This window comes from Amblyraja radiata, chromosome 10, assembly GCF_010909765.2.
Source record: "Amblyraja radiata isolate CabotCenter1 chromosome 10, sAmbRad1.1.pri, whole genome shotgun sequence".
Lineage (NCBI taxonomy): Eukaryota > Metazoa > Chordata > Chondrichthyes > Rajiformes > Rajidae > Amblyraja > Amblyraja radiata.
The window spans coordinates 57,782,392-57,843,869 of NC_045965.1; the positions used below are offsets into that span (position 1 = coordinate 57,782,392).

At 42.6% G+C, this 61,478-nt stretch overlaps 2 protein-coding genes across 4 annotated transcripts in view; both read right to left on the reverse strand.

Annotated features, from left to right (window-relative positions):
- btbd8 (BTB domain containing 8) overlaps positions 1-8,858 on the reverse strand; it is an 89,338-nt gene extending 80,480 nt beyond the window's left edge. For 2 of the 3 annotated variants that reach the window (XM_033028961.1, XM_033028958.1), the window contains exon 1: positions 8,445-8,806. The gene's annotated coding sequence lies outside the window, so the exon portion shown is untranslated. Of the gene's footprint in view, positions 1-8,444 lie in introns of all 3 variants that reach the window. The other variant, XM_033028959.1, reaches the window with a different exon arrangement.
- Positions 8,859-29,720: 20,862 nt separating this feature from the next.
- ephx4 (epoxide hydrolase 4) lies at positions 29,721-58,080 on the reverse strand. Its single transcript, XM_033028962.1, has 7 exons — positions 57,647-58,080; positions 52,272-52,357; positions 48,915-49,072; positions 45,478-45,606; positions 36,054-36,157; positions 33,896-34,044; positions 29,721-31,567 (listed from the first exon to the last, which is right to left on the reverse strand). Exons 1-7 carry the CDS (start codon positions 57,887-57,889, stop codon positions 31,345-31,347), a joined length of 1,092 nt encoding a protein of 363 aa, XP_032884853.1. The 5' UTR covers positions 57,890-58,080; the 3' UTR covers positions 29,721-31,344.
- Positions 58,081-61,478: the final 3,398 nt, after the last annotated feature.

A 61,478-nucleotide genomic window follows, 5' to 3' on the forward strand; every position in this document is an offset into this window, starting at 1 on the left:
GAGAGAGCGGAGAAAGAGAGGTGGAGAGAGAGGGGAAAGAGGGAGGAGAGGGGGAGAGAGAGATGGGGGAGAGGGAGAGGGGGATAGAGAGGCAGGGCTGCCAACTCATGCATTGGGCGTGAGAATCACGCATTTCACCAAATTCCCACGCTGATCACAAGTTTCTCTCGCTCTGTTGTGAGATATTCTGTGATCAACAAAAATTTCGAAACTCATATCAACTGCATGGGCCACAGGTGTTGAAAGCAGAAGCAGCGGCGGGGACAGATGCGGACAGGGAGTGGGGCTGGCGAGTGTTTGCCGGGCTGGCGAGTCGCACGCTGCAGCTCCGGCCATGGAGCAGTCTCAGTGCAAGAGTCCCGGGCCGTCGGAGGCATCTAAGTGTTGCTCCGCTGCCATGAGAGTCTCTGTGCTGAATTCGCCCAGGTGACCGGCATGGATCAGGCTGCGGCTCGGTGCATAGAAACATAGAAATTAGGTGCAGGAGTAGGCCATTCGGCCCTTCGAGCCTGCACCGCCATTCAATATGATCATGGCTGATCATCCAACTCAGTATCCCGTACCTGCCTTCTCTCCATACCCTCTGATCCCCTTAGCCACAAGGGCCACATCTAACTCCCTCTTAAATATAGCCAATGAACTGGCCTCGACTACCCTCTGTGGCAGAGAGTTCCAGAGATTCACCACTCTCTGTGTGAAAAAAGTTCTTCTCATCTCAGTTTTAAAGGATTTCCCCCTTATCCTTAAGCTGTGACCCCTTGTCCTGGACTTCCCCAACATCGGGAGCAACCTTCCTGCATCTAGCCTGTCCAACCCCTTAAGAATTTTATAAGTTTCTATAAGATCCCCTCTCAATCTCCTAAATTCTAGAGAGTATAAACCGTCTATCCAATCTTTCTTCATAAGACAGTCCTGACATCCCAGGAATCAGTCTGGTGAACCTTCTCTGCACTCCCTCTAGGGCAATAATGTCCTTCCTCAGATTTGGAGACCAAAACTGTACGCAATACTCCAGGTGTGGTCTCACCAAGACCCTGTACAACTGCAGTAGAACCTCCCTGCTCCTATACTCAAATCCTTTTGCTATGAAAGCTAACATACCATTCGCTTTCTTCACTGCCTGCTGCACCTGCATGCCTACTTTCAATGACTGGTGTACCATGACACCCAGGTCTCGCTGCATCTCCCCTTTTCCTAGTCGGCCACCATTTAGATAATAGTCTGCTTTCCTGTTTTTGCCACCAAAATGGATAACCTCACATTTATCCACATTATACTGCATCTGCCAAACATTTGCCCACTCACCCAGCCTATCCAAGTCACCTTGCAGTCTCCTAGCATCCTCCTCACAGCTAACACTGCCCCCCAGCTTAGTGTCATCCGCAAACTTGGAGATATTGCCTTCAATTCCCTCATCCAGATCATTAATATATATTGTAAATAGCTGGGGTCCCAGCACTGAGCCTTGCGGTACCCCACTAGTCACTGCCCGCCATTGTGAAAAGGACCCGTTTACTCCTACTCTTTGCTTCCTGTTTGCCAGCCAGTTCTATATCCACATCTATACTGAACCCCCAATGCCGTGTGCTTTAAGTTTGTATACTAATCTCTTATCTGGAGGACAACCAGCGGCTGCTGGAAGTAAGTACCAAGCACTGGGTAGATACGGTGGAAGATAGTGGACTTCAAATGGGGGTGATTGATGAAAGCATCCTGCTTGCCTGCTAGATTTTCACTTACTGTAACTGCAGGAAAAATGTTCCCGATGTTGGGGGCGTTCAGAACCATGGGTCACAGTTTAAGAATAAAGGGGGGGCCAGTTAGGACTGAGATGAGAACAAACTTTCTTCACGCAGAGAGTTGTGAATCTGTGGAATTCTCTGCCACAGAAGGCAGTGCAGGCCAATTAACACGTGTGGACCCTTTGTGTGGATAAAGTTACCCCGTAAAATGTTACCTCTTAAAAATACTTCATACACAAAACATTGCAATCATACTTCTACAGTGCACTAAAACATGATTTTAATACATAAAATTTCAAAAAGTTCCTACCCTGGGAGGGGGGACAACCTTCTTCCATACCCTCTCCCCACTCGGTTGCTCCACTCCCTCACCGGGTACCCCCAAGGCCAGTGATCAGTGATTGCACAGCCTCCCCCCTTTCAAAAACGCTCCAATCCAATTTAAAGCATATATATTGCATTCAAGTGTAAGTTAAAAGACTCGCTACAGTATGCACCATATTGCACAATTTCAAGCTGAAAAATGCAAATGTTCCATACCAATGGGAGGGGGAACACCCTCCTCTCTCCCCCCCCTCCGGTCGCTATGCTCCCTCGGGCTTGGTCTCTCGCAATTTCTCACTCCCAACTCTCACCCAATGTTGGCAGCCCTGAAGTACAGCCTTCCTTCAGTATTAAAGTGAGAGCTCTGCAGCCGAGCCACAACTGATATATTTCCAGTGCAACACAGCCTTACATGTTTATTTGGTTTTTACATTACGGAAGAAAGATGTTTGCAGCAATTTTAAACTATGTCAGGGTTATGAACAGCACAATTACAACAAGACTGTGCAATAATAGACATTCAAAGAAGCAAGTAATGGAAAATTCAATTTTATATGAAGTGCATTAAGAACGGTTGATGTAAAGTGAAATTAAATTATGGGGCTTTAATGAAGCAATTAACCTGAAGAATGAAACTCAATTAACTTATCATCCACAGCCTGCGTCGAATGATTAGTTTTAATCTACACAAACTGTTCCCATTTATTATGTGTCAGCTGCAACTTTGTTGGTAGGATTCTCATACAAGTTCGAAGGTAGTGAATCTAGCTCTCAATCCAGAATACCAAAAGCTGGCTGAGCATTCCAGCACAGAACAGAAGACGCATGAGACAATTATAAGTGCCACCTTTAAACAAAATATTAAATCAAGGCCTTAAATGATGGATAAGATCCCATGACAAAATACAGGGAATTTCAAAGGAGTTCTCATCAATCAACATTAGAAAGTCATAGTGATACAGTGTGGATACAGGCCCGTCGTCCCAACTTCCCACATCGGCCAACAATGCCCCAGCTACATTAGTCCCACTTGCCTGCGCTTGGTCCATATCCCTCCAAACCTGTCCTGTCCATGTACCTGTCTAACAGTCTCTTAAACAATGGGATAGTCCAAGCCTCAACTACCTCCTCTGGCAGCTTATTCCATACACCCAACAGCCTTTGTGTGAACGTTACCCCTTGGATTCCTATTAAATCTTTTCCCCTTCACCGTTACCCTATGTCCTCCATTCCCCTACTCAGGGCAAGAGACTCTGTACATCTGTACACCTGGAAGGCGGCGCCATCTTGGGGCACGGCTGCTAGCTAGCAGCTGTCCGTCTTTTTCACTCTTTTCTTTAATTTTTAGTGAGTTTCAGTGTTTGTTTTTAGGAGGTCTAGACTTTTTTATGTGGGGGGAGGGGGGGGGGGAGGAAGGGGGAAACTACTTTCTAGGTCCCTACCTGGTCGGAGAGGCAGCTTTTCTCCGGGCTGCACCGTCGACCCGTCCTCGCGGCCTACCAGCGGGCCTGGAGCGGCGTTTTCCCGAGGGGACCGCCCAGCACCTCGGCTTCGGCGGCAGCACAGCGCTGGAGCGCTATCGCGGAGCGGGCGATGCCTTGCCTGGGTCGCCGCGCTGGAGCTCCGGTGAGCTGAAGACTGCCGATAAAAACATCGCGGAGCTGCGGGTCTGCGGAGCGGGCAGCTGCGGCGTTGACTACAACATCTGGAGCCTGGGATCTCTCGATGAGATCGCCAGTGGTTGAGCTCCAACCATCGCGGCCTTGTCGGCTTCGGAAGCCGCAGTCTCCGGTAAGGAAGCGGCCGTTCCAGGTGTCCCTAGCCGCTGAGAGAACTCTCCCGACGCCGGAGCACCATATCCCAGCGAGAACGGCCTGGAACATCGGGCCTCCGTAGAGGCAACTGTGGAGGCCTCAATTGGCCCGACTATGGGTGAACTGGGGATGGGGACTGGACATTGTGCCTTCCCCCATAATGGTAACCATTGTGGGGGGATGTTTCTATGTTAAAGATCCTTATTGTTACGTTTCCAAGATGGCTGCCGGAAGGGAGAGTGAACGCTGGCGCGATTAGCTGCCGCTGCTCTCTCTTTGAATTGTGTCTTTGAATTGTGTCTTTGAATTGTGTCTTGTTGATGTCTTTACTATTTATTTTTTATTTTTTTGTCGTTATTTTTTGTTTTGTTTCATTCCGCTTACATGTTTTGTATTCTGTTTACTAAATTTTGTAAGGTGTCCTTGAGAGTCTTGAAAGGCACCCATAAATAAAATGTATTATTATTATTACTACATCTACCTGGTTTATTCCTCTCATGATTTTGTACACCTCTATAAGATCCCCCCTCATCTGCGCTCCATGGAATAGAGACCCAGCCTACTCAACCTCTACCTATAGCTCACATCCTCTAAAAACATAGAAACATAGAAAATAGGTGCAGGAGAGGAGGCCATTCGACCCTTCGAGCCAGCACCGCCATTCATTGTGATCATGGCTGATCGTCCCCAATCAATAACCCGTCGCCCTGCCGCGACCGCTGAAAACCAACGCAGAATCACTCCCTGGAGTAACTCTTGCTTCTTGATTTCCTGGTCCTCCAAATATATTCCAAATTGAATTTAAACAGGAGTGGACCCACCACCACCAAACTCCAAACTCTGAAAAATAACAGCCTATTGCATTTTATCTGTTTATTTATTGTGTATATTTATGGTCTATGGTATATAAACACACTGAACCTTTATCTCCTGTTCTGTATAATGTTTACATATTCTGTTGTGCTGCAGCAAGCAAGAATTTCATTGTCCTATCTGGGACACATGACAATAAAACTCTCTTGACTCTTGCCTTGGACTTAAGCAAAAAAGGGTTATTGGGGAAAAAAGAGGTACCTTAAATTTAGTTGCATATGGTTGGGTAACTATGGTAGGGTGACTATTCCATGTTTTAATTGTGCAGGGGATCTCCATGGAGCAGCCAGCAACTCTGGATAGAAGAAATTGGGTGGCATTTCGGGTAGAGACCCTTCTTTTGATTTCCTCTGGCTTTAGTGTTTTTAGTTTCAATTAAAGATACAGCGCTGAAACAGGCCGTTTGGCCCACTGAGTCCACGCCGACCACCGATCACCCGTACACTAGTTCTATCCCACACATTAGCAACGTAAGTCAAGAGTCAAGAGCGTTTTATTCTCTCACGTCCCAGTTAGAACAATGAAATCCTTACTTGCAGCAGCACAACAGAATATGTAAACATTGTACTCTGTAAACAATGTTATAAACGAGATAACAAAACAGTATATATTTATAACACCTTTGGAATGTGGAAGGAAACAAGAGCACCCAGAGAAAACCTATGCTATCAAAGGGAAAAGGAGCAATCTCCATACAGACAGCACCCATATTCAGGATAAATTCCTGGTCTCAGAGTTGAAGTGCTTAGCCACCGGGAGATCAGGTTAGTTATTGCGAACTGAGTGGTGGGGTGTTGAGCGAAGCGATCGCCAAGCCTGCACTTGGACGCACCGAGATTGATCATATGCTGAATAATCCAACCAGATTTATGTTTGGAAGTGGAAAGAAATAATAGAAATTGCATTCATTGCAACGTGTAAAAAGAGATGAGATACTGTATTATAATTTTGCTGCATGTCATTGTGGTATATATCATGTCTTGATTGGTGAATATGTCTAGTTTGTGACTTTATTTGATGCAGAAATAATATGTGAATGCTTCATTGACCATAATTCCGACTTCGACTTCGTCCGAGCACATTATCGCACGTGTCATGCCATCTTAAATTACCACCTAAACTGTCATTTGGCAACCTAAAAAGCTGCCTAGGTTGCCCGGTTTCTCCAACAGAGAAAAAAGTTAAGTGAGAGCCCTGCACACCATCCTGGCCACACACTCATCTCTCCGCTGCCATCAGGTAGAAGGTACAGGAGCCTGAAATCTGCAACATCCAGCAAGCAGGAATTTCATTGTCCCTGGGACACATGACAATAAACTATCTTGACTTGTCTTGACTCTTGACTTGGCTTGTTTACCATAGCACAACTGCGTGAAGTGGCTGTTAAAGTTGCTTTATAAATGCAAGACATGGAATTTTCTTTGTATATGCTTTCATTTTTTATGATTTTCTTTAATTTCCCTGTCTAACCTAACAAATGACATTAGTAGCACACATATGAAGTGTACTTGTGTATATAATATTTGCTCAGGACCGACATAACATCTTTAAAGGTTCACAAAAGTGCTGGAGAAACTCAGCGGGTGCGGCAGCATCTATGGAGCGAAGGAAATAGGCAACGTTTCGGGCCGAAACCCTTCTTCAGACTGATGCAGGGTGGGGTGGGGTGGGGCGGGAAGTAGAAAGGAAGAGGAGGAGCCAGAGGGCTAAGGGAGAGCTGAGAAGGGGAGGAGACATCAAGGGCTACCGGAAATTGGAGAAGTCAATGTTCAAGCCGCTGGGATGCAGACTGCCCAAGCGGAATATGAGGTGCTGCTCCTCCAATTTCCGGTGGTGCTCACTCTGGCCATGGAGGAGGCCCAGGACAGAAAGGTTGGATTTGGAATGGGAGGTGGAGTTGAAGTGCTGAGCCACAGGGAGATCAGGTTGGTTAATGCGGTCCGAGCGGAGGAGTTCAGCGAAACAATCGCCAAGCCTACGCTTGGTCTCACCGATGTAGATCAGCTGACATCTAGAGCAGCGGATGCAAGAGGTGAGGTTGGAGGAGGTGCAGGTGAACCTCTGTTGCACCTGGAACGACTGCTTGGGTCCTTGAATGGAGTCGAAGGAGAGGTAAAGTGACAAGTGTAGCATCTCCTGCGGTTGCAAGGGAAAGTGCCTGGGGAGGGGGTGGGAAGGGTGGGAAGGGAAGAATTGACAAGGGAGTTACGGAGGGAGCGGTCTTTGCAAGGTTCAGGTCACTTGCAAATTTGTTTTAGGAGTTAGTGCAATTTCCAGCATAAATGAAATTCATATTAAATCAGGGAAAAACATTGTTATACAAAATAATGCCCGTTAACTGTCAAAATTAACTGTTAAAAAATATCATCTATAAAATTCATTTTGAAACCTGACAGCATCAAGAACATCCAAGAGTGAATCATGACAATATCTGAATGCACGCACAAAACTCAAAGTACTGGAGGAACTCAGCAGGCCAAGCAGCATCTTTGGAGGGAATGGACAGATAAAGTTGAGTCAGGACCCTTCTTCAGACCTCAGGTCACTGGGTTCCTCCAGCACTGTTTTGCTCAAGAGTACAGCATCTGCAGCATCCTGTGTCTCCATATCTTTGTTCACAATGCCTGCCCTATTCTTACACATTGCATTGGAGAAAGATTGTCATGCAAAGCATGGATAGAACAGGTGACGAATCATACAGTTTAGGGCAGGATTATTTGACCTAGCATGTCTGCACCTTTTGGTCTCCAGCATGATCTCATCAAGCGTTTGACCTGTGTTTACAAAATGTTTAATGGTCAGCTCGACATAGATTACAAGACCTACACCAAACCCAAACCAATTAGGAGCAGACGAGGGCATTCGATCCAATTTGTGATCCCAGCTACAAAGACAGATGTATACAGCAATTTGTTCTTCCCCCGCACAATTAAAGCATGGAATAATCTCCACCCAACTATAGTTACCCAACCAGATGCAACTAAATTTAAAGTAGCTCTTTCTTCCCAATAACCCTTTCTGGCTTAAGTCCTCCCTCCACCACCTCCAGTTTAAATTCCATTTGGAATATTTTGGAGGACCAAGAAACCAAGAACAAGAACCAAGCAGCACCAGGTGCATAACCCTACAGGCCAAGTGAACACCAAGTACTTTATAAACATGTGGGTTCCAAATCTACACACCCTGTTGATGGGGGGGAAAAAACCTCATCCTGCCCCCTAGTTTTGATCTCTCCACTGGGTGATACAGGTCTATTCTATTTACACTACATCAGCCCTCGTAACATTACACATCTCAATAAGTGTCCCAATAGCTTCCTCGGTTTCAAAGAAAATAACTCAAACATTTTATGGTCTCCATAAAAATTCATAATTTCCTGTGACCTGTGCACAATATGCAAACTGTAACTTAACTAGGGTCCAGTCCAGTGCAATTTGTGCATAACTTTCCTGCTCTTGAATGTCTCAAGAAATGACAGAAAACACCATTTAACCACCTTATTGCTCTGACCCATGTTTCAACACGACTCTCTCTTGAATCTCGTGGGTTTATACTTTTTTTCCACCAAACTATGAAATGCCCAGTCTTGCTAAAATCCACGTATCAAGCCTCAGTGTTACCTTCTCAAGAGAAATATTTCAATTGAGAAGTAGTGAATGGGGAGGGAAGAGCAGGTGCTGATTAACATTACCTCAGGTCTCAGCAAAGTGCACAATCGTTTCACTCCGGCGCCGCCTGTTCACTTGCACTCACACCTGGGTCTGTGTGCCCGGGGAGACGATCGGCTGGATCAGCTCCCGAGCGGCGCGCACCTCCACTTCAGCAGCGGTGGATGTCCATATCCAGCACTACTGCAGCTGACCGTGGACAGAATGTGTGTCTCCCCGCCCGCTGCTGCTGCTGTTGCACCGGGTGAGCGAGACAACGTTATCACCCCGCGCGTTGCTGCTGCTGCTGCTGCACCGGGCGAGCGGGCCAACGTTAACGCTGCTGCACCGGGTGGGAGAGCGCTGTCTCCCCGCGCGCTCGCGCCTCTGTTCTGTTTACAACCGCCACCCTCGAAGCTCCACTCCCAGCTCGCGGGCGGGTAGACACGTGATTCCCCACGCCCCGTCTGCGTCACCGCACGGAACCTCCCTCACCCGACGCTATGATGTCACAATCCGTGTTCTAAACGGACGGCGTGACGTCACAATCCGCGCTCCAACGCCCGGTGGCGTGACGTCACAATAGGCACCGTCGCGACGTCACAATAGGCACCGTCGCGACGTCACAATAGGCACCGTCGCGACGTCAGGGCCGAATGGCCTACTCCTGAGGGCCGAATGGCCTACTCCTGCACCTAATTTCTATGTTTCTACTAGATGGCGCAGCTGGTGGAGCGGCCAGGGACGCGGGTTCGATCCTGATCTCAGGTACTGTCTTTGTGGCGTTTGCATGATCTCCCTATCACCGCGCGGGTTTCCTCCAGGTGCTCTGGTTTCCTCCCGATGCTCCGGTATCCTCCCACATCCCAAAGACGAGCAGGTGTGTAGGTTAATTGGCCACTGTAAATTACCTGTGTAGGAAGTGGTTGAGAAAAGTGGGTTCTAACACTGAATGAGTATGAGATAGACACAAAATGCTGGAGTATCTCAGCAAGTCATTTATGTTTTTATGTAGTTTTTGTTATTTTTGTTGGGGTATGTGTGTGGGGGGGGTGGGGGTGGGGTGGGGGGGGGTTGGGGGTAACTTTTAAATCTCTCCCTGCACGGGAGACCCGACCTTTTCTTTGTCGGGTCTCCGTTGTCGTCGTTGGGGCTGCAACGAGGAGCGGCCTCCAACAGGAAGACCGGGGGCTGTGGTGCCGACTACTCACCTCACCGTCGCGGAGCTGGCCGAGTCCAGAGCGGGTGGAGCTGTGGTGGACGCTGCTGCGACCCGACCCCCGGAGATTCGGTGGCTGCAACTGCGGGTTTGGCGGACGGTAACACCGGGAGCCCGCGGGTCCCTGGAGGGAGACGGCTTTTCGGGGCTTCCGCAGCGGCGACTTCTCCCGCCCGAGTTGCGGGGTTGAAGAACACCTGGAGCGGGGCCTTACAGCACCGCCCCGCGCGGCTTGGAATGGCTGCGGGATTGCGAGCGCACGCCGGGGGCTCTAACACCAAGACCCGGTGTGCGACCTTGCATCACCCGGCGTGGCTTTAATGGCCACGGGACAATCGCCATCGCCCGCCGGGGGCTTTGACTTTGACTTTGACTCTGACATCGGGGGGGAGAGTGCAGTGGAGAGAGAAGTTTTTTTGGCCTTCCATCACAGCAATGTGATGGATGTTTATGTAAATTATGTTGTGTCTTGGGTCTATTTGTTTGTAATGTATGGCTGCAGAAACGGCATTTCGTTTGGACCTCAAGGGGTCCAAATGACAATAAATTGAATTGTATTGTAATTGTATAAGTCAGGCACCATCTCTGGAGAAGAAGGATGAGTGAGGTTTTGGGTCGGGAACCTTCTTCAGACTGAAAGGAGAGGGGAAGAGGTGAAAAGCTGGAAGTGAGAAAAGACCAGGATCAATCAGGGTCAGCCACAAATAGGGTTACCAACTGTCCCATATTAGCTGGGACATCCCGTATATAGGGGGGTTGCACGTAAGGTCACTGGGTCATAGGGCTTGACGCACGGAGCCGCTCAATCCATCTGGAGGACATCCGTAACTTCCGGTATATGTTATTAATGCAAGAAATGCGTACTTTCCTACCTGTTAAAAATGTCGAGTTTTTGCGCTGAAAAAAATTGTGGAAGTCGGGGTAAGTGTGAGAGACAACTTTAGAATTCCAAACGTGAAGCGAAATGAAGGTAAAGAGAAGCGAGAGCTGAAGGGACTACAACAGCTAAAGTGCTTGGTAAACATTGGCCGTGCAGATATCTGAATTGAAAATATTGGGAATTATCGCGTTTGCTCACTGCATTTCATCAACAGTAAGGCATTATTTGTGTTTTTTCTTGATTCCTTTGGTATCTTAAAAAGTCTCAGAAGTGATAAATCTGGCTGTAAATTTTTCTTCAGATGCGTTTTCATTTTGTATGTATAAACCCACTTGAGAACCATGGGCGATTTAAAAAATTTATAACCAGATTTATCACTTCTGAAACTTTTTAGATGTCAAAGGAATCAAGAAAAAACACAAATAATGCCTTAGTTGATGAAATGCAGTGAGTAAACGGCCAATGTTCGCTAAGCACTCTGTCTGTTGTTGTCCCTTCAGCTCTCACTTCTATCTACCGTAATTTCTCCTTACTTTTGGAATTCTGAAGTAGGCTAAATGTCTCACACGCTTATCCCGATTTCCATAATTATTTACAGCGCAAAAATTGACAATTTCAGCGGGTTTTAAAGGGCCCGCTACGCTGGAAACAATGGTAAGTGCGTACCTTCAGCTCATCGCGTGTACTCCATTTGGAGTAGTGTAGCAACAGTACGGGTCATGGGTCGTGACCTGACTGCCGTGAAACCTCCCTATTGGCTCGAGGGTAATGGCGCTCCCGTGAGGGCGGCCTGGCACGGGGCTGAGACGCTCACGTGAGGGCGACCCGGCTCGGGGCTGGAACGGTGCTCTGGTGGCTGAGACGGCGTTCTGGCGGCGGCGGCCTGAGTCCGGGGTTCGGCCACGGGCCAGTGGACGACGTCATCAACAGCTGCGTCCGCTGGACTGGAGGGCGGCAGCTTCGACCACCCCGGGCCGCGGTGTTTGAACCGGCCCGTTCGCAGAGCTCGGTGAGCCGCGGGACTGATTTACCATCGCCCGGTGGGGTATCGCTTCAGCGCAGAGGGAGAAGAAGAGGGAAGAGACTGCAGCCCTAAGATTTTTGCCTCCATCACAGTGAGGAGGTGCTTGGTGGACTCACTGTGGTGGATGTGAATTTGTGTTTACTGTCTGTTCTGTTGTCTATTATTGTATTATTGTATGTATGACTGCAGGCACGAAATTTCGTTCAGACTGAAAGGTCTGAATGACAATAAAGGAAATTCAATTCAATTCAATTCAATTCAATTCAAAAAATTGGTTTGTCCAATATGGGACTGCCCTTGTCCCATATTTGACTGCTACTACTCGGGTCGAGGGGACTGTCGGGTCGGAGCACCGCGTCCGGCCCTGCCTCACCCGTCCCAACATAGTGCAGCCCATGGAGTGCAGCAACAGCACCTTGCCCGTGACAGCTGTCCGACCTTCGGACCTTCGCTTACCACCGACACCACCACCCCTCCTTCTCATGGCCGATAATCAGATCATGAGTTGGATGGGATGCTGGACTTTGCATGCAGCAGAACACAAAGCCCTGCCGGCGGGCCAGCTGAGGAGTTTTGGCCCGGGCGTCGGACTTTGCGTGCAGGCGGGCCAACCCATCATTCACCCAACCACGGCCGGGTCGGTCAATGAATTGCCCTGGACTTGGTGACTTGGTTGACATCATGTCACTTTCCGTGCATCAGTTGCACGCCTGGTTCGTCGCAAAGATCAAAATTCAAAATTCGAAGTACGGTTTCTACTGAATGTGTATCGTTTTTGCACCATCGTAAAGTCGAATTATCACAAGTCGAGGAGCATGTGTACTCTGTAATCACCAGAGGGCACGCTTACAGACAGATCCTAGATCTGATACAACACAACAAAGTGTGTACCTGTCGCATGCGCTGTTGACGCCACGCACAAGTGATTCACCTGTCATCCAATCACAGGCCCCCTTATGCGCATCAGTTGTACGCTATACTTTGCCAATTCCTGCCAAAACAATGCCGTCGGGAATTTGTCCCTTATTTTGACCTTTTGTCTGTTATTTGGGAGTGGGAAAGTTGGCAACCGTAGCCACAAATAACCTCAGCCAGGGCTGTGTAGAAAGGAATCTCAGTCAGGGCTATGTAGTGAATTTTTAAAAAAAACACACAGAACGCCCGTAGGAACGATTCTTCTGCAAAATCTTGCACTCCAACAAAATATAATACAGGACAAGGTAGGAAAAAAAACGCGTTTTAACCCCGCCCCCCCCACCTCAAACGCGCCAAAAGCGCGCACACGGCCAGTGGCAGAATTGCAGCGCCGCTGAAGGTAAGTATTGTAACATACCTACACTGTCATATTTTAATAAAGGCCATTTTTATACATTTTGGTTTTACCATGTAGAAATTACAGCAGTGTTTATACGTAGTCCCCCCCATTTCAGGGCACCATAATGTTTGGGACACAGCAATGTCATGTAGGTGAAAGTAGTCATATTTAGTATTTTGTTGCATATCCTTTGCATGCAATGACTGCTTGAAGACTGTGATTCATTGACATCACCATTTGCTGGGTGTCTTCTCTGGTGATGCTCTGCCAGGCCTGTATTACAGCCATCTTTAGCTTATGCTTGTTTTGGGGGCTAGTCCACATCAGTTTTCTTTTCAGCATATAAAAGGCATGCTCATTGTGTTCAGTTTGGGTGATTGATTTGGCCACTCAAGAATTGTCCATTTTTTAGCTTTGAAAAACTCCTTTGTTGCTTTAGCAGTATGTTTGGATTCATTGTTTCGACATTTTTTTGTTTTTTTTAAATATGTCCAAAAGTATGTTTTAGTGTTTCATTGTATGTCCTGTGTGCGGGGTGATGAGGGGGTATAGGGGGAAACCGTTTTCAGGCACCTACCTCGATGGAGATGCGACTTTCTTCCTTGTCGCTTCTTCGTCCCCCTCCTCGCGGCCCTACAGCTGGTTTGGTGCGGCCTTTCCCGGAGTCTGGCCCAAAGCTTCAGCGGAGGCGCAGCGGGGACTTTAACATCACGGAGTGGAGCGTCCCCTTGCCATGGGTCACCGGAGAAGCGCTCCGACCGCTGGCCGCGGGCCTACAACATCTTGGAGCCTCGGTCTGTGGAGTTCCTGACGGCAAGCGTGGAACGGACCTTCCATCGTGGAACGGGCGATCTCTCGCCGGGGGTCGCCGGGGAAGTGCTCCGACCGCCGGCCTGTGAACTACAACATCTGGAAACCGCGATCTCCGGTAAGGAGGTGGCTGACTACTGGGAGCTCCGGGCCGCGGGGTGTGCTCGACCTGTACCAACTTCGGCGTTTCGACCATCCCATCCAGAGGGCTTGAACATCGGGCCATCCGTAGCGGCGACTACGGAGGGTCAGGGCCCCGACCACAGGTGAACGAGGAGGACTGTCTGAACTGTATTGCCTTCCACCACAGTGAAGAATGCTGTGGTGGATGTCTGTGTTGAATTATGTTGTTTATTGTGTCCTTTTTTAATTGTATCGCTGCATAGTAAATTATATTTCACTGCACCTTATGGTGCATGACAAATAAATTTGAACTTGAATTGTCTTGCTGTAGAATGAACCGCCGGCCAATGATTGTTGAGGCATTTGTTTAAACTTGAGCAGATAGGATGTGTCTATACACTTCAGAATTAATTATGCTACTACCATCAGCAGTTGTATCATCAATGAAGATAAATGAGCAAGTACCTTCAGCAGCCATACATGCCCAGGCCATAACACCCCCACCACCGTGTTTCACAGATGAGGTGGTATGCTTTGGATCTTGGGCAGTTCTTCTCTCCTCCATACTTTGCTCTTGCCATCACCCTGATATAAGTTAATCTTCGTCTCATTTGTCCACAAGACTTTTTTCAGAACTGTGGTTGCTCTTTTAAGTACTTCTTGGCAAACTGTAACCTGGCCATCCTACTTTTGCAGCTAACCAGTGGTTTGCATCTTGCAGTGTAGCCTCTGTATTTTTGTTCATGAAGTCTTCTGAGGACAGTGGTCATTGACAAATCTATTGTCCGTGATAGAAGGGAGATTCAGCCTCATGTTCAAGAGTAAAGGGTGGAACAGGCACATGCACCAGGCACAATTGAAATCTTACTTGCTGCTGCTTTACGGGCACATTAACACCACAAATAAATTCTCAGTAAACAGGACCACAATAACGCTAGCCAAAATACCTAGAGTAACCAATACAAAGTTCAAAGTACAGCAAGTCCCCGTTTTTTTGCAGACATCTCTATAACGGACTATAACAGATGTTTATAATGGACGGACCTACCGATCTTCATCACCATACCGGGCTGCCGTTGCTACCCCTGGCCCACACCACCGTCCCGGCCACTTCCATGCCGGACCTACTGCCATCACCCCCGGCCCACACTGCTTTCTCGGTTGGCACTTTTCTGTATTCCAGCCACCCGCAGACTGCGACCAATTATTCCACCAATCCTCGCCTCAACTCAACCAAATTCCAGGCCCAGTTCTAGACTGAGTCTGAAGAAGGGTCCTGATCGGAAACATCACCTATCCATGTTCTCCAGGGATGCCGCCTGACCTGCTGAGTTACTCCAGCACTTTCATACATTATCCAGCATCTGCAGTTCTTTGTTTCTACTGTTTATAATCCTTTAGGTAGACACAAAATGCTGGAGTAACTCAGCGGGTCAGGCAGCATCTCTAGAGAGAAGGAATGGGTGATGTTTCAGTTCGATACCCTACTTCAGACTGATGTGGACAGTCGGCAATATCAGACACCATTGACCCCTTCCCCCCCCCCCCCCCTCCCCCGTGATGCTGTAGTTTGGTGCTGAGATAGGGTTATGCAGGGAGGTTCAAGAGCCTGATTCAGCCTCATTTTCTATTACCGATAAATCTCCCCTCTGATTCTCGTCAGTGCTTTGATTTGATGATGCAAATTTAGGTTATGATGGTTTAAGTGAAACTGGTTATCAAAAATTACGTCAGGCTGTTGATCAGCTGGGCAAGTGGGCTGAGAAATAGCTAATGGAGTTTAATGCAGATAGTTTGAGGTATTGCATTTTACATAGAAAATAGGTGCAGGAGGAGGCCATTTGGCACTTTGAACCTGATGAATTTAAAAGTTAGAGCTCTAAGGGCTAGCGGAATCAAGGGATATGGGGAGAAGGCAGGCATGGGTTACTAATTGTGGATGATCAGCCATGAACGCCATTCATTGCGTTCATGGCTGATCATCCACAATCAGTAACCCGTGCCTGCCTTCTCCCCATATCCCTTGATTCCGCTAGCCCTTAGAGCTCTATCTAACTTTTAAATTCATCCAGTGAATTGGCCTCTACTGCCTTCTGTGGCAGAGAAATTCCACAAATTCACAACTCTCTGGTGTCACATCCTGGCCTCAGATGTGGGATAATAATGATACTGACACATTATTTAGAGGTTACATTCCTTGGCCTCCGAGTTTATTATCTCACTCAGCCATGGCCTCCCGCCTAGGCTCACACAGTGCACATGCGATCTGACCTCCAGGTCAGCTGATACAAAGGTCATGATATTTGCATATCATCATCATGACTCATCGTCATTGACATCCCTCCTTTACCAGAATTAAACTTTACATTAATATGTGATCTTTCTAATATACTTTCCAATTAAATTCTTACAAAATATATTTGTGTTTTCATTTGTGTTCCAATAACTCATGAAACAGATGCATTACAAGGCAGGCTAGGACTTTATTCCTTGGAGCAGAGGAGGGTAATTTGATAAAGGTATATAAAAATAATGATGGGAATAGATATTTTGAATGCTCAGCATCTTTTACCCAGCGTAGAGAGAATAAAAAACCAGAGGACATATGTATAAGGTGAGAGGGGCAAGATTTAGTAGGAACCTGAGAGGCAACTTGTTTCACAAAGAGGGTGGTAGGTATATGGAACGAGCTGCCTGAGGAGATAGTTGAGGCAGATACTATAACAGCATTTAAAAGACACTTGGACAGGCACATGGATAGGAAAGTATTAGAGGAATATGGTGAAATACAGGCCAATGAGACTAGCTTAGATGAGGCATCTTACTCGGCATGGACGAGTTGGGCCAAATGGCCTGTTTCTGTTTCTGCATGACGCTATGACAATGATGTTTTTTAGTATTGTATCATTTGCACCATTTAAACCCAGCGTTGTACTGGTTCCTGCAAATATCTGGAGTAAATCCCATTCTCTTGTTTATTTGTTCTCCTTCTTTCCCTGACTACATGGTTTATATTATTGTAGCTGGGACCTGCTGCTGCTCTCCTTTGCTGGTCACTGAACTGAGTTTTCTTTAGAGATCCTCGAGATTTGCAGTTCCGAGAGTTGTTTGAATTGGCCAATATTTGTGGCATATTGTTAATGCCAGTTGAAAGAAATACAAGAACAATAGAAACCTAAACATTTATTGCTCAGTTCACATTTCAAAGTATTTGTAAAAAATATCATGTGCATTGTGTCATGTGGGGTTCAGTAAAGTACTGTAGTTACTTCAAAGTAGACTTCAAATGTCTGTATCGGACCTAAAACACATTACTTCAAATGTGAAGAAGGGTTTCGACCCGAAACGTTGCCTCTTTCCTTTGCTCCATAGATGCTGCCTCACCCGCTGAGTTTCTCCAGCATTTTTATCTTACTTCAAATGTCTGTATCGGACCTAAAACATATTTCCACATCCAATGCACATTTGTAATGAGATTAAATATTATTTAAACAAAACAAAAATCAAGAACTTATAAAAATTGACACAATGTAGTGATTTCCACCATTATTCATAAATCACCAATCATGTAAAAACTAGCCACACCACAGAGCAATAATGTGCTGGTTCAGTGTGCAATGTCCTTCATAGTTCTCCGTTTTCCCGCTCCATCTGACGAGGTTTCCCAATGCTAACCTCTGTGGAGAGGGAGGGAAATCAGGTGGCATCTTCCCTTGTGTAATACTTAGCAGCTGGTTTTATAAAGCCTTTGGCAGAACGGTAGAAATATCCAATTCCCAACTCCCCCACCTTTGGCTGGGGTTGTTTGGAGGCACAAGGTATCTGGAGGAAATCAAGGAAACAAAATTGTTATAAATATAAAACAGGATATATAAAACCTGCTTCCAACTAACATTGTCAACATTCTGAAAATACTGTTTATCAGTAAAAAAGGCTGGCCAGACAGCTGTAAACTTGATTTGCAACACCCAATGTGAATTCCCTGAAGGGAATATAACCATTCACAGATACACGGATTTGTAAATCTAAAGTCCTGATCAGCCATATGGAACTGATTAATTTCACTTTTTGTGAGCTGCAGGGTTTCATTCTCATGCAAGAACATTTCAGGATTAAAACACGAATATATAACAATGCTGCTTTTGTTCTGCTTGCTTAAAAAAAAACCCCCTGGGTTAGATGAAAGTGTTATTGTTGAGGACGGTTACTAACATCCTCTTGATACCCCGCACAGATTCTGTTTGCATAAATTTCTGCATGCAAATAATGACCTATTATAATTGGTTGCTGTCGAGTCACTGGCAGGCTGACACTTTAGGAGAACAGATGTGTGGAGCTAATTCAGCACTAGCCCAGTCCCATTAGTTTCTGGAGAAGAATAGAAATTGTTATGCTCCTCATTTGGTCGCGCCAATTGGGAGCCACAGTTCATTCTGCAAGCTGATACGGACTGAATGTTTTCTATGAACAGGACTATTTATATTCAGGCTGAATATGAATATTTTCAGTATGAAAAAAAAAGATGCTGACTCCATCATTTCCAGTGATTATGTTTTCGATATTTAAACGTACTGCAAAGTGATCATGATCTCTCGCAGAATTTCCCATTTTTATAAAGTTTATTTGAAAGGGTGGGTGGGGTGGGGTGGATAGAGGAAGGGGGTGGGGTGGGTGGTGGAGGAGGAGGGGGGGGGGGGGGGGGGGGGGGGGTTGGGGGGGGTTTGGGGTGGAAGTGGTGGAGGAAGGGAGGTGTCAGAAACCTCCTCTCCCCAAATTAGGAAATACTCTGCCTTCAGAAGTTTGGATTTTCTTCATTGTATTAATGCCCATAGAAATTTGTCGCACAAACAATAAAGTAATTTTAAACAAAAATGTTATCATGAACAATTTGGCCTCAAATAACAGAATAAAGAAACTATTTCCTCTTTAGGTTTACAGCCAGATGTGGAAATAAACACAGTAATAGTCCTGAGTATTACATTTGAACCATCAGGTTACAGTACATATGCAAGCTGTCTTGGGGAACAGTGTGTCTTTTGTTCATTTCTTGCAGGCAAAATACATTTGTTTGAAATACATTTATGAAAATAACCAATCATCGTCACCCTGTGCCATCACCCTACAATCTAACTCCGGATCAACATATTAAATAAAAGTGCTTTCATTAATCACCCATTAACAAATAACCAGGATAGAAGTAGCTTCATTTATCAGAAATTGTTTAATACTAATATGTCCTACTTTGTTACAAGTGTTAATATTAACCAGAGAAGCTTTTCAAGTGCGACAACCGCATGTATTCCTGCAGAGCTTCTCACTTATCCTACATTAGTCTGCTCAAAATAGACAAAGTTGGGGCCTCAAGGTACTGTGGAGTCTCGAATGCACCAGGCCAAGGGCACCCTGTAAAATCTCTTCCTGGCGAGAGCCTACTAATGTACAAGGCTTTCCAAAATTCCCATTTTAATTTAAGCCCTGAAGCCAAACGTCTTCTATAATATATGCAATATTTATGAAATCAGGAAGAAAAGGATAAACTATTCCTGGAACCATAGCATTGAGTGGCCAGGATTTTCTTCTGTGAAAATCATTGGTTTATCCTGTTCCCAGCTTTACTATCTAAGTTGGTCAGTAAAGATACACAGGAAGAGAGAAAGCTACAAAGGGGGAGCTAATTACTTTAAATTGGAGACTTCAGTGTTCATGCCATTGGTTGTAGACTATACAGGTGGGATATAAGCTGCTGTGCCTCTGGTTTGCATCAGTGGAGGGGGCTGAAGGGAGACCTGTTGGTGTGGGAATGGGAAACGGATCCTCTCACACACACCCTTCTTCTCAACAAATCCCCATCACCCAGTTTCCACCCTGTTGGCTCACATCATCTATCCATGACCATACAGTCCTCTCATTGGGATACCTCCCCCCACCCCCCACCTGCCCAACACACACACACACATTGTTCCAATCTGCCGCCTTATTTCCCTTATTTGGTTCCATTCTTCACCTCTCTATCAGATTCCATTAACTGCAGCCCTTTGGTGCCTCCAGCTATCACCTTGCTATTTGCACCTCTTCCCCGTCATTTTCTTTTACTAATTACCCTTGACTTACATTCCAGATGAAGGGTCTCAAAACGAAACATCGACTGTCCATTTCCTTCCACGGATGCGGCCTGACCCACTGAGTTCCTCCAGCAGATTAATTGTTGCTCCGAAAATGTGCAGGTTCGTAGGTCAAGTGGCCTAATGTGACCTATAAATTAAAATACCCCTAGTGTCGGTGGGGTGTAGAATCTGGGGGGAGTTCATGGGAAAACATGGAAATAGATTACAGGAAAATCACTGGGGGACAGGGTCTGCTCCGAGTAGCAGCATCGACAGCTTGGGCCAAATGTCCTTCTAAGATAAGAAATTTATTCGTACAGTGAGAGGTGGACCTTTGGAATTCTTCATCCCAAAGGAATGCAGAGGCTCGCTCATCAAATTCATTCAGAACAGTAGTGGATAATTTCTGGATGTGAAAAGAATCTTGGATATGAAATAGTACAAGAAGATGGAGGTTAATGTACAAGATCAGCCAGGAGCCAACTGAATGATGGAGAACGTTTGTGGAGCTGGATAGCCTGCTGTTTCTGATGTTAGGTTCATATGAAGAGAGTTTTACTACATTGTAAAAGTCATGTTTTGGAACGCACTGCGTGAAAGTGTGAGTGAAGAAGAAGAGAAACTAAAAACTGAAACATTCTAAAGGAGAAGAGTCTTGGAGCTGTTCATCAAGTTCTTGTCCATGCTGACCTAGCTGCCATGTTGGGCAAATCCCAAATCCTAGGCCTCTAAATGCTTCTTATCCATGTACCCTGTCAGATATAAATCTTATGTGCTTTGGGCATTTCGAAGAAAGAGGTGAAGATTGCAAAGTGTCAGCATAGGCCTCCTTTATTGGGCTACTGATATACAAGAGTCTATCGTTAAAAGAAAATTTCAAACGGCAACCTATGTCTATTAACCTGCAGGTCTCTTCTTGCATATGGAGTGCACAGCCTAAAGAGGTAGGACAACTTGTTCTATTTGATTGTGCGCACCAGGTTGATTGCATTCTTACAATCTCTCACCCCAACCTGCAGGTGCAGTGGCGGGGTAGATAGAGTGAAATATCCCCAGCAACTATTTCAAACGAGGCATCATGTGCTTACTGAAGCACATTTCCAAACTTGTAATTCATTACATACCAGCAATGAAATATTTTCTGAAAAAGATCATCTTTAAATTCCTTTGAAGAGTCATTGACCAGAAACATTAACTTTTTTTTTCTATGCCCACAGAAACTGCCTGACCTGTCGAGTGTCTCCATCATTTCCTTGGAGTGAAGAGAAGATGAGGATTATAAAATGATTCTTTGTAAGTGAAATAGTTGTTCAATTTGTTGCTGTGTGTCGGATATTGCCTGTGTTGTTACATTTTGGAATTTTCCACTCAGACACTTTTTGTCTTTTTTCTCTCTATTTTATAATATTGACATTAACACATCTCCTTAAATCAAGTGAAACTATTAGCTCATTTACAAACGGGAAATCAAATTTGTTTGGGTTTTCAGAACGTTTTAATTGACGTACTACATGGCCACAGGTGTGAACGCTAATGACAAAGCACATGCATGCACCAGAATGCTCCAATGACTCTGAGTTCACTAAAATGGAGAAAGCACAAGGGAATAATGATGCACAATGGACCAGAGGCAGAGGAGGAGAGAATTGATAAGAAGGCAAGGGAGAGATTCCAGAGGCAGGAAGGGGAGAAGCCACAAAGGGTGTTAACCCAAAAGAAGCAACTTGGCTTTGGCTGGAAATTCTTAATATTTCTTTTAAAGGTGTGGAATTGAACTGTATTGAATGGAATACTATATTGTCACATGTGACAAGTCACAGTGAAATTCTTTGCTTGCAATACCCAAGGTATGCAAATAGTCGCCCATAAAGGGCGCTTACAAAGTTACAACCACCCCCCGCGCCAGGTCCCCCTTTCTTCTTCCCCCCCTCCCCCTTCCCTCACGATTACAGCTCTACATTACTACATGAAATAATCATTGAACTTCCATAAACTTATGATATAAAAATATTGAGGGTGGATGTTAACATGAGAGAAAACTCTTAATTGAAAGCATTGAAGGTAAGATATGATGTAGAACTACATAGAAACATAGAAAATAGGTGCAGGAGTAGGCAATTTGGTCCTTCGTGTCAGCACCGCCATTCAATATGATCATGGTTGATCATCCAAAATCAGTACCCGGTTCTGGCTTTTTGCTCATATCCCTTGATTCCCTTAGTCCCAAGAGCTAAATCAAACTATCTCTTGAAAACATCCAGTGAATTGGCCTCCACTGCGTTCTGTGGCAGAGAATTCCACAGACTCACAATTCTGGGTGAAAAAGTTTTTCCACATCTCAGTCCTAAATGGCCTACCCCTTATTCTGGGGTCAAGGAAAGAGCGTTCACGTCGCGGCCCTGTTTCCACCAATCTTTCCACCACCAAGTACAAGAAGCACATAGTGTTGGGGGTTCAGTATTGATGTGGATAGAGAACTGGCTGGCAGACAGGAAGCAAAGAGTAGGAGTAAACGGGTCCTTTTCACAATGGCAGGCAGTGACTAGTGGGGTACCGCAAGGCTCAGTGCTGGGACCCCAGCTATTTACAATATATATTAATGATCTGGATGAGGGAATTGAATGCAACATCTCCAAGTTTGCGGATGACACGAAGCTGGGGGGCAGTGTTAGCTGTGAGGAGGATGCGAGGAGGCTGCAAGGTGACTTGGATAGGTTGGGTGAGTGGGCAAATGCATGGCAGATGCAGTATAATGTGGATAAATGTGAGGTTATCCACATTGGTGGCAAAAACAGGAAAGTAGACTATTATCTGAATGGTGGCCGATTAGGAAAAGGGGAGATGCAACGAGACCTGGGTGTCATGGTACACCAGTCATTGAAAGTAGGAATGCAGGTGCAGCAGGCAGTGAAGAAAGCAAATGGTATGTTAGCATTCATAGCAAAAGGATTTGAGTATAAGAGCAGGGAGGTTCTACTGCAGTTGTACAGGGTCTTGGTGAGACCACACCTGGAGTATTGCGTACAGTTTTGGTCTCCTAATCTGAGGAAAGACATTCTTGCCATAGAGGGAGTACAGAGAAGGTTCACCAGACTGATTCCTGGGATGGCAGGACTTTCATATAACCATATAACAATTACAGCACGGAAACAGGCCATCTCGACCCTTCTAGTCCGTGCCGAACACGTATTCTCCCCTAGTCCCATATACCTGCGCTCAGACCATAACCCTCCATTCCTTTCCCGTCCATATAACTATCCAATTTATTTTTAAATGATAAAAACGAACCTGCCTCCACCACCTTCACTGGAAGCTCATTCCACACAGCCACCACTCTCTGAGTAAAGAAGTTCCCCCTCATGTTACCCCTAAACTTCTGTCCCTTAATTCTCAAGTCATGTCCCCTTGTTTGAATCTTCCCTACTCTCAGTGGGAAAAGCTTGAAGAAAGACTGGATAGACTCGGCTTGTACACGCTGGAATTCAGAAGATTGAGGGGGGATCTTATAGAAACCCAAAATTCTTAAGGGGTTGGACAGGCTAGATGCAGGAAGATTATTCCCGATGTTGGGGAAGTCCAGAACAAGGGGTCACAGTTTAAGGATAAGAGGGAAGTCTTTTAGGACCGAGATGAGAAAATCATTTTTTACACAGAGTGGTGAATCTGTGGAATTCTCTGCCACAGAAGGTAGTTGAGGCCAGTTCATTGGCTATATTTAAGAGGGAGTTAGATGTGGCCCTTGTGGCTAAAGGGATCAGGGGGTATGGAGAGAAGGCAGGGATGGGATACTGAGTTGGATGATCAGCCATGATCATATCGAATGGCGGTGCAGGCTCGAAGGGCCGAATGGCCTACTCCTGCACCTGTTTTCTATGTTTCTAAGCACATGAAGCGCAAGACAGACACCATGGTGCAGATGCCGAGAAGTGTGTTCAGCTCTGGCTGAACAACTTCTAATCTTGTGTGTGGACTCGATAAGAAGAAGACCCCTTATTCTTAAAACTGTGACCCCTGTTTCTGGACTCCCCCAACATTGGGAACATTTTTCCTGCATCCACCCTGTCCAATCCTCTAAGAATTCTTCATGTTTCTATAAGATCCTCTCTCATCCTTCTAAATTCCAGCAAATACATGCCCAGTCAATCCATTCTTTCATCATATGTCAGTCCCACCATCCCGGGTATTAACCTGGTGAACCTATGCTGCACTTCCTCAATAGCAATAATGTCCTTCCTCAAATTAGGGGACCAAAATTGCACACAATACTCCAGGTGCTGTCTCACCAGGACCCTGTACAGCTGCAGTAGGATCTCTTTGCTCCTAAACTCAAATCCTCTCGCAATGAAGGCCAACATGCCATTGGCTTTCTTCACTGCCTGCAGTACCTGCATGCTTACTTTCAGTGACTGATGTACAAACACACCCAGGTCTTGTTGAACCTCCCCTTCACCTAATCTGACACCATCCAGATAATAATCTGCCTTCCTGTTCTTGCCGCCAAAGTGGAAAACCTCACATTTATCCACATTATACTGCATCTGCCATGCTTTTTCCCACTCGCCCAACCTATCCAAGTCACCCTGCAGCCTCATAGCAACCTCCTCGCAGCTCACATCGCTTTGTGTCATCAGCAAACTTACAGATGTTACATTTAATTCCCTCGTCTAAATCATTAATATATAATGTAAACAACTGGGGTCCCAGCACCAAGCCTTGCGGCACCCCACTAGTCACTGCCTGCCATTCTGAAAATGACATGTTAATTCCTACTCTTTGCTTCCTGTCTGCCAACCAGTTCGATATCCATGTCAATGCCATACCCCTAATACCATGTGCTCTAACTTTGCACACTAATCTCTTGTGTGGGACCTTGTCAAAGGCTTTTTGAAAGTCCAGATACACCACATCCACTGGCTCTCCCTTATCCATTCTACTCATTACATCCTTGAAAAATTCCAAAAGATTACTCAAGCATGATTTCCCCTTCATAAATCCATGCTGACTTTGACCTATCCCGTCACTGCTTTCCAAATAGGCTGCTATAACATCTTTAATAATCGACTCCAGCATCTTCCCCACTTCCAATGTAAGGCTAACTGGTCTATAATTCACCGCTTTCTCTCACCCTCCTTTCTTAATATACTGTTGTATCCATATAGAACATGTGTCACAGAAAACAAGCATTCAGTCCAACTGGTTTCATGTTAGTGTGAAAGATCCACGTCAGTCTCCTCAACCCATTTTTGCCAAACCTTTCTAAGGTTACATTTTACTCCAATCTCCCTTGTGTGTTAAACTTACCCTGAAATGCATCCATTATATTTTCCTCATTTACTATTTCTGAAATTTAGTTTCACATTCTCTTTAGTCAAATATGTATCGAAATGGTATCACTCTTCCTCGCCTCTGTAATGTCCTATACATAAAAAATCATTATAAATGCTCTTTTTAAGTGGGTTATAATGATATAAAATCATTGAAAATGTATGGTATTGTTAGTTACTAATGTCGGCCCGAAACGTTGCCCATTTCCTTCGCTCCATAGATGCTGCTGCACACGCTGAGTTTCTCCAGCTTTTTTGTGTACCTTTTATATTTTATATAACTGGTAGATCACACTGGGAAGTAACTATAGCAGTTATTGGCAACAATGAGGTGAAATTGTAATGTGCTATGCCAGCGGATGACACATTGATGCAGCTTGTTCATACGTTATAGGAGCAGAATTAGGACATTGAGCCCATCAAGTCTACTACGCCATTCAACATGGCTGAGCCATCTCTCCCTCTCAGCCCCATTCTCCTGCCTTCTCCCCATAACCCCGATACCCGTACTAGTCAAGAATCTATCAACCTTAAAAATTCCCATTGACTTGGCCTCCACAGCTGTCTGTGGCACAATTCCACAGATTCACCATCCTTTGACTAAATAAATCTCTCCTCAAATCCTTTCTGAAGGTAAATTATTTTATTCTAAGGTTATGACCTCTGGTCGTAGACTCTCCCACTGGTGGAAACACAACCATATAACAATTACAGCATGGAAACAGGCCATCTCGGCCCTTCTAGTCCGTGCCGAACACTTACTCTCACCTAGTTCCATCTATCTGCACTCAGACCATAACCCTCCATTCCTTTCCCATCCATATACCTATCCAATTTATTTTTAAATGATAAAATCGAACCTGCCTCCACCACTTCCACTGGAAGCTCATTCCACACAGCTACCACTCTCTGAGTAAAGAAGTTCCCCCTCATGTTACCCCTAAACTTCTGTCCCTTAATTCTCAAATCATGTCCTCTTGTTTGAATCTTCCCTGCTCTCAATGGAAAAAGCTTATCCACGTCAACTGTGTCTATCCCTCTCATCATTTTAAAGACCTCCACATCCACTCTATCCAGGCCTTTCACTATTCGGTAAGTTTCAATGAGGTTCCCCCTCATCCACAGGATAGTGCCCAGTGCCTTCAAACACTCATCATACGCTCAGCTTGCGGAGATGCTGCCTCACAGCTCCAGTGACCTGCCAGTTCCATCTCAACCTAGAGTGCTGTCTGTAGGAGGCTTGCGTATTCTCTCTGGGACTATGTCGGTTCCCTCACACTTTTCATGTGTTGATAGGGTTAACTGGCCATTGTATATTGTCACTGAAGTGTGCGTGACTCATGGAACCCGAGGGAAGTTGACCTGAATGTGGGAAAAATAAAATAGGATTAGGGTAGGGTTAATGTAAATGGGTGCTTTATTGTCAGTGTGGATCCAGTGTGTCGAAGGACCTGTTTTATATGCTATACGAGTCTGTGACATTAACACGTTGTATTGCTTGTCATCTTAACAAAATCAATTGAACTATAAAATATTAAAAACCAATCTTGAAATAGCAAATAAAGTTCGTACAAGTGGCTTCCCAGTTAATATTGTACTGTGATTCCATCCATATCTACATTCAGATGAGATGATGGCAGGACTGAATTTAGTTTAATTCCAGGAAAACAAATTTGATTGATGGGGATGTAGATATTTCTACTGTACTCGTCAAATGAGAGAATATTTTATTATTTAAAATAGTGGAGATTATGAGAAACAAATGTGAACATATGCCACTGCAATCATTATAGAATAGTTAAACCTGTGAAGATCTCTAATAAATTCTGAAATGGAATATAAGGAAATAATTTACACCTACAGCTTCAGATATCCAAAAATGAACATTATTAATGAGTAACTCTTTGAAAAAAAGGTTGATTAAATCGCCATATAAGAGTCCAAATCATTTGTAATGAAATGTTAGTGGAATGTTCCGGAGAGTCGGTATGTCAAGGAATATTCTCTCGAACTTCTACGTGTGCACAGTAGAGAGCATACTGACTGGCTGCATCGTGGTCTGGTTCGGCAACTTGAACAGGAGCGGAAAAGACTGCAGAAAGTTGTGACCACTGCCCAGTCCATCACCGACTCTGACCTCCCCATCATCGAAGCGATCTAATGCAATCGCTGGCTCAAAAAGGCTGCCAACATCATCAAAGACCCACACCATCCTGGCCACACACTCATCACATTTGCACAAACTGAGTCTCACAAATAGGAAAATAATTTAGCAATTGTGTGGCTGTGGCAGTAAAAGAAATGACAAAAAATATACTCTCAGAATCCATAACATTCATTATTTTATTAAAACGACAATATTTTTCATTACAATGAAAATAAATACAAATTACATTGAGTTTACCGTGATAAAATTATACTATGTCAATAAATTGGACAAATTAATTCAACTTTTCTTAGAAGGCTTCATTTACAAAATATGACCCTTTTGTGTTTTGAAGAATTGTAGTAAAAGTCACCAAATGTCACCTTATTTCTTATCTGCTTGATTTAACTGACCAATAATGGGAAATTATGCCCGTTTTGAAAAATAAATTAGTTTCTTTGGTAATAGTAAGGTACATTTTGAATATATTCCATAAAATACAAGGTAAATTGGAACATCATACATAAAATATGCTCTACATCCAACTAAGGAAATGGGGTAAAACCAGAATAGCAGCACAGTGCATTCTAAATGAACAACAGCATTGGTACAAAAATATATTAGTTCCCATCTATCCGTGTGCCATTAGGCTGAGTGCCTTAGGTTCTTTTAATATTCCTGACTCATTCAAAAAAGCCTGTGTTCGGCATCATTTAATTTCCTTATGGAAGCAGAAAAAGCTAAACACCTTAAAATCCGGGGAGACAGTAATAGCCCAATATTTCCATTTGCAAGGAATCAAGTACTGGAATATATCAATTGTTTTAAACTTTTAAATTCTTTATGATTTAGAGTTTTAGCAATTTGCTTGACATTGATGAATAGTATGTCAGGGAAGAGGAACTATCACAAAATGCATAGAAGGCTGATCAGAAATGTACACTTGGTCAGGCCAACTCTTGCTGATGAGACATACACTATAACATGAAAATAGGCCTTTCGAATCACCATGCTGACCATCAACCACCTATGGTTTTTAATTCTCCCCACATTCTTGTAAACTCACCTCAGATTCCACCACTCATCTAAACACTCTGGCAATTAACTGACCATGTCCTGATTTATTCTGTTGTATAATTTGTTAATTCAGTAGCTTCGAAGATTTTGTTCCCATGAAAAATTTAATATTTAATATTAAATATTAATATTTAAAATTTCAATATTTACTTTTCAGCTGTCTTTAACCTCAGTTTAATGCATTTTGTTTTCTGCATTTAAATAGCTGTAAGCAGCCTTATGTTCTTGATTATTCAAAAGCAAAATTCTGTGGATGGGGAAGCGTTGAAATAAAATTAGAAAATTCTGAAGATACTCAACAACTAGCAACTATGGCGAGAGAAACAGAATTAATATTTCAGGTCAATAACTATTCGTCAAGCTGCAGATGAAGTCCTCCCAACACACTGAAGTCATCACATGAACCGACCCCCACATTTATTGGATGACTGCAAGTAGACTTCAGATATGGAGATAGCTCATATGTGAAGAAGAAGAATATCTGCTGTGATCTATCAGGTTAAAAAAATGTAGTGTAGAAAGGAACTACAGATGCTGGTTTATAACGAAGATACACACAAAGTGCTGGAGTAACTCAGAAGGGCAGGCAGCATCTCTGGAGAAAAATGATGGGTGACTCTGAAGTTTTGAAGAAGGGTTCCAATCTGAAACATCACCCATCCTTTTCCTCCAGAGATGCTGCCTGACCCACTGAGTTACTCCAACATTTCGTGTCTATCTCAGGTTAAAAAATAGTGTTCTTGTCTTTCCTGACCATAAACAAGAACACATACTTCCACATCTGACATAAACTCACAGATATGGGCACTGGAAAGAATGGTTCAGCTGTTTTTTGGATAATTTGTGGGAATGTTATCTTTAGCTCAATGTCGAAATCGTTTTCTTGAGGAATGTTTGAACAGCACAACACTTTTTTTGTTAACCCTACTCAAAGATCAACATAAATGTCCGTAATGTTTCATGTGTTGTGCAGCTGTCTGATTTAAATGACAAGAAATTCAGAGTGTCATTGTCCAATGTTAGTGCACTCAAAGATTCTAACCCTCTTACCGGCTCACTAGAAGGTGGTGAACATTGACATAGGAAAGAGGCCATTTGGCTCATTATGAAACTCCATACTGCTTTCTCTATCCTCTAAGCCATAAAAATAAATGGGCGGAACAAGTTGCAGAACAGAAGTTGAGTAACCATGGCTCAAGTTCTAGCCCCATATCCATTAATATATTCTTTCTTTAAGCATGTTTATCCAGTTCATGCACTGTTGAAAATATTGTGTTTAACTTTGTTTTATTTTTCAGATTTAGGATGTATTTGGACAATTTAACATGATAGAGACCCACTTTGGAATCCCAGGTGCTTCAATGAGCAGACCACTGAGGAGGTTCAGTCACAGAACGTAAGCAGACAATTCTCTCACAATAAAAAATATTAATGTCACATACATAAAATCGATGGCAGTAAGTAGCTGTCTACCCAAGAGTCATAGTCATATAGCACAAACAGGCCTTTCGTCCCAACTTGTCCATACCAACCAAGATGCCAATCTATGCTGGTTTCACTTGCCAATATTTGACACCTATCCCTTTAAACCTTTCCATCCACTTCATCTATCCTGCTAACAAAAATAAAATGAAAGCACTAATGGTATCAATAAATGTATTAAGTAGAAACAATAGACCCTGGGATCATCTATGAAAGGTACAGTCAGTTAATATGTCAAATCAAATAACAGTGTGATTACTCTCACGTTCAGAAACCAAGCACAAATTGTCAATGTTTGAATGAAGCATATTGTGAAAGAATTTCTACCCAAAATGTCAGCACATTCTAAATACAAAGTAATTACCAGGACGATTCATTGGTGCTGTGACCAAAAGATAGCCAGCCACAGAAGGCAATTTATTTCCATGTCAGAATGGTTTGTGACTTGAATGGAAACATGCAGGAGGTACCTTCTACCTTTGTCTTTCTTAGTGTTGGAGACAATGGTTTGGGAGGTGCTGTCGATGAAGGCAAAGAACTGCAGTGCCTCTTATAGATGAGGTACACTGGGGCCATGGTACATCATGACCAACTGGATGGAGCATTGCAGAGACTGGTTCCTAATTACAAAATCATCCATTATCTTAATAGCGATTTTGTACATATAATATAACAGCTAGGTAATCTGCTCATAATTTTCTACCTTGAATATATACATTTTATATGGAAACCAGATTGTGATTACAGCAATATGTTTAATACATGATCCTTATCAATAAAAACATCAATCTATACAACTTATAAATACAAAATATAAACATTCCCATTTATATTTTCAGAAATGCCACTCTTAATATTTATTTTCTGAGGAAGAATCTAGTGAAAGGCACCACCAAGTAAAGAGCACATACCACTCATTTACATGATGACATCACTGTTTCTTATTTACAAGTATTAAGGCTGGTGTTTTCACGTGCAAATATTCAGGAATATATACGCTAGGATGCTGCTTTAAAAAGACGGATCCCTTTCAGATAAAGTTTTTTCTCTTTATCTCCTCCCAACCCAAGTTTGCCTATCAGAATCAGTTTAAGATTCATTTGTCTTGTCAATGACTCCCGAGGGCAGATAACTTGAACCTGTTTGAACTCCTCAGCCAGTCTAAATGCACAGAAATGAGGTCACTGGGAATCTTAATAAGTATATATGTAGAGACATATTGGGAACACCCCAGCTTTAAATAGTTACTTCTCAGCATTACATGTAAATAGTGCGTCAGCAAAAGTACAAACCTCACAAGCAGACTTTAAGTCAGCACCATAGATTTTAGACAGCATGTGTAAAGAGGAGTGGTTACAGTGAAAAGACACAGGAAAACATTTACTTTTGACACTGGAACCGTCTGAAAATATTTGTGCCTTACTTCAGTGACAGTACATTTTACTGGTTGCCTTCCTTCAGAAATGCCCAGATCAAGCGGTTGACCAGTTGTGGTTGGTCCTGCTGGAGCCAGTGGCTGGCCTCGGGCACGACATGCAGTCTGAAACAATTCCTCACGTAAGACTTTGAGAGCTGAGCCATCTTGAACTCCATAAATCCTTCTTTTTCTCCCCACAATAACAGGGTGGGTGACACCACCTCATTCTGATTCAAGGGCAGGCTACTGTAAAATGAAGGTCACATCATTTAAAATAAGTTTAGATGCACAATCCACAGGAATTCACGCTTCTATTTTTTTTACCTATCGAACAGTGCGGAAACATTGGCCCAGTTCCTTTTGTGCTCTATTAAACATAGAAACATAGAAAATAGGTGGATGAGTACACCATTCGGCCCTTCGAGCCTGCACCGCCATTCAATATGATCATGGCTGATCATCCAACTCAGTATCCTGTACCTGCCTTCTCTCCATACCCCCTGATACCTTTAGCCACAAGGGCCACATCTAACTCCCTCTTAAATATAGCCAATGAACTGGCCTCAACTACCTTCTGTGGCAGAGCATTCCAGAGATTCACCACTCTCTGTGTGAAAAATGTTTTTCTCATCTCGGTCCTAAATGATTTCCCCCTTATCCTTAAACAGTGACCCCTTGTTCTGGACTTCCCCAACATCGGAAACAATCTTCCTGCATCTAGCCTGTCCAACCCCTTAAGAATCTTGTAAGTTTCTATAAGATCCCCCCTCAATCTTCTAAATTCTAGCGAGTACAAGCCGAGTCTATCCAGCCTTTCTTCATATGAAAGTCCTGACATCCCAGGAATCAGTCTGGTGAACCTTCTCTGTACTCCCTCTATTAAAATATAATTCTGATTCTTTCCCTTTTCCTGCAAGGATGCCTTTGGGATTATAATGGCCTAGTCTTAGTGTTATGCACCATGGATGAGGCCCAGGCAGAAGTTAGTTATTGTTCAGCATAGACATTGTGGGCCAAAGGGCCTGTCCCTGGCATGTACTGTTCTATATGTTCTAAATGGATGACTTATTTTCAAACACTAGTCCCTAGTTCTGATTTTCCCACAACAAGAAATATTTTCTCCACTTAAACCCTATCAACACCCCTCAAGATCCCATACATTTCAGTCAAATCCTCATTCACATTTCATATACTCGGGTGCAGGAAAAGTAAACTGCCCAAAAACATGATAAGGGTAACTCTGAAATTTACATCTTCATTATACCCTAATCTGGTCGTAAAGAGTGCTGAGATTTTAGTACATCTTTCCAACCTTTGGGAAAATAATTATAAAGCACTTTAAAATAGCAAGATCTCCCATAATGTTACATAGTATTGATTATCAGAGAATAGTTTGACACAATTCAAAGTTCTGATGTAGATAATTTTCTCCCAAAGGTGATAGTTCTAGATAATAAACTATAACAGTGCATTTGTACTAGAAAAAGTGATCACTATAAATGAGACTAAACTAGGTCAGACTTTCTAGTGTTGCTTTAAAGCAAACAAACCTTACAAACTATGTCAAGCTGGGAACCTACCCATTCATAGATGTATTTGAACTTGAACATAAGAACACAAGAAAATAGGAGCACGAGTAACTCTCTCAAGCCTGCCTCACCATTCAGTATGATTATAGTTAACATGCCCTTAAGCCTCATTTCCTTTTCTATCCCAGTTCCTTAGAGCCTTCAATTTCATGATCTTTCAAAATAACCACAAAAAACTGCAGAGTTGTGCATGCAATCCAGTCTTTCATGCAAAGCAGCCTTCCCACCATTGACTCCATCTACACTTCATGCTGCCTCTGGAAAGCTATTAACATAACCAAGGACCACTCACACCCTGTTCATTCTCACTTCTCCCCTCTCCTGTCGGGCAAAAAATACGTAAGCATGAATCCACATACCACCAGATCCCAAAACAGCTTCTTCTTAGCTATATCCAAACTCTTGAACAGACCTCACATATCCTAAGAATGTACCCCAGTCTTCCAAACTACCTTGTTGTGGCACCCGTACTTTTTTATCTTCAGTTACTCTGTAGCTGTAACAATATATCATATTCTCTATTTGTTTAAGAAGGAACTGCAAATGCTGGAAATTCGAAGGTACACAAAAATGCTGGAGAAACTCAGCGGGTGCAGCAGCATCTATGGAGCGAAGGAGATAGGCAACGTTTCTGGCCAAAACCCTTCTCTCCTTCGCTCCATAGATGCTGCTGCACCCGCTGAGTTTCAGCAGCATTTTTGTGTATCATATTCTCTATTTTCTTTTTTGCACTATTGTACTCAAGTAGGTGTGGCCCGCTGGGATACAATGCAAAGCAAAGTGTTTTACTGCATCCTGGTACACGTGATAATAATATACTAATAATAACACCTATACCTCTGGGTAGACAATTGCAGAGATTCACCACGTCTACATGAACATGAACTTGAAGCCAAATAGGTGATGACATAAATAAAGGGTTTTTTAAGTCTGCATTTAATTTTCACACAGGCGCTGCTTTTTCTAACCGTTTACCACACCATACCTGAATACGTTCCTGAAGTGGTCAAGTGGTCCAGAGAAGGCGCCACGCTGGGAAAAGATGTACAAGTAGGCTTCGATCTCGTCTGCTGTCATCCTGCACTCTTTCGTCCTAATGCCTGTGCTCTGACTTGTGAATAAGTACTTCAACACCTGTAGTGTAAAATAGGGTTAAACATTGGTGTATCAGTGTTTATTAAGTATGCTGAAAGCACTTAGTCTGAGATGCAATGTGTAACAATGACACACTAGCACAGCTAGTAGAGCCACTGCCTCACAGCGCCAGAAACGCAGGTTCCATCGTGACCTCCAGTCTGTGTGGTGATTCATATTAATATTACTGAGACTGTAAGGTATGGTCCAGGTGATCCAATATTTTCCCACATCCTATAGACATCGGGGTTGAGCGGATGCGAGGGGGCAGGGGATTTAGTTATTGAGAATATAGGAAAAGTAATGATGTGAGATTAATATAAGGTTCATGTAAATAGATGACTAAGGAATGACTCGGTGAACCAAAGAGACTATTTTTGTGTTGCAACTCTCTATGGCTTTATAACCACATTTTGCAGCAGGATTATTGTTTTCTCTGACATAAAAAGTAACGTTTTTCTAAGAAAAAGCATTAAACTGAAATGTTAGCACTGTTTCTCTCCCTGTTCTCACTATTTCTCAGTTTAATACAGAAACTTGCGATTTTAATTTGCAGATAGTCAGTATCCACGGTGTTTTGCTTTTGTCTCTCCAGTTGCTACACATTTCCGCATTTTATCTTCTTGGACAGTGATGGCCAAAACCTAGGGCTTGAACGACTATGTTTGGGTGAGAGCAGAAGACCATGAGCCAAAACTGTTGCTGAAGCTTCTTGTGTTTGACAGATTAGCAATGGAAGGCTGTTAGCCATTTGCAGAAATGTGGCATTAGCATGTCATCACTTGCTAATCTTTCTACTATGCATGCGAGGCCTGGTACAGGAGCTGGTTTTAGCCAGAGACTTGAGTCCTGCTTCAGAGTTAGTTAAAACTCTCCACTCTATCTGTCCCACAGCCAGAGAGTCAAGAAGACCATCTTCGTCTGGGCAGCTGCCCTTTCCATTGGACTTACGAAGATGGGCTCTTTGACTCTCTGCCAAAGTCTTCAACCACCCATTGCCAAAGTCTTCAACCACCCATCTTGTCACCTATCCAATGCTCTCCATCATCTGCATGACATTCCCAATCTACCCAAACCCTCCCATCTTCTGTCAATTCATGCTTCCATCATCTGCCTTGTGCTCCCTGTAAAATGCCGGAACCTTAATCATAAGCCTGAGCTCACTCCAATGCCACTTTAGATATTCAGTTAATTCCCTGTCAGTTCAACTTCTGTTCAGTCACTTGCTTGTGCTTGCTACAATGATGGAGGAGGAGGGCGGTTTTACCACAAACAATGCAACATGCCTTAGGCTTTGTGCAGGTTACAGGTTGGATTTCCTAGTTCTATGAGGAAACTAGCAACTCACCCTCTCCCTGTTACAATAGGCACAAAGGCAAGAGCAAACACACGTCCTTCAAATGGCATACTTCTATGTGTGCATTATCTGTGTGTGTGTGTGTGTGTGTGTGTGTGTGTGTGTATGTGTGTGTGTGTGTGTGTGTGTGTGTGTGTGTGTGTGTGTGTGTGTGTGTGTACATGCGCATGTATAAAAACGCAAATTTCCTCGAAGATATCGAATATCATAATGCTGTTATGCCTTATGTGGCAATAGTTCAATGAAGTACGTGCAATAGGTTCACAACCCATTGTCCTACAGGTTCATAATAATGCTAAGTATAAACTCTGCAATCAGTTCTCATTTTCAAATTGCAAATATAAGCAAGTACGTATTTCTTTTTTCTAAAGAGTTCAAGAACAAATCTACATTAACTAAGAGTAACTGAAACCCAAGTGTACATGTCAGAGACAAACGTACTACAATCTGCTGGTAACACAAACAATGTTAAAATTACCCCCCAAAAGCTTTTTCTTTATCATTATCTAGGCATAAATCTCACACAATTTACTGCTATATAACTGACTTCTTGTGAATTAGAAGCTAAAATAAATTAAATTATTTTTTTGCATTTTATAAATTTTAATGTCTTTTAAACATTATAAATCTGAATGTCTAAATCATCGCTCACCTTGAAATCATTCATCGTAAGAGCAAATTCAGGAAGCCATGGCACTTGGCAAAAGAAAAAGTAGCTTGATTTGATCAGCTGGGAGGGATGTCGCATCACGTAATCTGTGAAAAATATATCAATACATTAAGAGAATGCATCTAACTATGGGTTTCTTTGGAATGCTTTAGCAATTAATATTTTCAGGCAACATACAGCAGCCGTTCTATTGAAGCAAATTAACCAGAGGCAGTGATTGAGAACATCGATCTAGTGCATTGCCTGTGCACTTTTTTGATTCTATTGATAAAACATTGACTAAGAAACAATTTCATTACAGACCTAGAATCTGTATTGTTGTGTAATATAACAACCCTTATTGCTGACCTCAAAGAAAATTCCTCTCAAGGACAGCAATCTCCGGCATCTTTTCTGTTGTATATTAAATAAACATGTGTCACTTTGGTACATTATCAATCCACAAAAATGGTACCTTAATACGGTATCTGATTTTTTTGTTGACAACTCACCAAGACAATAATGCCCCTGTCCCACTTAGGAAACCTGAACGGAAACCTCTGGAGACTTTGCGCCCCACCCAAGGTTTCCGTGCGGATCCCGGAGGTTTTAGTCAGTCTCCCTACCTGCTTCCGCTACCTGCAACCTCCGGCAACCACCTGCAACCTCCAGGAACTGCACGGAAACCTTGGGTGGGGCGCAAAGTCTCCAGAGGTTTCCGTTCAGGTTTCCTAAGTGGGACAGGGGCAACTGTTTATATGGTTCCTTACAATATGAAGGCCTGTCATTGCTATTGATGCTTTTGAATTAGTTGGTGTAAAGGACGTGCTCAGCAGGTTTATAAACTTCAGCAAAGCCCATTGCAGAACATACATGCTTTAGGCTTGAGAGGCTCAAATTTATTCAAAGACTCTTCACAGACGGTCCCTGGAACTTGTCAACAAAACACTGTTGCAACCAGGACAAAGGCAACAATGGTTATATGACACACTCCATCCAGAGACAATTGCCTTTCTGTTATTAACATTGATCATAACGAGTAATATATTTTATATCATTACATCTCCAATCTGTTCTAAAACAAAACTGATTTAACATATTTATAAATCTCATAAATTTAATCAAACCACTGGTTTCTGCACACTCTGGTGCTGGTGTTACCCATTTTTCAATTGTAAATTGCATTTAAACATACAACATCCTGTACGAATAGGAATAGTTGGCATAATAAGCCCACTGCAACATTTAATACGAACACAAAGAGCTGACTGTAACTCCAACTCTATGTTCCGTCTTTTCATGGTAACCTTTCAACCCTCACATAAACAATATCTTCACTTCTGCCCTAAATATATTCAATATGTCCACCATAAAAAAAAGTTATATGAAAGCATGATAGCTGATTTCTTCACTTTTGCTGTTTTCAACATACAAATGTACTTTCTTCCTATAAACATGGATGTGACCAAATGAGCGATATTCCTATTATCTACTGAAACGTGCGTTACGTACGTTACACAGTGTCCAAGAGTGGACACCAAAATGAAAGTAGCTCCTGTTTCTTCTAGTATTTCTTTTTTTGTAATTTCTTTCTCATGTTTTGAATAAACTTTATGGAAGTAATTGTCCGTCCACACATAATAAGAGATTGCAGGTACATCATTTGATGGAAATATAGTTACCGCAAAATGCTAGTGTTACGCGTGTGATGGTGGACACCAAAAATATTCACTAATTTTGGCATGCAGCAGCTTTGGCAGAATCTTGATATTAAGGTTACTTTCTTCTCAGAATTTCATTTTGTATTGAGTTCTTCAAACTAGAAATTTGTCAATCTTCTTGGGAAGTTCTGTGGTCTTAATTTACCATTGTGGTGTAACGGTGGTTACTCTAAAATAGGGTGGACACCAAGACTAATCACAGTTTTCCGCTTTGAAATATGGCCATTCAGAGCACAATATGTCAAATTCATCAAACGTTTTGCTTATTACTGCGAAACCTGCAACTCTGCAAAGCAACAATCTTGAAAATGTTTTGAATTATAATGAAATTAATGCAGAAATTGCCTCTTTATTTCATTGTGTCAAAGCATGTCACATTTCTGGTGATATTTTTGAGATATAAACCGGTTGAATCAGGGAATTAATTTAATTCCTAACTTGATTTTATCTCTACTATCTCTTGCACATTTGAGTAACAATCCCTGAAAGAATGAACACCATACTACTTGAAACAGTGGAGATATGACATTTTCAAATGTTCCATGCTGAAATCTCTCCAGTATTGTAAAAATACACATATGTAAACATAGTACATAATGGGGGAGGAGAAAAGAGAAAAAAACAAAAAAAATAACAAATATAGTGCAATAATAGTATTTTGCAGTTCAGAGCTCAGAGCTTATTTGTTGTTGTGTTTAATAGCCTGATGGTGCAAGGAAGAAGCTGTTCCTGAACCTGGACGTTACAGTTTTCAGGCTCCTGTACCTTCTTCCTGATGGCAATGGTGAACTGAGTGTGTGGCCAGGATGGTGTGGGTCTTTGATGATTTTGGCTGCCTTTTTGAGGCAGCGACTACGATATAGATCCCTTCGACGGTGGGGAGGTGATGGACTGGGTAGTGGTCACAACTTATTGTAGTCTTTTTCGCTCCTAGACGTTCATGTTGCCAAATCAGGTCACGATGCGACCAGTCAGAATGCTCTCTACCGTGCACCTGTAGAAGTTTAGGAGAATCCTCTTCGACATGCCGAATCTCCGTAATCTTCTCAGGAAGTAGTCGCTGATGTGCCTTCTTTATAATTGCATTGATGTGCTGGGTCCAGGAAAGATCTTCGGAGATATGCATGCCCGGGAATTTGAAGTTTTTGACCCTCTCCACCATCGTCCCGTTGATATAAACAGGATTGTGGGTCCTCTTCCTTCCCCTACCAAAGTCCACAATCAGTTCCTTGGTCTTACTGATGTTGAGAGCCAGGTTGTTGTGCTGGCACCATTTAGTCAGTCAGTCGATCTCACTTCTATACCCTGACTCGTCCCCATCTGTGATTCGTCCGACAACAGTGGTGTCGTCGTCGAACTTGATGATGGAGTTCGCACTATGTCCGGCTACACAGTCATGAGTATAGAGAGAGAAAAGCAGGGGGCTGAGCACGCAGCCTTGAGGTGCTCCCATACTAATTGTTACTGAGAATGAAGTGGTTCTGCCAATTCGAACAGACTGTGGTCTGTGGGTGAGGAAGTTGAGGATGTAATTGCAGAGGGATGAGTAGAGACCCAGTTCCGTGAGTTTGGTAACCAGATTGGAAGGGATGATGGTATTAAACGCCAAGCTGTAATCTATAAACAACAGCCTGGTGTATGTTTTTATTGTCCAAGTGGTTCAATGCGGAGTGAAGAGCTAGTGAAATTGCATCCTCCGTCGACCTGTTGTGGCGGTAAGCGAACTGTAGTGGGTCGAGGTTCTTGTCGAGCTAGGAGTTGATTGGCACCATAACCAACCTCTCAAAGCAGTTCACCACCACAGACGTTAGTGCCACTGGTCGATAGTCATTGAAGCACATCACCTTCCTCTTCTTGGGCACCGGTATTATTGATGCCCTCTTAAAGCAGGTGGGAACTTCAGACCTCAGAAGTGAGAGGTTGAAAATGTCCGTAAAAACTCCAGCCAGTTGGTCCGCACAGGTCTTGAGAACTTGACCGGGTATACCATCAGGTCCAGGCGCTTTCCGAGGATTCACCCCCCAGAAGGATCTTCTGACATCGCCATCTGTGACTGTAATATCGTCCGGGCGAATGGGGGCTCTGGAAGGCACATCAATGTTCTCCCTATCGAACCGTGCATAGAACATATTGAGCTCGTCAGGGAGTGATGCTTCATTGTCGTTTGAGCTGCTTCCTGATTTCGCCTTGTAGGAGGTGATTGCATTCAGGCCCCGCCACAGTTGCCGAACATCCGTCTCATCCTCCAGCTTAGGGCAGAAGTCCCTTTTGGCCTTTTTGATGGCCTTACCAAGGTCGTATCTGGACTTCATATAGACCTCTGCATCGGCAAACCTGAATGCCCGGGATCTGGTCTTCAGAAGAGGTTTTTGTTGGAACACAGTCCTCCACACATTTCCTTATGAAGTTGGTAACGACTTTGGCGTATTGATTCAGGTCCATTGCTGGAGCCTTGAACATTGCCCAGTCTACAGATTCCAAGCAGTCCTTGAGTTGTTTCTCTGCCCCCTCCCCCCCCCCTCGACCAGCTCTGTACAGTCCTCACCTCTGGGGGTGCTTTCTTCAGTTGCTGCCTGTATGCAGGAAGAAGCAGCACCGCTGAATGGTCGGGTTTTCCGAAGCGAGGGTGAGGGATAGAGTGATAGGTGTCTTTGATGGTGGTATAGCAATGATTGAGGGTGTTTGATCCTCTGCTGTTGCAGGAGACATATTGGTGGAAGTTAGGGAGCGATTTCTTCAGGTTGACTTTGTTGAAGTCCCCAGCAATGGTGGTAAACGCCTGGGGTTAAGTTTGCGTCTAGGTGGCTCTTGCATTACAGTGTAGGAAACGTACACTGCCTAAATGTGAATTTTCATAAATGTAGCACTTGTCAGAAATCTCAGGTGTAACATTATTAGTGAAAGAACTGCAGGGGAATGAGAAATTTCAAAAAGGTCACATTTTGAAACACAATAGTTAAGGAGGTGAAGAAATTAAATACCCCTGTTTCATTAAAAGAAGCATTTAATTGGATGTGCCAATTAATTCCCATTACACCACATTGAGTGGAGCAAAGTAGAGGCTTGCTTCATCTCAAGAGAATTCTTTCTTGCAATGAACGGATCACAATGGCTCTTGGATTGATTTATTTGTCTGGCTCATTTCAAAAATAAGTAGGTAAATTAAACACTGTTTGACCTCAACAGAAATATCTTTCAACATCCTCTGGGTATATGGATAGAAGCACGTTACCATGGTATAATCACATTTGACCTTGAATATTAAAAATAAATGTGAAATAATTTCTGTTTTTGGCACCAAGACTAATGAGGGTCAACCTGCATTTAGCAGGAACGGAGCAAGATTTACAATGGTGACAAACTGCATCCTGTCTGATGAAGGAACCTGGAGCTATGATGTCCATTGATTTTCTTTACAGGCAACCCAAGGAGGATGTATTGATACAACAAGTCCTAGTTGTCAAGCGAAGTAATAGATTTTGAAGTAGTGAACCTGCTTTAGTTGCTGGATTAATTATGCCGCACAAAGTAGTGAGGGTGATGGGTATATAGTCGCTTCTAGACTTTACTTTAGAGATAAATTGGTTCTTTAGACTTTATACTTTAGAAATACAGCGTGGAATCAGGCCCTTCAGCCCACCAAGTCCATGCCAGCCAGTGATCATCCTAACATTATCCTACTCACTAGGGATAATTTACAATTACCCACGCGGTCACAGGGAGAACGTACAAACTCCGTACAGGCAGCACCCAAAGTCAGGATCGAACATGGGTCTCGAATGCTGTAAGGCAGCAGCTCTACCACTATGTAACTGTTGTTGTTTTTTCTTCAGGATTCAGAATTTTCTTCAGAAAACAAACATGCATTTTTAATTTGATCTTTTATTTTTGAGTGCAGAAGGATGAGGGGTATCTCATTGAAACATACCGGATAATGAAAGGCTTAGATAGAGTGGACGTGGAAAGCATGTTTCCAGTAACGGGAGAGTCCAGAACCAGAAGGCACTCTCAGAATAAAAGGATGTAACTTCAAAATGGAGATATGGAGGAATTTCTTTAGCCGGATGGTGGTGAATCAATGGAATTAATTGCCATAGACGGCTGTGAACGCCAAGGCATTGGGTATATTTAAAGCGGACTTTGTTAGGTCCTTGATTAAGGGCCTGTCCCACTTTCATGACCTAATTCACGACCTCTACCGAGTTTGCCCTTGACTCATACTCGCAGCATGGTCGTCACGAGGTCGTAGGAGGTCGTAGGGAGGTCGTAGCAGGTCGTGATGCTAGTCGTAGGTACTCGTGGCATCAAGTAGGTCGGGGCGTTTTTTCAACATGATGAAAAATGTCCACGAGAAAAAAAGGTCGCGAATTAGGTCGTGAAAGTGGGACAGGCCCTTAAGTAAGGGTGTCAAAGTTTACAAGGAGAAAGCAGGAGAATGGGGTTGAGAGTGAAAAATAGATCAGCCATGACTGAATGGCGGAGTAGACTCGATGGGTTGAATGGCTTAATTCTGCTCCTATGTCTTATGGTTATGATCAAAGAAGGAAAAAGCTTGGCCCTTCTAGCTGTGTTGTCTTACTTGGTAAATATGCCCACAAGGAAGTGAAAGTCATCGGACCCGCACGCGTTTACCCACCTTGGTTCTCCATCACATCGCCCTTCCAGTGGCATTGAGAAATAACAACTGAGCAGGTGCTGGGAGTCATATCTAATGGGTGCAAGCTCGATAACTGCCAGTTCTCAATACCAACAAGTGTTTCCCCTGCATTTTGACTTCATTTTAAGTACAAATTTACCGTTCTTATTTATTTTGACACTTTGGTTCTGTTCTTCTATATCAGGGCTTCCAAACCTTTTTCGTCCCGTTTACCCCTGGCAACTTTAATAGCACATAACAATGTGATTTCACATATTCATGAACAACTAATGATGAACTGATACTAGTATACCAGAACCAAACACAGTCAGTCAATGAGAAAAAATATGTACAAATCCGGAATCAACAAATGTACCCCATGGGTAGCAACATCTGGGGATCCTTGTGCTATATCCGACTGAAAGTTGTATCTTTGAAGTAGTGGTCTGGATTTTTAAATATAATTTTTGATGACTAATGTGATAGGGGAGTCCAGCACAGGAACAGGCTCTTCAGCCCATAGTGTCAATCAATCAATCAATCAGTTTTATTCGTCACTTGCAAAGTGCAAGTGAAATGAATTTGCCAGCAGCGGTACAATGAAAAAGAACACACAAAAACACGATAAAAATTTAACACAAACATCCACCACAGCATTCATCACTGTGGTGAAAGGCACAAAATTTGGCCAGTCCTCCTCCATTTTCCCCCGTGGTCGGGACCTCAACCCTCCGCAGCCACCGCTGCAGGCATCCAGATGAGTGAAAGTCCAGGTAAGTCCTGAAACGGTGCCTCCCCCACCGGTAACCAGGTTGGTGGCTTCAGGTTGGTGTAGGCCGCAGGTTTAAAGTTCCCGCCGCGCCGCAGTCAGAAGCACCGCAGACCGCTGGGCCGGCGGTCGAAGCTCCTCTCCAGGGGTCCCCGGCGAGGGACCCCGCTCCTGATGGTAAGTCCCCGTCACAAACCATGGTGCTAAATTAAACTAACCCCATCTGCCTGCACATGATCCATATCCCTCCACTCCTGATATTCTTGTACCTATCTAAAAGCCTCTTAAATTATATTCTCATGTCTGCTTTTACCACCCCACCCGGCAGAGCGTTCGATGCACCCACAGGTTTTTTGTGTAAAAAACTTACTTCCCTCATCTCCTTTAAACTTACTTTAAAGCTATGCCCTCTAGTTTTGTACACTTTTACCCTTGGAAAAAGACTCTTGATTATCTATCCTATCTGATGATTCTTATAATTTCATAAACATCCATCAGGATTAAACTTCTACCAGGATGTAAAACTATATTCTGGATTAACTTTAATAATTTGCATTCTATATAATTCAGTTACTCAAATCTAGTTGTGGAATGTCAAACAGGTTACACTAATGAACAGAAAAAAATGAAGGAAGCTATTTTAAAAATAGAAACTAATTTACACCAATTAAATTATAAAGGGATCACAAGGAAGATAAGAAAGCGGGATGATTCACTTTGAGACTATGTCAAAATCCCACTGTTGAAACTGTGATAATTAAAACCAAGGCATCTCCTCCATTAAAATAAATGTCTAGGAGAGCTGAACTTTTCACAAACAAAAGGGACACAAGAAGAGCTGATCACCCAAATGGAAAATAGGCAAACATTAAAACCTCTGAAGGAAGATACTGTACATCAATACATCCTGTCCCGTTCTCTAGATCTCTAGAGTAAGATGTTAAGATTTCTTGTCAGAATTTTTCCCATTTATAGACTTTAAACCAGATAATTGTGGAGTAAGAGGAGGAGGGTTTCATTTCTGATTAAAAATGTGGAAGTCGTGATGCAGCTCCATAGGACTTTGGTTAGGCCGCATTTGGAGTGTTGGGTGCAGTTCTGTTCACCCCATTACAGGAAAGATGTGGAGGCAGGAAGCAGTTTGTTCAAGCCTTGTTTAGATGGCACCAGTAAGCTACGGGGATCAAACAACTACTCTGCTGTTACTTGTGGACCAAGAGGGTAGATTGTTGGTTAATTCCCATTGAGAGCTGGTCCATAGGTTGAGTCAGAATGGTGTGTGTGTGTACAGTGGAAAGTAGGTAAAGATGATCTGGGATGAAGGAGATAGATGGCTGAGGAACCCATGGACTCTGGACACAATCTCACTGGTAGCGGAGCAGCACTTACTCCACGGGTCTAGGGGTTTCTTATAGAAACATACAAAATCTTATAGGTATAAATCTTGTTCCCGATGTTGGGGAAGTCCAGAACAAGGGGTCACAGTTTAAGGATAAGGGGGAAGTCTTTTAGGATCGAGATGAGAAAAACATTTTTCACACAGAGAGTGGTGAATCTCTGGAATTCTCTGCCACAGAAGGTAGTTGAGGCCAGTTCATTGGCTATATTTAAGAGGGAGTTAGATGTGGCCCTTGTGGCTAAAGGGATCAGGGGGTATGGAGAGAAGGCAGGTACAGGATACTGAGTTGGATGATCAGCCATGATCATATTGAATTGCGGTGCAGGCTCGAATGGCCGAATGGCCTCCTCCTGCACCTAATTTCTATGTTTCTATGTTTCTTGGGTTCACAAATGATACTCTTTCTATGAACAACCTTTTATATATTTAAACATAATTAGTTCAAAGGATATTATATATTTTTTATTTCTCATTTCTCAGTGTTTTCTCTCGTCTGTAATTACTGGTTAAGATTTTGCTCCACACATGGTTGGTAACCATGTGTGCTTTTTAAATTTTATATAGGATCATGGACAGGACCATGGCCAATGTTTTAACAGAACACTTTCCTCCACTTCTCCCACATTCATTCATACCCTTAATATTAAAAAAAACATTATCATTCTTGTGCTCCCTTCCATCTGGTATCATTTCAACCCCCGGAGGATGGATGCTGCTGCCAATTATTGTGCCCCTCCCGTCCTGACATGGGGAGCTCAGCCGACTCAGCAAAGACAGAAAATTAAACCATATGGACTTGGCTTGGCTCTCACTGGAAAAATCCATTAACTCTGCAAGACCGCAAGGACGTCAATCAGTTATCATTAGGTAAGAGGTGTCAAGTGGTTTGAAATGGCACTCACCACTAAAAACTGCAGGATGTGGGCAATTCAGAATAATAATCCTGTTCAGCATCTCCGGGTAATAGATGGCAAAACACCAGGCAATCAGTCCGCCCCAGTCATGGCCAATCAGAACACACTTCTTGTAGCCTGCACAAAAGGTGAAAACCAAATTGCTCAGCCCGTGAATGAAAGAAAACAAATGCAGGAAATGTTGATCAAAACAGGAAGCTGGAGAGTGCTTAATTATTGGGTTTTAAATATATCCCATTCTTTCTACAGCTGTTCTCAAGATCAAGTTACACGTTACATTTGGCTGCAGGCTTTTTAAAAATAATCCAGTTGGTCTCTGTAGTTATGGGAGTGTCACCACGTCCTGATTCTGAACGCTATCGGCAAAATAAAACCTGAACATTAATTGGCACAGCAAGCTGCTTGTCTTGGCCATTAGCTTCTTACAGACTTGGGAACTTGAACCTTGTTTTTCTGGGATTCCTTGGGATTGACTTCACCATTAAAAAATTTTAAAAAAAAATATATATATATATATATCCTCAGGCTTTAATCAAGAAAAATCAAAAACCAACCTAACAAACTTTCACTGCCTAGATTTTGAAGTTAGTGATGAATAAGCACCAACAACCATTCATCACTTAAGGATCCCAAACCAAAACATTTCCCATCCCCTCCCTTTTCTCCAGGGATGCTGCCTGACCCGCTGAGGTACTCCGGCACTGTGTGTCTATCTTTGGTATAAGCCATATCTGCAGTTCTGTGTTTCTACATTAATTAAACACATGGGCATAATGTATTCCATGGAGTTTTGAATAGGAACTTTATTGTTGAAGGAATGTTTCAACCCAACACCATCTGCAGGATGACTGGACAGTGTGACCAGCACAAGCACATGTGAATCCCCTTCACCACCAGGGTACTGCTACATACAGGGCCTGAACCAGGAAGTGCAAGTATAAATACTATGTTTATCACCAAATAAAACATAAAGGAAAATAAAGACAAAGAAAGGCAGAATTAAGAAGTGAATGATAATCAAAAAGACCACGATGCAGAAAATCTAAAATAAAAGCAGAAGATGCTGATAAATTCATAATTATTTCTCTTTCCACAGGTGCCACCTGACCAGCTGTTACCAGGCAACTGAACAGTCCTCTCATCAGAGTGTGCGCTACTAACCTCTACCTCATTAGCGACCTTTGAACTATCTTTAATCAGAGACAGACACTAAGTATTGGAAAAACTCAGTGGGTCGGGCAGCATCTCTGGAGAAAAGGAATAGGTAACGTTTCGGGTTGAAACCATTCTTGTCTGAAGAAAGGTCTCGACCCAAAACGCCACCTATTCCTTTTGTCCAGAGATGCTGACTGACCTGCTGAGTTACTCCAGTATTTAGTGTCTATCTTCGGTATATACCAACATCTGCAGTTCCTTCCTACATATCTTTAATTGGACTTTATCAGACTTCAATGTTATATCTTGCACTAAATGTACCCTTTCTTCTTTCTCTCTACACTGTGGATGACTGTTTTCATTGACCAGATAGCATGTAAACAAAAGTTTTTCACTGTACTCGGTACATATGACCATATAACAATTACAGCACGGAAAACAGGCCATCTCGGCCCTTCAAGTCCGTGCCGAACAATTTTTTTTTTTTTTTTTTGGTGACATGTGACAATAATAAACTAAATTAAGCGAAACTAAACTAAACTAAACTTCTGAGTGTTTCCATGATCTGTTAACCCAGTCTACAAAGGACATTTAGAAAAATCTTTCTTGACCTATAACAAGAGTATGTGTTCCCTGCCTGATACTGATGGAAGCAGCGTTATTTTACATATGTTGTAATTGAGGATGGGCTCATTACCTCCACTGAAATACGGTTGCATAAAAATTTGTTAACGCATCAGTTAGTTAAATTAGCAGACCTTGAAAATGTAGCTCTTTTTTGGAGAATAAAGAACAACGTCATTCTTACTGCTAATTCTAAACTTGCTGCCTGAAGCATCATTAGAAATGTGCTTATTATTTCAACATAATTGTATGCATTTATCTAGATTAGAGCAGAAAATGAAACATTGGCTGCTTCCATTTAATTCTAATTTAGAAAGAAACAACTTTGAAGATTCACGGATTAGGCCTTTAATTCCCCATCTTTCAATACACTGATTGATTAGTAGGACTGGATGTTACAATCCCTAAGATTTCACTACAATTGACATTCTTGGGGGTGACCACTAGGTGAATTTGCTAACAATCAGACACATCTTCAGTTGTGTACCTCAACGTCACTGAGTGTTTTGGCCGTTTATCACAAGACACCCTCAGTCGAGGCAGGCCCACCGCAGGGTGATCAGACCTGGGTGTGTGTGTGTGTCTTATTGCTAGCCTCTAGATGGTCACGTGGCAGCCCAGACAGCATCTTTCCTCTTCCGCCACAGCCAGTGACTGCTCCGTTCGGCGGCATTGGCAAGTTCTTTTATTGTCCTCCTTTGCGCCTGCCCTTTGACTCCTACTTCCCTCAGGAGCCTTGCGGTGGAACTGGCTACAAAGCCCCTGCACCCCACCTCCACTGGACACACCCTTACACTCCAACCTCTCTCCTCTGCCTCAGCTGCAAGGTTTGAGTATCGAAGCTTTTTCCTTTCATAAGCCTCGTCCACAGCCTCCTCCCGTGGGACCGTCAGCTCAATGATGACAACACGTCGTGAAGTAATAGTCATGACTGCAGAACAATGCCAACGTGTAAAGTGGTAATTTAGTTTAGTTTCGTGTAGTTTAAAGATGCAGCATGGAAGCAGGCCCTTCGGCTGACCTAGTCCACGCTGGACATCATTCAACTGTTTACACTAATTCTATCTTATCTCACTTTCTCATCCACGGCCTAAACACGTGAGACAATTTTACAGAACCAATTATCCTATAAACCTGCAAGTCTTTAGGATGTGGGAGGAAAGCAGAGCACCTGGAGGAAACCCATGCATTCACAGGGGGAATGTACAAAGTCCACACAGACTGCACCCGAGGTCAGGATAGAACTTACGTTTTTAAGTGCTTTGAGGGAAATAGCAGCTTTTAATAAAAGTTAGTAATCTATGTTTATAAGGCTACTATTACTATCTGGACTCCTTGTTCAAAAGTAGTTGAATTCTTATCCCTCCCAGCTTCTCCTTGTTATGCTTCCAGTGTTTGTGTTGCTACTTCCTTCGTCTGTGGCAACTTGGGTCTCTAGTGCTGTGAGGGAGAAGCTCTACCAGCTGCGCCATTGTGCCACCCTAATTGTTGACACTGTATCTGCCTTTTGCTGGGAGATAAACAGAGAGATATAAAATTAGAAGAAAAAAAGTAATTACGGGAGAAAATGCTAAATGTCTGGTGATTGAGCAACAGCATAAAATACCCCAGGGAAAACAGATCAGGCAATCCGTTGCGTAACTTACCGAGTGAATCCACAATCTCCTTTATGTCGGTGATCAAACAATCCAGCTGGTAATTTTCTCGACCAACGGGTGCATCGGATTCCCCATATCCCCGTAAATCAACTGCGACGACTCGGAATTCGCACTTAAATTCTTGAAGCTGATAACGCCAGGAAAACCTGTATCAGGGAATAAAACACCTGTATCAGGGGTACATGAGATGAGAAATGTTGACACGTCTCCAGATCAGGCGACTTTTAACCCCCCTTAAATAAAGAAAATGATAATTTTCTTATCTTGCACCGACCTAGACTTTCTTGTTATTGTAATATAATTGTGAGAACTTATCTACTTTGAGCAGAAAATGAAACACTTGCTGCTTTGAGGGAAATAGCAGCTTTTTAATAAAAGTTAGTAATCTATGTTTATAAGGCTACTATTACTATCTGGACTCCTTGTTCAAAAGTAGTTGAATTCTTATCCCTCCCAGCTTCTCCTTGTTATGCTTCCAGTGTTTGTGTTGCTACTTCCTTCATCTGTGGCATCTGCACATTTTGAAATCTGCACAGGTTAAGATAGAGAGTAAAGGGAGATCAGATTAGCCATCAAAGGGATCAATACATTGGAGAGTTGAGTTCCTTGTGCTATTAGGACATTATGGTCTCATGACGTCAGAAGCTGGGGGGTCGGGATCTTCAGATGATTGTGGACAGATTAGAGGACTGGACGGACCAGAGCCAATGACTCAAAGAGAAGCTATTTTAACTACAGACACCACATCACCACAATATTGGACCAGCGGTGGTCGATGGTTGAAAGGGTCAAGTGCTTCAAATTCCTGGGCGTGCACATCTCTGAAGATCTTTCCTGGTCCGAGAACACTAATGCAATTATCAAGAAAGCTCATCAGCGCCTCTACTTCCTGAGAAGATTACGGAGAGTCGGTTTGTCAAGGAGGACTCTCTCTAACTTCTACAGGTGCACAGTAGAGAGCATGCTGACCGGTTGCATCGTGGCTTGGTTCGGCAACTTGAGCGCCCTGGAAAGGAAAAGACTACAAAAAGTAGGAAACTCTGCCCAGTCCATCATCGGCCCTGACCTTCCTTCCATCGAGGGGATTTATCGCAGTCGCTGCCTCAAAAAGGCTGGCAGTATCATCAAAGACCCACAACATCCTGGCCACGCACTCATCTCCCTGCTACCTTCAGGTAGAAGGTACAGGAGCCTGAAGACTGCAACAACCAGGTTCAGGAATAACTACTTCCCCACAGCCATCAGGCTATTAAACCTGGCTCAGACAAAACTTTGATTATTAATAACCAATTATCTGTTATTTGCACTTTATCATTTTATTTATTCATGTGTGTATATATTTATATTATGGTATATGGACACACTGATCTGTTTTGTAGTAAATGCCTACTATGTTCTGTGTGCTGAAGCAAAGCAAGAATTTCATTGTCCTATCAGGGACACATGACAATAAACTCACTTGAACTTGAACTTGAACTTGGTCAAAATAAAAGGGGATAAGTAGGCATGATGGACACATGAAATTAAATCTACTGCCTACGGGATAAAATAAGACTAAAATCAGAAACAATTGCAATAAAATCTGAAAATGCTGTAAACACTCAGTAGGTCAAGCAGTACCAGTGAAAAGTGAATCAGAGATAATGTTCAATGTTGAAGAAAATTCTGACAAAGGGTTTTTAACTGTGTTGCCATTTTTTTTTCTTATTTTATAAACACAATCTGACTGATTTAGACTATTGGTTTATTTAAGTATTTCAATTTACTACTTACAATAACAATTCAATAATCTGTGCATAATTGTTCAATAATTTATTTGTTCGATAATTTATTTGGGATTATAAAGTTTGATTACATTGCAGGAAATACAAACATTTTTGTTCAGTGAATACAAACATTTTCTCTTTCAAAAATTGCAAATGATTATTGTGGATGGTTTTGTGTAAAAGGTCAATTCTATTCCAGGGAAATTTAATCACAATGTTATAAATCAAACAGAAATTCTAAATTCTATGAAACCAGAATTTTTTTAATTTGTTCCATTTATTTCTGCAGCAGATGTATTAAATTATGATTAGATGCTGGACAAGTAACTGAGGTCAATTTGAAAAATAATTATTGCTAAGGCATTGATACAAGGTTTGACAACACTGAAAACTCAGATATAGTGATGTCCTTGTGGTTAAATTGCAGTTTAATGCTGGGTTTAATATGTACTGCATTCAAATTAGCTCCACCCTATTTATCGCGACTGTAGCCTGTCTGAATGCTACAGTATGTCATGTATAGGTCACTTGACTTTAAATATAGAATGTCCTTGTACTACATTTTATGTAGGACAATCCATTGTAAATGTATTGACGAGGTCCTTGTATTCTAGCCAGATATGAAGGCCATCTTCATTTTAAATATAGCTTGTTTATCCTCTAATGTACTGTCTTGGACACAAGAAATGTGATAGTGAGATAGAGTATTAAGGACAGCTACCACATGGGACTAATTCACCTGTGAATACTGGACTATATTCAGACACATTGTGCAATAGATTTTCCAAAATGCATGCTCCGGAAAAACATTATGAACACAGTTGCTGCCTTACAGCGCTAGAGATTCGAGTTCGATCCTGACTACGGGTGCTGACTGTATGGTGTTTGCACGTTCTCCCCGTGACCTGCGTAGGTTTTCTCAGGGATCTCCAGTTTCCTCCCACACTCCAAAGACATAAAGGTTTGTCGGTTAATTGGCTTGGTATAATTGTAAATTGTCCCTTGTGTGTGTAGGGTTGCATTAGTGTGCGGGGATCACTGGTCAGCGCAGACTCGGTGGGCCAAAGGGCCTGTTTCTATGCTCTATCTCTAAAACTAAGACTAAAACAAAAAACTGATGGTTAACAGTACATTTAAGTGACAGAATTCAGATATTTATACTGTCTGGAATATTTCACCATAGGCAGGGAACGAGATGCATAAAAGTTTTGTCTGTGACTTTCTGACTAGTGTGTTCATCTAAAAAATAACACATAATTATTGATGAATATGTTATTATATCTATACTGTATATGGATAATAAAATGCTTTGGACCAAAGATATCACATAACATCACGAACCAGAATGCAACAGCTACTAGAAACATGGCCATAGAATAGGAAAACAAAGATGACACATTTCCTAATAAATGTCCTCACGGAAGTTTCTCTTCTGGAGTTAGATTAAAAAGTACATTGGCTTCAGTGCTTTGCAGAAGTAATCATACCCCGTAACAAATTTGCTATGCTCAAAAACAGGTTGATAGCAGTAATATCAGAAATGGTAAAAACGGAATCAGTAAAGGAGAAAAATCATTACCAGAACTCTGGGAATCCATGTAACAGCAGCATTAATGGTTTCCCTCTTTCTCCTGCAGCAACATAATGGAATCTCAATCCTGACTCCTGGAGATTCAGAGAAGGAGGGAGAGAGAGAAAGGGGAAAGCCAATTATAATGCTTCATCTATGTTAGAAATGAGAAAGAGGGATGTTTCTTACTGTTGTTGTATAGTCATGTGCTGCATCATCTACTTCACTAGAGTCTGCAAAATGCACCGCCTGAAAGAATGGGTTGACAACAGAGTCATGTCTAGTCATGTCTCTACTATTTATTTCATTCCGCTTAAAAGTTTTTCCTCTACTTGCTAAATTTTTGTAAGGTGTCCTTGAGACTCTTGAAAGGCGCCCATAAGTAAGATTTATTATTATTATTATTAAAGCAAAGAAAAAGAATCTTACCGCTTCTTAATCTCAATGGGGATATATTGAGGCAAAACATTCAGTCAATTACCAACAACTGATCAACTTAAAAGTGTGACAAGGCTTGGTTGGGGATGTTTGGGGAATCTGCTCGAAGACATATGCAATACTACTGGAACAAAAACGATTGATCATTCGGTGGGACTGGTATCCGCTGGTATCAGTATAGGATTGATAGTTCTCTTCCCTGAAAGACAAATTATTTTTCTATTTTTTAATGACAGTCCAGTAGATCTCACAGCCACAAATTCCTACAGGGAATGAAGCATTCCTAAATATTTATAAATCAAGGAATAAGGAGATAGTGCAGGAAAGTGGCAGAGTTAAAAGGTCTGCCACGTTTCGATTAAATGAGTAATAATAATAATAATACATTTTATTTATGGGCGCCTTTCAAGAGTCTCAAGGACACCTTACAAAAATTTAGCAGGTAGAGGAAAAACATGTAAGGGGAATGAAATAAATAGTAGAGACATGACTAGTACACAAAGTAAAGACAGAATTCAATTCAAAACACAATAGGAGGCAATTAATGCACAGATGAAAAGGGAGGGAGACGTGGGGCTAAGGATAGGCAGAGGTGAAGAGATGGGTCTTGAGGCGGGACTGGAAGATGGTGAGGGACACGGAATTGCGGATCAGTCTGATGTCTCTTGCTCTTAATTCTTATGTTCTTCTCTTCTTACTGACATTGTGTCTTCTCCTGTTGCCAGCCCAGTGCCACTGATGTGAACTTACTCATCGCACGTACTCTCATTAGAAGATTCAATCCTGATCTGCAGTGAGAAAACATTGGTATCCAGCTGAGAATGAATTCAAACTGATTTATTTTCATGGCCATGTTATTTTGCATCTAATCTCTAGGGGAGTATCATGTCAGGTCTGACAACCAACAATGACAGTTGAACTTTAGCCCTTCTGTTCTTTAATATGGCATAGATTTTAATAGAAATAAAACATTATGGGCTCACTATGCTTATACTGACCTATCACTGAAAATAACCAGCAACGTAAGTTTTACTCTCCTGGAGTTTCTCTGCATCGTAACATCCACTAATTACCTTGGGGTCCTAAGCTTTGTAAATAATTGTGTAAAGCACAGAAGGAAAATGGCAATAATACTCTGAGTGGAACATTGTGTTTTTGAGTTATTTAGAGATATTGGCCAGTATCAGCATAATTTTCCTTTTTCACTAAAAAACAGACACACCATAAGCATCTCCATGTTTCCTCCCAGAGGGTGTCGTTTCACATTTCTACATTAAATTTTATTAGAAATTGATGTATACTATCATGCCATTGTAATCGCTCTTCACAGAAAACCATACTTTCTTTTTTGTGTCACCTGCCTAAAATACCTGTCCAAATTATTTGTACATCAATAAGAGTTAATGTCCCATTACTGTCTCAAAAGGCAGATGTATTCCCAATTCAATAGACACTGACTAAATATCTGTTAATTTTCTGTCCTTAAAAAAACAATGCTGTTTCATTCTCTATAATGGTTTGCACCTTCAATTTATCTACAAACTTACCCTGTGATAGCCTTGTAGATGCAGACCATCCACTGCATTTCCTTCACATTAACTCAACAGTCTGCATTACCTTTGTCAGATATACTGTAATTTACCCTTAACTACACCCACCTGTTGGCTGTTATTAACAAATCATTTAATTTGTCATGTGCTAGATTTTATTCTGTATTATGTCTCCCTGAAGTTAAACACCCTCACCTACATTGTATTCCTATCTCCTTTGCAGAACAGAATACATGACACTTTGTTAAACTGCACATCCCTCCTCCAATACTGCACTACGCTGCCTCTACGGAACCGTCATCCCCTTTAAAAAATGTTATGACTATTAACTGCTCTAATTTTAAATATGTCATATTAGCCCTGTTAATCAGATCAAGATCTGTTCATACATGATGGTTACTCATGTACTCCTCCTATGTGTACAACAATTTTTTCCTTTAAGTTAACCTTAAGTGACATAAGGATTGCACAAACAAATTGAAGACCATACGTTTACACCCCTCACCCTCCAAAACCTATAATGATAAATTTTGCGGCTGATTTAGATTGAAATTTGTTTTGGGCAAACCAACAAATTAATATTAATATAATTAATATAATAAAATTAATATTAATCACTTCTAAAATGCATTCAGATTACACACAGCCTCATCTGTTTTAAGAGTTTAGAATACATTTTAAATTTTATTTACTACCAAACTAAACCCATTTATTAGAAATAAAGGCCTGAAATAGATTACAGAGATGGCAGTGAATAAATTAGCAAAACAAGAGATATAATTCAAAAAGCCGGAAAGCACTCATATATTGTTGCGTACAGATTGAACAACTATCATGACTATTATGCACCATGGTAACTAGTGAAGAACAGGTGATGCCAATGCCTCCAGATTGCAGTTTTTCTCCACCAACTCCTTCATCTTTTACACCCACATGTTCTCTCTACGCATACATTCTTGCTTAGCGTTGTGCGGAGAAGACAAGCTATAATAAGATAATAGGGCATGGATGATTTACGTTACACATTATTTTATCAAGAACTATGAAAAATCCTCAGCTAATTTGCAAAATGTTTGGGTCTCAACAGCATGCTATTTGTTCTCCTTCACCCTTCTTTTCAGCATCTCTGAGATTCCATTAACATTTCAGGTATTCACTTGAATCTTTCACTTGCTTCTCATTGCCTGGCCTGCTTCCTTTTTCTCATGAACATGAATTACTCTGTTTCTAGTTTCGTTCTGCCTGCTGTGAGTTCAAAATTCATTTCTCCTGCCATCATTTTCACCTCCTATCTCTGGAATCCCACCCCAGCTAATCTGTGGGCACTTCATTTCTTTCATCAGACTAACAAATGCATCTTTCATTGGTTTAACTCCAATCCTCTGACATGCCTCTGCATATGACTCACCCTTAAGAATTCCATATCTAACTCTGACTGAGTCATTATACCTCTCTCATCATTAGTACTGCCAATCTTAGCCAAACATACCTCCCAGGTAGTCTGCACATGTTACTCCCATTTAAGAATGACTACTGCAGATGCTAGGATCAGTATCCACGTGGATGAGTCAGTAAATATGCCAGGGCAAGTTATGCTCATGTTCCCTCCTATCAATGGCCAAGGTGGCACAGGGTTGCACATTCAGCTTACTTTATAGTGGAATGTCAAACTCACCTCTCACCTCAGGCTGTATGCTCTCAAGCCATTAAGATACTAGTACCAATATGGAGAGGATCACTTCAATTCCACGTCATTGTTTATTTGTGGACCAGATGGGAGAAGTGAACAAGGAGGGTAGATGACCTGAAACAGCTCTTAAGGAGCAAAGCCATTTAAAACAGGTTCTCGCACAGAATAAACCTAAACCAAAGATTAAAATATCCTGCATAGACGAATTTATCCCTTATATGCTTTAAGCAAAATGTTGCTTAAGAAAAACCCATGCAACAAAATATGTATGAAATATATATTTGGATAGTAAGCACACACAGACTTATCAGATTCCAGTCTGTTTTCCAATATTCCTAATGCGAGTATGTGTGACATCAGATGACGATCAACGTTTCTCTATACGCACCACAAATGAATGCTGCATCTTAATCAGAGATCAATTCAATTTTCAAGCAGAATATCCTGCAAGGTTCATTAACCATGACACCAAAATATACTCAATGACAAAGCCTTAATGTTAAATTATTATAATTGTCTCACTGTTTTTACCCAATAGAGCAATTAAATATCAAGAAACGACACAGGAGCTGGCGCACTCTTGGTTATCAATGAATGTGTGCTGTTGCAGCGTTATGAAATATTGTAAGCTCCAATCCATCTGAAACATGTAAAATATTACAATATTTCAAAGCTGTACTGTTATTATCTAGGTGTGTGTTCCCACACGCTTCGCGATTAACTGGCCCAATTTTAAGTGGTGCATGTTCAAACGACGTTACTTTTTCTGAGCTATGGAACACATTCTATCAAATGAGATATACCTGTAACAGAATAATCTACATGTCTGTCAGAAGAACCTGGCATGGACTCCAACACATGATGATGGGATTTCACACGGTCGTTGACACGCTCTCCTAATTATAAGCGGGAATGTTTATATGCGTGTGTGTGTGTACTGTGTTAATTTTGTCAAATAGATTCGGCTGGGTCCAATAATTGGGACTGGGGGGAACTAAATAGACTTCATGATATGGTCTTGTCCTGAGGAATGTTACTATAATATCGAGCTAAATGAGATTTTCTGGCTTTGAGGCACGTTGGAAATTATTATTCCAGAGGCGTGCAAACCAAAAACATAGCCAAGGATGGCCTGCAGTGGGAGAACGTGTCTGGCAGGTAAAACCCCTCGACTTTAAAAGATACAGTTTTAATTCGGAGCTAATTGTAGTGGAACAATCACATTGAATTTCTTATAAAGGTCTGGGGTTGGAGATACATATTCATATTTTTAGCATGCAACCCTTGTTTTTTAAATATTAGTTAATCTCAATAAAGACAGTCCACCTGCTCAGTTATACGTGCGCCGATACCAAGTTCAATGAGGAGCTGTCCACAATTTCAGCACGAATTTATCCAGCCCGGGTAACGGTAAACACTGAATCGGCACCGCTTCGCAGCCGGGAGACCTATTGAATGTGCGGCAGGGACTGCAATGTACATGGTGCTGTTCAGAGCCCGCAGTGACCCACTTACTACCACCATCGTGGTCAAAAAAACAATAATTGCTTGTTTAAGGTGAATATTTACAGTCTAACAGTTTGGTCCCTACTTTCGAACCGGCATTAATAAATCACAGACAGGCCGGCGTGTTAAAAGGGTAATGAATATAAGCGTGGAATAATTTGGGAATAGCAGTCCGGAGCCCAAATCAGCTCCGCTCTCACCTTGATTCGCACGTAACAGTGAGTTCCCAGGGACGTGTCGTTCAGGCAAGCTGGAAGGGTTTCGCGCTCAGTCCACTGAAAGGATTCTGCCGGCTTCCTGATGATGTGCCACAGAAGTTTTAGCAAAACCAGGCAGGCACAGAACCCGCAAAAACTGTACGCCAGAGCCCAGAAGAGAAGGTTCTTGATCTTCCCAGTGACTCGGGTTAAAAACATCAGGAAATCGCAGAGAGCCTTCACCATAGTCCCAGCTGGAATTGGGAGCTTCCTCCAACACTGGTGTCTCTCTCTCTCTCTCTCTCTATCTCTCTCTCCGGGCTGATCTAAGGTCTCTCATTCAGCCCGGAACCTTCAGCTCCAAATAGCGCCTGCCGAGAAACATCCCTTAACCTGAAGTCATGGAAACCACCAGAGATAGAAGCGTCAAGGATCACGCCTACGTGAAACGCAATGTTTTTTTCCACATAGACGTTGTCATTGGCTGCAGGAGGGGCTGGAGCTCCCAAAGCACGTCAAACATCTGCATTGGGAGACACACGTCAAGTGAAAGATCTTGGCTACGTGAAGCAGGTATTGATATACACGTCAATTCAACATTAAAAAAGGCAATCATTCAGCATGAACTGTCCAAAAGTGGAGGAAATCCGCCATGCTACACCGCTAAAATGCTGCAATAATCCAGTATATTCGGCAGAATGCCGTTTAATGGTCACTCTGTGTTATTCTCTCGTGGATGTTTTTCTTAGGCAGTCCTTCAGAGTCCACTATCACTATGTAGGATGCGGGTGTTGCTGGCGAGGTCAATATTTGTAGCCAATTTCCCACTACCCTTCAGAAGGTGAGACATTTCCTTGATTATCTGCAGTTCTCCCAATGAAAGTGCTTTTCCGATGACATTTTTGGGGTTGGTTCCAGCTGCACCCGAGAATCGCAATTTGTCTCCAGTTAGGATGGCGGGTAACTTGGAGGGAAAATGTAGATCTTCCCTTACTTGGTAGCGATCACAGATAGTCGGGGTGGAGTCCTTGGTGAATTGGTGCAGTGTATCTATTTAGATGATGTACGCTCCAGTGTGTCAGTGGTAGATGGGATACTAATCAAGTGAGGCCCACTGTTGTGGCTGACGTGCCTTGTTGATGAGGGAAAAGGTTTTGGAAAGTCCATGTAGAATACTGAGCCTTGAATCCACAAGGACTGATAAATAATCCCATTAGGTTTCCTGTCAATGTTGACATACTGAATGTTAATGTCGTACAACCCAGTAATGATAATGGCACTGAATGTGAACGAACGGAAGGTGATTTAACTAAATTGGATCTGACTATTGCACCTAGGCAATTTTTGACTGTTCTGGAGCAGTTGAAGCATATGATTAAACTGGAGAGATCGTAGATCTTATCAACAAATCTTCATCACTACAGTCAAACCAATGCAATATCCCATTATCTTTGCCCCAGCCAGTCCATTTCAGTCATTGCTTGATATGTGGGAAGGAACTGAATTGGAGTTTGTGATGAAACAGAAATGGATCATCACTTGGCATCTTTGGCTCAGATAGTTGTAAGTGACATAATCCATGTTTGTTTATTCATTTATAGGATGTGGACAGCAATGCCTAAATCAGTTTTTTTATTGTCCATCCCCAATTACCCAGGAACTGAGATGGTAGTTAATAGTCAACCATATGGTGGGTTTGATATCACATATAGATCAGACCAGCTACAGGTTGGCAGATTTCTTTTCCTCAATGCTGTTTACGACAATCCAGAAGTCTCACGATTGGTGTCACAGCAACTGGCTTTAATATCACATTTATTTAATTAAAATTAAATTTCCCTAGCCAATAGTTTATCCAATAGCAGCTAAGTTCATTTATCTAAAGTAGACAGTTTCAGAATAAATTTATTTGGCGAATGCAAAGTCCTTTAGCCAAGCAGTTGCCTCTTGATCTGCTGTATGAAGGGTGACAAGTCCTCCTTTGAGTCTTTGTTGAGGGCATGCTTCAATGATGTGTTGCATTGTTTGCTGCTCTCCACAAGCACACCTTGGGGTTGGGCTGCTGCCCCATTTGTGAAGGCTGGCCAAGCAGGGGCCATGTCCAATCCTGAATCTATTCAGCGTCGTCCACTGCTTCCTTGGGAGATTGGTGCCAGGGACCGGTAGGGTGGGGTCTGACACCAGATGTTTATTTGGGACGTCCTTGGACTCCCATTCCTTTTTCCAAGCTGATTGGATGGTGAAATCAGCTGATGGTGGGTTCTTCCAAATTGGTCGTCTAGATGGAAGTCGAGCAGTGGGTGGGTTGAAGATGTCCATGTGAATTGGCAGGTGAGGGGAGTTTTTGGTCTTTTGGAGCATCCTTTGAGTGAGGACTACTCGCCGGATGTGTGGAGGGGCTATGTTGGATAGGACAGGGAGCCAGGGGAGTGGTGTTGAGCGGATTGTTCCTGTGATGATCCTCATTGTTGAGTTCAATTGGGTGTCCACATGGTGTGTGGGATGACCTGGACCAGACAGGGGCACAATATTCGGCTGAAGAAAATGCAAGGGCTAGTGCTGAAATGCGCAGTGTGGGGGCTGCTGCCTCCCACTTTGAGCCAGTAAGCTTACTGAGGAGATTGTTTATGGACTTCACCTTAGCTGCTGTTTTTTTGAGATGTTCCTTGAAGGATAGGGTCCTGTCAAGGGTCACTCATATGTAGGTTGGAGTGGGGGCATACTTCAGTTTGGTCCTGCTCAGATAGATGTTTGTTTCTCTTGTGGCTTCTGCATTATGGAGGTGGAACACACTGGAGACCGTTTTTTCTGGGCTTGGTTTTAGGCACCAGGTTTTGCAGTACTCGTCCAGTTCAGAATAAATGAAACAGTCTAAACGCATAGGAATAGAAAACCTTCACTGGAGGAAAACAAGTACAGTTAAGAAAAGCAGGACTAAACAATTTCGATTCAGACCCAACAACAGTGAAGAAACGGTCATATATTTCCAAGCTGGGATGGTGAACAGCTTGGAGGGCAATTTCTAAATCATGGTTTTGATGTCCTTCTTGCTGGTACGGGTAGTGGATTTCAAACATGTAAAATAATGTTGGCAAGTTGCTTCTGTGTATACTGTATATGGTACAAAATGCTGCAGCTGAACTGTGGTGGGGTGAGTAAATGGTTGTGGATGGGGTGTCTATTAAGTGCATTGCTATGACCCATGTCAATTTCTCAAGTATTGTTGAAACGGCACATATAGGGAATCAGAAAATATTCCATCATACTCCTGACTCAAGCCTTGTAGACATGCAGCACTTTCCATTTTGATAGAAACATAGAAAATAAGTGCAGGAGGAGGCCATTCGGCCCTTCGAGCCTGCACCGCCATTCAATATGATCATGGCTGATCATCCAACTCAGTATCCTGTACCTGCCTTCTCTCCATACCCCCTGATCCCTTTAGCCACAAAGGCCACATCTAACTCCCTCTTAAATATAGCCAATGAACTGGCCTCAACTACCTTCTGTGGCAGAGAATTCCACAGATTCACCACTCTCTGTGTGAAAAATGTTTTTATCATCTCAGTCCTAAAAGATTTCCCCCTTATCCTTAAACTGTGACCCCTTGTTCTGGACTTCCCCAACATCGGGAACAATCTTCCTGCATCTAGCCTGTCCAACCCCTTAAGAATTTTGATCTATGGGTATGGCCTGGCCTGCCCTTGGAGCAACTTCAGTACTGATGATGTTGGCTTGGCAAGGATACTAACATTGATTTGCTTATCTTTCCACAGAATTGATAATTTTGCTGAAATATTATTAGTGGCATCTCTGAAGTGGCTGCCAAAGGAAG

What these genes read in the sequence shown, in the direction of transcription:
- ephx4 (XM_033028962.1), bottom strand. Translation starts at nt 57,889, where the DNA reads ATGGTGAAGGCTCTCTGCGATTTCCTGATGTTTTTAACCCGAGTCACT. An exon ending in CATGGATTCCCAGAGTTCTG is followed by an intron (nt 49,073 to 52,271) that starts GTAATGATTTTT and finishes TCCCTGATACAG; the next exon opens with GTTTTCCTGGCGTTATCAGC. An exon ending in ACATCCTGCAGTTTTTAGTG is followed by an intron (nt 36,158 to 45,477) that starts GTGAGTGCCATT and finishes TATTTTTCACAG; the next exon opens with ATTACGTGATGCGACATCCC.